Below are 72,089 nucleotides of genomic sequence, written 5' to 3'. Positions count from 1 at the left end.
TGTTTATTTGAACAGGTAGAAAAGAAAATCAGGGGTAGAGAGAGAGAGAAATAGGGATAACAAGAAGGAGAGTAGAGAGAAAATTCGGCAGTGAACTATCCTGAACTCCCACCATTTGCTATGCTTTGCCTGTGGTTTTCATGGGTCATTTTCATACTGTGAAAGATGGGAAGAGTGATCACAAAAACAAGAGGCTTGGGATATATCTACAGGGGGAGGAAGTTAAGAGGAATTTCCAAAGACATCAAAAGAGAGACCATCTCTCTAGTAGAAACTGCGAAGTAGAGATTATGCCCAAGGTCCCTCTTAAATAACTCACTTATATTCTTCCAGATGAGATAGTATTTAAGCAATTATCTCGCTGAGGGTCACCGATAGCCACATTAACAACATCCACTTAATGAAAAATGGTTTTGTCCTTTTAATTTTCTTAACTCCTCTTCTTAACCCCAAGGAGCTAAAAGAATAAGAGGGAGAGAAGGTATGGAAAAGTAAAGTATAGCTCCCTGTCTCTCCAAGACTCAGAGGCCAAGACGACGTACGCTCCAAATTGAATTTGAGATTAAAGTTTTAAGCTGGACTAGACTTAATCAACTTCCTTAATACTTGGAATTGACTAGAGAGCTCTGAGCTGTGTCGCTGAGGTCAGGGGAGGGAGATTTGACAGGACACATTTAAAGGCAGTAATGGAAGAAAACATTAGAACTGTTCCATGTTTTTACCTGTTTCTCACCCTGGCATTTTGTTTAAATGGTTCAAAAAGTAAATTATTTAAACCTTAGGAATACTGAAGAACAATTTTTTACTCTCTACAGAAGCTATTAAGGAGCCCTGGTGGCACAAAAGCTATTAGAAAAAAGAAATTAGGTTAGAATTTGATGACTTTCCTCCACGTCTTTACATTTTACTCTTTCGACACACTCTAAACCTTAGCTAAGGAGCCCTGGTGGAGCAATGGTTAAGTGCTTGGCTGGTAACTGAAAGGTCAGCGGTTTGAACCCACAAGCCACTTCACTGGAAAAAGACCTGGCGATCTGCTCCCATAAAGATTAGAGCAGATCACCAGGCCTTTTCTCCTGCAGAGCAGCTGGGCAAGCTCATACTGCAGACCTTTTGGTAAGCAGTGTGCCCTATACCTTTTGTACCACCAAGGCTCCTTCCCGTAAAGGTTACAGCTTAGGAAACCCTGTGGGGCAGTTTTACTTTGTCCTATGGGGTCTCTATGAGTCAAAATTGACGGCACGCAGCAATCTTCAGCTTAGTGTCAAAATTCTTTTACAGAGATTTGTTTCCCATATTTTCAGAGGAATCAACCAACAAGACCATATGGTTCTTTTGGCAAGGGGAGTCATTTATTTTCCTAAGTACAGCTTCCCTGACATTCCTGGCCACAGAATTACCTGGGAACTTGGATGTTGTTATAAATCCCAGAAATATAAGTTGTTTTTGGGTTCCTTCCTTTGATGTTCAAGAATCGCTAAGTCTGGGATGGATCCCAGGAATCTTTTTTTTGTTTGTTTTAAGAAACACAAATAATTGTTATGATCCAGCAAATTTGAGAAGCACTGGCTTAAGGGATCATTCTTTGAATATTTCCACTCTTAGCCTCTTTCTTTCATCAGAGTTTGTCTTCCCTCCACTGTTTATGCGCAGTTCTCCATTTCAAAAAAATATTTACCATGTTTTTATGCAAATAATGTGAGCTTTCTATGTGGCATAGTGGTTAAGCACTACGGCTACTAACCAAAAATGCCGGCAGTTCAAATCCACCAGGTGTTCCTTGGAAACCCTATGGGGCAGTTCTACTCTGTTCTTTAGGGTCACTAGGAGTTGGAATTGACTAGATGGCAATGGCAGTGGCAATGGGTCTACCTTTGTTTGCCAACCGCTCCCTCCCTCTGCAAGATATCTTTGTAAGGGCCACTGTGCCAATTTTTTATTACATATTGCTATAAAAAATTAGCATACTGTGCTTACGAAAATGCCTCTGGAGGGCGGAGGGAGTGGTTGACAAACAAATGTAGAAGTGCACGTTATTTGCATAAAAATATGATATTGATGCCCTACCATTTTAGGTGGTGAGAAGACGGCATTAAATTAAAAAAAAGAAAGAGAACATCTCTCTCTTTTGAAACTTGATACTCTAATGGAGATAAAGACAGTATTGAATAAGCACATGCATTTTTTATTTAATGTACCCCCCCCCAAAAAAATCTGTTGCCGTCAAGTCAATTCCAACTCATAAAGACTGTTAGAGCGGGGTAGGGTGGTAGGCCCTCTCTTTTTGTAAGAAGTCATATATACCCACTCCTTACTTGTCAGCATGGTTAGTTTTCAAAGACCAGGGCGTAACGTGAAAATTAGCATTACGTGAAAATGGAGGATGACTACATCATTACCTATCAAATTACATCATCACGTAACTCTAACCTCAGTGTTACTGCCAGATGTACGTTGTTAATTTGCAAAATAGTCAGATATTAGATTTTTTACTCTTGCTGTAAATGCAAAATATCAGATAACGAGACAACCGATAAGTGAAGAATAGATGTATAGCCTCCCTGAGAAAGAAACAATTGGGCAAAGACTTGGGTGAAATAAGGAAGCCCTGCAAAGATATGTTGTTTTTGTTAGCTGCTGTTGTGTGGGCCCCTGACTCATGGTGCCCTATGCACAATGGAATCAGACCCCTGTGAGCAATAAGGTTTTCACTGGCTGATTTTCAGAAGTAGATCACCAGGCCTTTCCTCGTAGTCTGGCAGTTCTTCTGAAACCTGCTCAGCATCACAGCAATACACAATCTTCCACTAGCAAATAGATGGTGGCTGCCCATGAGGTATATTGGCCAGTACTGAAAACTGGGCCTTCTGCATGGAAGGCAAGAATTCTACCGCTGAACCACCTGTCCTCTGCAAAAGTACGTAGGAGAGAATTTGAATGAGAGAGAAAAGAAAATGCAAAATAGCTTGACATCTCTTAGGAAAGAATGAGAGCCAGGATGGCAGAATCCAGGAGACCGAGGAGGAAGGGGATGGAAGATAAGCTTAGCAAAGGAGGCAGGGCCATATCAAGCACTACGAGGTGAAGAGAAGAAGGCTAGATGGTGATGAGCAGTAGAAAGGTATGATCTGATTTTTTTCTACATGGAGCTACTCTAGGAGAGGGAGAGGGAAAACTGGGAGCAAGTGAGGAGGCTACTACAATTAACAGTCTGGACTAATTCCCTAAACTCAGAATTTCAATGAGTTTTAGTATGATGCAATCAGTAGTACAACCAGGTCTAAAAAAATCCAAGAACCAGAGACCTCAATGTCTATCATTACTGAAAGAATCTTCTATTTTTTTCTTCTCAGCTTGACAGCAAATTTGTAGCCTTTTTAAATGTCTTTTCTTGCTCAGTAGAGCTTCTTGGTCCAGAGCTTCTTTTTTTTTGGTGCAAGAAGGCACTTGTTTCTTCCAGCCCTGCCATCTGACTGTGCCATCAAGGAACCATAAAAACAACCAGTTTGATTTTCATAGTGTGTTTCAGTCATCATGAGAGGAGCTATATGAAATACCGCCCCACCCAATTCATACAACCTCCTCCAACATTTTCTAATTATCTGGTTAGGTGGAGTTAGGAATAATTTCACTTGCATACAATGGAACGGCACCTAGAAAAAATTTGCCTGTCTATCAGCAGAATTCATCAACTACCTGACATAGATTTTCCAAGCACCTGCTCTTGAAGTGTTCAGATGCTTTCAGGGGACAGAATGATTTGCAGAAAATGAAATTGAGTTTTAGATTGAGGATTCAAAATGATTCAATTATAGGCATAGAATATGGGGTTTTATGTATCATATCAACAAATCTAAAACCATACTTCTGAATTTAACATTCTCTAAGGAGTGACGGAAACCCTGGTGGCATAGTGGTTAAGTGCTACAGCTGCTAACCAAAAGGTCAGCAGTTCGAATCCACCAGGTGTTCCTTGGAAAGTCTATGGGGGTAGTTCTACTCTGTCCTATGGGGTGGCTATGAGTAGGAATTGACTCGATGGCTTCTTTTTTTTTTTTTTTTTAAGGAATGCTGGTGCTGCAACAGTTAAGTGCTCACCTGCTAACCAAAGGGTTGGTGGTTCAAAGTCACCCAGTCACTTTGGGGGAGGAAGACCTGGTGATCTACTCCCCTAAAGATTACAGCCTAGAAAACCCTATGAAGCGGTTCTACTCTGTCACATGAGGTTGCTATGAGTTGAAATGACTCAATGTCGTGTAACAAAAACAAGGAGGCGTTGAGAATGTACTAGCTGCTCTTTCTTTTGGCAAAACCTTGACACTAGGTACACACACTTTGATGTATTTTTAGACAATTCTATTTCTGATCCTAATCTCATTTGCTGTGGTTATAGCCCCATGGCCCTAAATTATAGGCTCTCCCACAGTTTCACAAAGCTAATACACACCACCATGTACACAAGGAAGGTGGTGTATATAACATCCTACTAAAGGGAACCCTATGAACATCAAACCCCCACTAGTAACCTGCCATGAGTCAGGGCTAGAACTGACACTAGTCATTTTTCTTCACTGACAAGTTTTCATTATGTGGCTTTCCCAGAACAATTTAGAAATTGATCTGCAGCTGATGGAGGCTGGGAAGAATTGGGCTCATGAGTGATCCCAAGCATCAGAGCAAAGTAAAAGCAAATGCTGAGGTGTCTATGTTGAGCACAAGGCCAGCAAGCCCCTTTCTGCATCTCTTTTTCCACCTCCTTCCTTTATGTCCCCACCATTCCTCTTTTCTACAGATCTTAGGCTCCTCAAAGGGGGCTCCTCACTCCAGGGACATTCCTGAGACTTGAAGAGGTCATGTAAACTTTCTTCCCCCATCTGTTTACTTATCTCCTGCCTAAATAGGTCATAAGTTCACACCACTGAGAAAACAAATCCATAGTTATGAGTCTACTGATATTACAGAAAGAGTCTTTTTTTTCTACAAAATTGTGTAAGTCTGGATGAAAGTCTAGGGCCTTGATCTAAACTTGGTTTGCGTAATTCTAGCATTGCCAGGGCTTCAGTGGGATTACCTGACAGGCAGAATGTATATAGGTGATGGTTCACAACCCCAGAGGACACTTTAGGAGCAAGACTCTTCTAAAAGTGTTTCAGTGGAACTGAGTGGGTCAAGGGGCTAGGGACATATTCTGGCCCCAGAAGACAGTTGAAGGGTGATAAATAAGACCTGGACTGATATAGAGTTTAGCTAGTCATAGTGTGTGTTTGTGTGTGTGTGTGTTTTGTGGGATTTAGGTGGAGATAAGGGGTAAAAGGGAAACCCTGGTGGTGTACTGACTAAGTACTATGGCTGCTAACCAAAAGGTTGGCAGTTTGAATCCTCCAGGTGCTCTTTGGAAACTCTATTGGGTAGTTCTACTCTGTCCTATAGGGTCTCTATGAGTGGGAATTGACTCGATGGCAATGATTTTTTTTTCTTTTTTAGGGGATAGAAGGATTGTCTGGACTGGAGAAAGATTGAAACCTCAAAGATAAACCTAGAACTATTATGTAAATGGAGCCCTTGGGTGGTGCGAACAGTTAACTTTGTTGGCTTAAGTTGGAGGTTCAAGTTCACTCAGAGTCACCTTGGAAGAAAGACCTGGCAATTTAAAAAAAGAAAAATTAGTCATCGAAAGCTCTATGGAGAACAGTTCTAGTCTGACACACATGGGGTCACCACAAATTGGAATCAACTCAAGGTTGACTGAAAAAAAAAGATCATACAAATAGGAGTTTATTTAAGTCAAAGTAGATCCCCTTTTTTCCCTATCCCTCCCACTTTTTATGAGTCAGTAACCACCCAATTCTCTGGAATTGGATATGACATTCCACAACCCTACAGTATATTTCCTCTCTTAATAACAATCACGATAGCAGCCATCATTTACGGAAAAGCTGTTGTAAGCAGGTCCTTTCAAATCTCTTTGTAACTTCCACCTAGGTAGACTTCAGAGACACTAGAAATGGCCAAAGAAGAATAAAAACAAAGACTTTGATGCCATGAATAATTTCTGATCAATTTTTTATAACGAAAATGGAAGTGAGTCCTACTTCGAAAACAAAATCACGAAAATTTTGTTTAGTAGAGGTAGAGTAGAACTGCCCATAGGATTTCCAAGTAGCAGCTGGTGGATTCAAACTGCCAATCTTTTGGTCAGTAGCTGTAGCTCTTAAAAACTGTGCTACCAGGGCCCCTTAGTAGAGCTAATAATTGTTATTTCCCTTTATTTCTGGCTTAGGCTATCTATATTTTCTCCTTATTTCTGGTTTAGGTTACCTATATGTGTCTCAATTGAAGGAAAATATGGCTGATTATAGATACATATATCTGAGATATATAAAACAACATTTTACTGAAACCATTTCAACTCCTGCCAAACATACTTGTGGATCATACATACTTGTGGATCAAAACATCCACAAAGGTAAAAACTACCAAATTTTAGAGCAAACTCAGGAAAACCCCAACCATCTTGTTTTGGGCAGCATTTTCAGGAAAACAAGTCAGTATTCATTGACCACATTGTCAAAAATGAGTCATCAGATAAGATGATGAATGTCAGAACATTTTGAAAATGTATAAAACTTTTAAAAAATGTAATACGGTACTGTAATTACCAGTATGTCTCCACTTGATTTTAAGTCTTTTGGAGCTGGCTTAATTGAATGCTATGTAAAATCAGCTCTCTTGCTGGATTGTATTTCTAAATGATGATTATGAACTTTTATACTTAGAGATAATCAGATTATGTGTGCAGCCGTGTAAACATCTAGCTATATGTTGTGTCTACACCAAAGCAGGCAATCTTCTGGGAGTGGGCTATGGAGAAAATTGTGAGGGAAAGCCTGAGAATGTGTATTTATTTATTTATTGTTGGCTGTAGTTTTTTGTTCTTAACTCTTATGTCTACCTTTGCATAACCCAAAACAAAACAAACTCAACTCCCCAAACTCTTTTTAATCAAAAATAAATCTCTTTAAATGGTGCTGGGAACCACAGTGTAAGTCTGTATCACCTCCTTTCGGCCAAATTTATTTTTTTTCCTAAAACCATGTGTTAGAAGTTTTCCTATTTTTCCCGATCTATAAAACTTAGAGATCTGAAAAATGATTGATTCATTCTCTCCTTCACTCACTGTACTATTAATCATGTCTTTGACAGATATAAATTAGCAGAGATTGGCCCAAATCAGGCCAATTAGTACCAACAAAACTCTTTTCCAGGACTTCATGTATGAACAAAATTTCTTCCACTCACTTTCTGGGAGTCACTTTTGCTGGACTTGGTGTTGAAATTAAATGAGCCAGCCTTTTCTGAGCATTCACAGAGCCTGGGGTAAGAATACAATTGGAGACTCATGTGTTAGACTTATTTTAAACATATACCTCATAATAACAAATAGTTACATAAAATATGTTCTGTCTTCCTATCTTGACTAGTATACCTTTGTAATGGTAAAATTAAAAAACATGCTTAATTCTTTTGACTGGAAAATAAGAAAATATTCTACTTCATCTTCTTTTCAATGATTTAACAGATTAAAAATAAAACATAAATGTAGTCCATATCTCTATGAGTATATTTTAATCAAAATACAGATTAAAGGCAAAGATAAAAATTTAAAAACTCATTTTATTATATTTTCAAAAGATATATAAAATATATCTCAAAATTAGAGAAAACTCACAATTTTTGTACATTTCAAATAAATACCAAGATTAAAAAAAAATGTACAAAGTATACTTGACATGAATATAGCTTAAATGAGAGTATTTAAATGAAGTTAATTTTTATTAACTTTCTGAAATTTAATAAAATCTTGTTCGGTATTCTCATAAAAATAAAACTACTAACTAAAAAGTTTGATAGTTTAAATTCATCCAGGAATGTAAAAATAAACAAAGAATCAAATAGATGAATTAAGTAATTAATTAATTAAAATAAAACTACTCACAATTCTAGCATTCAGTGTCCATCCAGTTACCAATGTAAAGAACTGGTATCACACTTCGTTTATATCTCAACCTAAATATATACAAGTTTAAGAACAGTTGAATTGTTAAATATTGCAGAACATTTTTCCGCCATTATGTCCAACTATTGCAAACACTGTGCTAACCCTTGTGTTCATTCAGGACCATGGATTGAAATTCAAAAAGAAGAAAGACAATGGACACTCTGAACCACCTGAAAAGGAAACCTCACCGGTGTGAGGAGCTATACCATTCTTCCTCTCTAAGGGGATTTGACAACTTAATGAATTTACTTTTTCTCCTACCAAAGTGCTTACACTGCTCAAATAGCCCCTGCACTCTAAAGTAGTGCCCACATCCTGTCCATTTCAGTTAGGACAACCTACTTGCCTCCCAGCCTTTGGAAGCAAATGCTAACTGTTTTGAGGTGATAGAGAGGAGCATACTGCTGAGACCTGAAGCGTATTACTCACAAGAGCAGATGTTTAGGTTACAGGTTGCACGATACCAGAGCTAAGCTCAGAATTGCGGGGGACAAAAGCATCTGTGTATTTTTACTAGAGTTAGGTTTCTTGTGTTTATGATATTTGGTCCCGCTAAACATTCACCACTCGTCTGTCAGTTTGCCCTACTGTGGTGGTTTGCGTGTTGCTGTGATGCCGGAAAATATGCCGTCAGTGTTTCAAATACCAGCAGGGTCACCTACAGTGGAAAGTTTCAGTGAACTAAGAGTAGGAAGAAGGGCCTGGCAATCCACTTCTAAAAAAAAATGACCAGTGAAACTCTTACAAATAGCAGTGCAACATTTTCTGATAAAGTGCTGGAAGATGAGCCCCTCAATGTTGGAAGGGCACTAAAAAGATGACTGGGGAAGACCGGCCTCCTCAAAGTCGAGTCGACTTTACTGTCGTGGATGGAATCAAGATTTTGGGACCTTCATTTGCTGATGTGGCATGACTCAAAATGAATGAGAAGAAACGTCTGCAAACATCCATTAATAATTAGAATGTGGAATGTACAAAGTATGAATCTAGGAAAATTGGAAGTTGTCAAAAATTAAATGGAACGTGTGAGGATCAATATTCTAGGCATTAGTGAGCTGAAGTGGGCTGATACTGGCCATTTTGAACCAGGCAATCTTATGGTCTACTATGCCAGGAATGACAAATTGAAAAGGACCAGTGTCACATTCATTGTCAAAAAGAACATTTCAAGATCTATCCTGAAGTACAACATTGTCAATGATAGGATAATATTCATAAGCCTACAAGGAAGGCCAGTTAATATGACTATTATTCAAATTTACGCACCAAACACTAATGTCTAAGGTGAAGAAGTGGAAAATTTTTACGAAATTCTGAACTCTGAAACTGACCAAACTTGCAATCAAGATGCATTGATAATTAACTGGTGATAGGAATGTGAAAGCTAGAAACAAAGAAGAATTGGTAGTTAGAAAACATAGCTGCGGTGATAGAATCAACAGTGGAGATCTCATGAAAGAATTTCGCAAGACCAATGTTTTATTCATTGCAAATACCTGTTTTCAACAACATAAGTGGTGACTCTACACATGGTCCTCACCAGATAAAATACACAGGAACCAAATCAACTACCTCTGTGGAAAGACACAGTGGAGAAGCTCAATATCATTAGTCAAAACAAGGCCAGGGGCCGACTGTAGAACAGATCATCAATCACTCCAATGCAAGTTCAAGCTGAAGGTGAAGAAAATTAAAACTAATCCATGAAAGCCAAAGTATGACTTTGAGTATATCCCATTTGAATTTAGAGACATCTCAAGGATAGATTTGGTGGATTGAACACTAACTACTGACGACCAGACAAGCTGTAAGATCACATCAAGGACATCATATATGAAGAAAGCAAAAGATCATTAAAAAGACAAGAATGAAAGGAAAAATCAAAATGGATGTCAGAAGAGACTATGAAACTTGTTTTTTATTAATGGTTAAAGTGAATGGAAGAAATTATGAAGTAAAATTGCTGAACAGAAGATTTCAAAGGGCAGCTTGAGGAGACAAAGTAAAGTATTACAATGAAATGTGCAAAGACTTGGAGTTAGAAAATCAAAACATGCTTGGGATTTCTTAACCTGAAAGAACTGAAGAAAAAATTCAAGCCTCAAGTTGAAATATTGAAGGATTCTATGGGTAATATTTTGAAAGATGCAGGAAGCATCAAAAGTAGATGGAAAGAATTCAGAGTCGCTGTATCAAAAATAATTGGTTGACATTCAATCATTTCAGGAGGTAGCATACAATCAAGAACTGATGGTATTGAAGGAAGAAGTCTAAGCTGCACTGAAGGCATTGGTGAAAAACATGGTGCCAGGAATTGACCCAATACCAATTGAGATATTTCGACAAACAGGTGCAATGCTGGAAGTGCTCCTTGTCTATGCCAAGAAATTTGGAAGATAGCTACCTGGCCAACCAACTGGAAGAATTCAATATTTGTGCCCATTCCAAAGAAAAGTGATCCGACAGAATGAAGAAATTATTGAGCAATAGCATTAATATCACATGCAAGTAAATTTTTGCTGAAGATAATTCAAAAATGGTTGCAGCAGTACATTGACAGGGAACTGCCTAAATTACGGATAAAATTGCAAAGAATGGGAATTCCAGAACACTTCATTGTGCTCATGTGAAACCTGTACACAGACCAAAAGTCAGTTGTTTCAAAGAAACAGATCAAGGAGACACTGCATGGTTTAAATTTAGGAAAGGTATATGTCAAGGTTATATCCTTTCACGATACTTATTCAATCTGTATGCTGGGCAAATAGTCTGATAGGCTGGATTACATGAAGAAGAACACGGCATCAGGATTTGTAGTAGACTCATTAACAGCTTGAGATATGCAGATGACACAACCTTGTTTGATGAAAGCAAAGAGGACTTGAAGCACTTACTGATGAAGATCAAAGGCCACAGCCTTCCCTATGGATTATACCTCAACATAAGAAAAAAATCCTCACAGCTGGGCCAATAAGCAACATCATGATAAACAGAGAAAAGATTGAAGTTGTCAGAGATTTCATTTTCCTTGGATCCACAATTAACACCCATGGAAGCAGCAGTAAAGAAATCAAAGGATGTATTTCACCGGGCAAATCTGCTGCAAAAGACCTCTTTAAAGTATTAAAAAGCCAAGGTGTCACTTTGAAGGCTAAGGTGTGCCTGAACCAAGCCATGGTGTTTTCAATCACCCAATATGCATTGGAAAGCAGGACAATGAATTGTTGTTGTTGTTGTTGTTAGGTACCATCAAGTCAGTTCTGACTCATAGCGACCCTATGCACAACAGAAGGCAACACTGCCCAGTCCTGTGTCATCCTCACAATCATTGTTATGCTTGAGCCCATTGTTGCAGCCACTGTGTCAATCCACCTCGTTGAGGGTCTTCCTCTTTTCTACTGACCCTGTACTTTGCCAAGCATGATGTCCTTCTCCAGAGACTGATCCCTCCTGACAACATGTCCAAAGTATGTAAGACGCAGTCCCGCCATCCTTGCTACTAAGGAGCATTCTGGTTGTACTTCTTCCAAGACAGATTTGTTCATTCTTTTGGCAGTCCATGGTCTATTCAATATTCTTCGCCAACACCACAGTTCAAAGGCATCAATTCTCTTTCAGTCTTCCTTTTTCATCGTCCAGCTTTCACATGCATATGCTGCAATTGAAAATACCATGGCTTGGGTCAGGCGCACCTTAGTCTTCAGGATGACATCTTTGCTCTTCTACAATTTAAATAGGTCCTTCGTAGCAGATTTACCCAATACAATGCATCTTTTGATTTCTTGACCGCTGCTTCCATGGCTGTTGATTGTGGATCCAAGTAAAATGAAATCCTTGATAAATTCAATCTTTTCTCTGTTTATCATGATATTGCTTATTGGTCCAGTTGTGAGGATTTTTGTTTTCTTTATGTTGAGGTGTAATCCATACTGAAGGCTGTGGTCTTTGATCTTCATTAGTAAGTGCTTCAAGTCCTCTTCACTTTCAGCAAGCAAGGTTGTGTCATCTGCATAACGCGGGTTGTTAATGAGTTTTCCTCCAATCCTGATGCCCTGTTCTTCTTCATATAGCCCAGCTTCTCAAATTATTTGTTCAGCATACAGATTGAATAGATATGGTGAAAGAATACAACCCTGACGCACACCTTTCCTGACTTTAAACCAATCAGTATCCCCTTGTTCTGTCCGAACGACTGCCTCTTGGTCTATGTAAAGTTTTCTCATGAGCACCATTAGGTGTTCTGGAATTCTTCACAACATTATCCATAATTTGTTATGATCCACACAGTCGAATGCCTTTGCATAGTCAATAAAACACAGTTAAACATCCTCTTCAGAAGGGGACAATGAATAGGGAAGATCAAAGAAAAATTGTTTCATTTGAATTATGGTGTTGGTGAGGAATGTTGAATATACCTCAGACTGCCAGAAGAACCGACAAATCTGTCTTGGAAGAAGTCCAGCCAGAATACTCCTTGAATGCGAAGATGGTGAGACTTAGTCTCATGTACTTTAGACGTGCTATCAGGAGGGATCAGTTTCTGGAGAAGGACATCATGATTGGTAAATCAGAGGGTCAGCTAAAAAGAGGAGGATGCTTTGGGAACTGGATTGACACAGTGGCAGCAACAATGTGCTCAACCATAGCAAGAATTGTGAGCATGGGGCACAACTGGGCGGTGTTTCATTCTGTTGTGCATAGGGTCACTATGAGTCGGAATTGAGTAGAGGACACCTAACAATGACAAAGCATTTGGGCAGAGTAACTGGGTGGAGCAAATACTTGACAGTAGGCTGATAACCAAAAGGTTGGCAATTTGGGTCCACCCAGTGGCACTTTGGTAGAAATGCCTGGCAATCTCCTTCTTTAAGATATCATAGCAACATGCAGGCCACCACAGTACAACTGGCAGATGCATGGTGCCTTTAACATCACAAGCATTAAAAACCCTATAGAGAGCAGTTCTAATCTGACACACATGGGGTTCCTAGGAGTTGGAGTCAACTTGAGGACAAGTTTTTTTTTTTTTTTTTTTTTTTAAACATGTGTGCAAGACAAGAGCCCAAATTTGCCTGAGTCTAGAGCAAGTACTAGATATAAGCCTAGAGCTGTATAGAATCTTCACTTGGAGCTTGAAAATGAAGCCAACACAGCAGAAGGCGGAGTGAATTGATGGCAAGATGCTGATTTCATGATAATGAAAATGCATGAGTTCTGAATCCCTTGCACCTGGAGCCAGCTATACACCTGGGATTTTCATTTGATGAGGTAATGTATTACCTTTCTGTTCCTAAGTTGTGTTGATATGGGATTCTGTTATTTGCAACAGAAGGTCACAACTGATATATCAGAAAACCATTCAATTTCTAGAACACTAACCACCAGAAAGTGTCTTCCCAGCTTTGACCTCTGGGTTTGTCCTTTAGCCTAAAATTCTGGATCAACTCTTTTCAACACTACCCAACACCAGCCAACCAACCCCTCTTTATTTTGCCTTCTGTTTTGATTGGCCTTTCCCTCAATGTTAAAAACCAACTGGAAAAACTAGAAGTGAATCTGACAAGGGGATCAGGAAGAGGTCTGAATATGCAAAAAAAAAGCCTTGAGAGTGCTCTTCACAAAGACCTCAGGATTGTGCCAAGACAGGTCCGTTCACTACATGTGGACTTTGTTAAAAGGAATACATTCCTATTTCATAGCTCACTGTAGAAGAGAAGATTCTATTTCTTCAATCTAAACAACCAGCCATTAATGCTTAATTCTCATGATTTGAAAATCTTTTCTAATCTCATTTTTCTTTCTACCTCCAGCCGAGTGATTTTTTTTTTTTCGTGTCTATTTAATCATTAACATAACGTCAGTGTGGTTGGTAAGGCAATACCACCAAGGAGCCTGCCTGTACACTAATGGCTTAGTTGGAGGCTACGCATTCCTAATGATTATACATTCATTTCAAGCTTTCATTGCACAGTAGCAAAGTCAACTTGAAGTAAATCATAAACTTCGTTTTAGTCAGTGGATCGCATATCCAGATTTTTTACAAGTACATGTTGACTTTTTGGTAAAGGCCCAAGTCCCTAATCAGCCTTCCAAGAAGGAAAAAGAAAAGAAAAAAAGTCACAAAAATGCAGTGGGTGGACTTACACCCTACACTAATAATCTCTGTCAGAGAATACTTTCTTTCAGACTACACAAAAATATAGCGCTTACATTTTTTCAAACCCAGAGTTTACGTAGAAATTATTTTATGTTTAGGTATCACTCACTGGCCACTGGTATTGAGCCAGCCCCAAGCTGCACAAATACCAGATTTCACACATTAGGAAGGGCACAGAGCATCTTGTTCTAAGCTGGCGAGTTAGTTACAAATCTATATGCAGCTTGAGGTCGAATCCCACCCTGATAGCTCCCCTGCTTCTGCCATTCTTCTTTCTTTTTTGCTTAGGAAAGCATCAGGGGAATTAAAAAAAAAAAAAAAACCACGAAAAGAAATCAAATCATACATGTGCACTTTTGTAAACTAGGCATTCCTGTTACTGTTCCTGTAAATCCCTACCAGATGTCAAATAGCAAAATGTTCGTTACTCCCCCGAATAATAGAGTTGATTAATGAGGCACATTTACATTGTGGAATCTTGGTCTCTGTCATAAATGGACAGAGTTTAAGAAGTTTGAAAAAGAAATCATGCAGATGGGGAAATAACTTTAACTATCACGCTTCAAAGGCAAAGTAAATATTAGGCATCTTGGGGCAGAATTTGGCCATCTAAAGGGTAATAACTTCCAAATGAGACTAGCCTTTCTTCTGGAAGAAAAGAAATGGTAGCTGTGTGGTAAGACAGAAAGATAGGTATGTTTCTGGTCAGTCTATGGCTTACAACTGCTCAGTATAGGAAATATATTCAAGGGGAACTCAGGTGCAAAGCATAAACTTTTAAAGGCATGGGATTGCCCTATTCTCATTACCTAAGTAATCAATTCCTCTATCAGTAACTTGTGTGACTCCATTATTTGTGCAGAAGAATTATTCTGAGAAAACCTTTTGTTACTGTAGAGATAGTCTTCATCCGAAAAGGAACATCTGTTTTAGTGAAGCCACCAGATTGCAAATACAATTGGTTGCCATCTGCAAGCTACCTTCTCAAAGTGACACATTTCTCATGATATCCACCACTGCACAGCATCACGTTGGTTTCCATACATGGTGAGCATTTTCAAAATGTCTGAAACATATTGCTCACTTCTGTAGTTGTGTTCTATTTTTGCATGGAGGTAAAAACCAAAAAACCAAACTCGCTGCTGTTGAGTCGATTCCAGCTCATTGTGACCCTACAGGACAGAGTAGAGCTGCCCTATACAGTTTCCAAGGAGTGCCTGGCGGATTCTAACTGCCAACCTTTTGGTTAGCAGCCGTAGCTCTTAACCACTACACCACAGGGTTTCCAGCATGGAGGGAGGTAGAGGGTGTTAAAAAATAACACAAGGAGGAAACTTGACATTGGCAGCTAATCAGAAGTTTTTTGTCTGTGAGGCTGACATGGAATGACTCATTGGCAGCTGGAGGTGAGGTTTTTGTCCATAAAATTTATTCAGACACTTTGGAAACAGTGCAGGGCGTGATCACTTGCAGGAACCCTGTCACCTGTGTGCCTATGTGCAATTCATTTCTCAGTCAAGTATTTATTTACATTTATGTAGACACTTTTTCTGTGGTGTAGTTGTGTGTGTGTGTGCATGTGTATCCATGCACTATGTAATTTCTTAGTAGACAGTATTAGGTAATCACAAATAGCACTGACTTTGGAATCAGTCACAAACAATTTTGAAGCCTGGACCATTCATTCATTAGGGGTATGATTTTTTTCAGGTAATCTAAAATCTCTAAGGCTCAGTTGCCTCATATATAAAATGGGAATGTTAATGAGCATGTCAGAAAGTTACTTGGAAAAATTAAATGAGATGTAGTTTAGAAAGTCCTTAACTTTGTGTTTCTCAAAGAGTAGGTGCCACATCCTCAAATTAAAAGAGTTTTGGTTTTTCCACCCAAAAGACTTTTCCACCTACTGGCATCTTTAGCTCAGACTCTCTGGTTTTCCTTCTAGCCCCTGTCCCTCCCCCCTCCCAAGAAAAAAAACCAGTTACCATTGAGTTGATTCTGACACATAGCAACCCTATGGGACTGAGTAGAGCCACACCATAGGCTGTAATCTTTACAGGGTAGCATATGATCAGGAACCGATTGTGCTCTGCTCTGACGGCGTTGGTGAAAAACAAGGCTCCAGGAATTGACAGAATATCAACTGATGTTTCCACAAATGGATGCAGAGCTGGAAGCTCAAACTCGTCTACGCCAGGAGATTTGGAAGAGAGCTGCCTGGCCAACGACTGGAAGACAACCATATTTATGCCTATTCTCAAGACAGGTGATCCAACCGAATGTGGAAATTACCACATAATACCAATACTATCACACGCAAGTAAAATTTTGCTGAAGATCATTCAAAAGTGACAGCAGCAGTATATTGCATCAACAGGGAACTGCCAGAAATTCAGGCTGGATTCAGAAGAGGATGTCAACCAGGGATATCATTGCTGACAACAGATGGGTCCTGGCTGAAAGCCAAGAATACCAGAAAGATGTTTACCTGTGTTTTATTGACTATGCAAAGGTGTTGGGCTGGGTGGATCGTAACAAATTATGGATAAAATTGTGAAGAATGGGAATTCCAGAATGCTTAATTGTGGTCATGAAGAACCTGTGCATAGATCAAGAGGCAGTCATTTGAATAGAACAAGAGGATACTATGTGGTTTAAAGTCAGGAAAGTTGTGCATCAGGGCTGTATCCTTTTGCCATACCTGTTCAATCTGTATGCTCAGCAGATAATCCGAGAAGCTGGACTGTATGAAAAAGAGTGAGGCACCAGGATTGGAGGAAGACTCATTAACAACCTGCGTTACGCAGATGACACAACCTTGCTTGCTGAAAGTGAAGAGTACTTGAAGCACTTACTAATGAAGATCAAAGACTACAGCCTTCAGTACGGATTACACCTCAGCATAAAGAAAACAAAAATCCTAACAACTGGACCAATAAGCAACAACATGATCAATGGAGAAAAGATTGAAGTCGTCAAGGATTTCATTTTACTTGGATCCATAATCAACATTCACAGAAGCAGCAGTCAAGAAATTGAGATGCATTGCGTTGGGCAAATCTGCTGGACTAGAACCAGGTCCTGTCACCAGCCACCAGACCCTGCTGCCCTCCGGCCCTCCACTTAGGCTCTGCTGTCTCTCTCCTTTTATAACCAGAGTCGAACAACACTAGCCTTTCTGAAAACCTCAAACTAAGGATATTGTGACAGGAAAACCTGGGTCAGCCCTGTCACAGAAAGCCTGAAAACTCTGCGAGGACAAGAGGCACAGAGCCTTCTCTATCTAGCTAGGTTATAAGGTTTGATGAGAATAAAAATGAAATCATGTATCTGAAAGCAAGTCATAGGAAGGAAAGTTTTATGTAATAACACGGATTAAAAATTTGCATCGCTCTTACAATCTCCACAACATAGGAAATATGGATTTCATCTTTGTTAAATCAAATTGTCTAGCAATCTACTGAGATCCCTGGTGTTATACAATCTTCAGTGTAGGGAAGAAGAAAATTTCCACTGTGAAGAGGAGAGAGGGAGTGGTAAAGAGCAATGTCTTAAGAATTTTTGAGAAAAAAATCAATTATTATCCCTTGTCTTAGCTGTCTTTAGCACTTGTCTATAAGGAATTTCTGGTCTAATATCTCCCAATATCTGAAGACCAGGCTCTACTTCTGTTATTAATAAAGAAATGGAGACCAAGGAGATGAAGTAATTGTTTTGAAGCACACACCAACCCACAACTAATTAACCTGTTGCCGTCAATTTGATTTCAACTCATAGCAACCCTAAGTACAGAGTAGTAACTGCCCCATAGTGCTTCCAAGGCTAAAATCTTTACAGAAGCAGGCTGCTACATTTTTCTCCTGTGGAACAGCTGCTAGGTTCGAACTGTGGACCTTTTGTTAGCAGCCTAGCAATTGAGCGTTTTAACCACTGTGCCACCTAGGCTCCTTAAACACACACTAAGACCAGTTAAAAGCTGGTGCCTACAACAAAGAATCCCTGATGGAGCAGGAGAGCAGTGGGTTGCAGACCTCAAATTCTCACGAGAAGACCAGACTTAATGGTCTGACTGAGACTAGCAAGACCCTGGAGATCAGTGTTGCCGGACTTTCTCTTAGCCCTGGACTGGAACCATTCCCAAAGCCAACTTTTCAGACAGGGATTGGACTGGAGTACAAGACAGAAAATGCTACTGGTGAGGAGTGAGCCTCTTGGCTCAAGTAGACACATGAGACTATGTGGGCAGCTCCTGTTTGGAGGTGAGGTGAGAAGACAGAGGGGGACAGGAGCTGGCTGAATGGACACGGGGAATACAGAGTAGAGAGGAAGAGCGTGCTGTCTTATTAGGGCGAGAGCAGCTAGGAGTACACAGCAAGGTGTATATAAGTTTTTATATGAGAGACTAACTTGATTTGTAAACTTTTACTTAAAGCACATTAAAAAAAAAACAAACAAATAAAAGTTAGTGTCTAAGATTAAAGATGACAAAGGACCTGCTCAACTAGGGAAAATAACTATATCAGTAGCCAATTATTTGAATATTTGGGGACTATTCAGAAAGAGGGGAATTTAGAAAGAGGAGGTTAGCCAGGAGGTATGACTAAGCATTGTTTAGCTCTCTAGGGAAAAAAAAATATATATATATATATGACTTTTAACTGAAACTCATTCTTTATTTTAAAAAAGAGTTTTTGGTCTATTTCTTTCTATAAAGCCACATGTCCCTTTTTAGATTTATGACTGATAGCATTCATTCATTCTTTTATTCACCTCATTCTTCTTAGTAATGCAATTCTCCATTCCACGGACCCAAGGGTCCTCTAACAAGAGACAAGGAGATGTGTTATAAAGAATCTGACCATTTCCTCAAAGGGAAGATAAAAGTATACTAAGGGTTCAAGGCCAATTGCTAGTGTGTCAAGGAGAAACTCTTCTTCACTTTTTGACAAAAAAAGAAAAAAAATCTAAAATCTGAGTAGCCTGGCAATAAGGAGCCCTGGTGGTACAGTGGTTAAGCACTCAGCTGCTAACTGAAAAGGTTGGTGGTTCGAACCCACCAGCTGCTCTGCAGGAGAAAGATGTGGCAGTCTGCTTCTGTAAAGATTTACAGCCTTGGAAACCCCCTATAGGACAGTTATGCCCTGTGCTAATAGGGTCACTATGAGCCGGAATCGATTTGATGGCAAAGGGTTGTTAGTCTGGCAATGGCCACAGTAGGCCTTTCAATTTTAGAGGGTGGAATCTCACACAGACTTTTGAGAGCCAACTCCGTGGAGCTTGTTCTATATGGACAAAGGGTACACAGAACGGGACACTGGCCCCAAAGGAGTGTAGCTGAGTGAAGACCGAGGATAAGCACAAACTGGTGTCTCTTATTGTCCTGCAGGGTCTGGGATTCCTCAGGCTCCCTCTTGGAGCTCACTCCTTTGTCATCTTCTTAGAATTTCAACTTTCCCATTTTGGAGAAGTTCAAGGACTCAGTTCGCTGGAATGCCGCTTTGAGCATCTAAATACTGCAGATGTTAGACCACTGGCATTTTGCCATTCTCTCCCTCCATCCATCCCCCAAACTATTCTTTGTACTAATTAAGGCTCCCAGTCCCTGGAGGGTTTTGTTTTGCTCTTAATAGTCATCTGATTCTGTGGGATTTTGCAACGGAAAATTAGAAGATAGGTGCTGCCAGGTCAATGAATTACTCTGTGGATATATGGCCAGGTCAACATGTGAGAGATGGAAAGACAAAGGGGCATCCAAGCTGTCCATTGTTGTCACCTTTATAATGAATATTGATCACCACACATTAGTACAGCTGGAGCAATTACTTGTAATCATGGAAATGGCCAAAATGAATTGACTGACTGTTCATTTGTTCAGTTTCCCGGCTGTGTAGCCACAGCCCAAGATAAATTGTGTTTATGGGGTCTTAAGGCTTTAGATCTGGAGGCCACTTGAAGAAGCTTGTTAAATGGGTACTTGAGGATTCAACAGCTATTGGGACACCTTAAAGGATGTCTAATTCCTGGAGGAAGTAACAGCTCTTCCAGCAGGATCCCACCCAATGATATTGGCTCTACTGGATATATGTCAAGGCCAGGTCAGATTTAAAATAACTTGAAAATACTCTAAATCAAGTAAGCATTTGAACTCTGGCCTTGCTGATTCCCTGCCTTGTTGTCAGGTAGAGTTCAAAAATATATATATACATATTTAGATAACAATAAAATTATGTATTTTAATTCATTTATATATGATAAATTCATACTTCAGTTAGTTTCTAAATGTATTCAACACACACACACAAGTACGTGTCTTAAGAAAAACAGATGCCACCATTTTTCTCATCTCCTGATATTGCTTATGACATGTGGGTGGCTGAACAGTATTTAAAGTCATGTGAACTGCTTGTGAGACTCTTACCACTGACAAGTTCTGTTATTTATTAAAGACGTTTTGTTAGTTTAACATTGGTTCCACATGAACAATAGTTTTGTATTTTCTGAGTCACCTTTCTCGCTTGCATGAAAATAGGACAACCTTAGCCCAATGGCAACTGACTCTGACCTCTCTTATGCTTTCCATCTGCACTACATTCATCAAACCATAGGGTTTGGGCTCTGCAGCCTTTTTATGCAATTTAGTAAGAGAGCAGAGGGAGGGAAGCACTAATAAGCCTCCCCTAGGGGAACCCAAACAGCTTCTAGCACTATCCCAGGGATTTGGGTCAGTGAAACACCAAAGCCAGCCTGACAACTTACCTTTGGACAAGGGCAAACTTTGGTTTGAAAATGGGTCTGCGTCAGCTCGTCTTACCCTATAGACTTCTCAGAGTCTCCAAGGTTGTTATAGCTTGAAATGGATGCCTCATATTGCCCCTGCATCGGATTGGAATGTTCAGGTTGTCCCCTCCCTGCCCCTGGGGAAGCAGAGGAGCTTTGGAATAAACTCCAGCTGGAATGGACTTCCACAACGGGAGAACAGGGATCATGATCTATTATCAGAACAATTTGACTGGGATCATAGTGAATATTTTCCTTAATGAAAATTGTGAAAATTCCTGGACCACATGGCCTAATAACAGGACAGGATATTGGCAATCAGGGCTGCCCCGGAAGTGAGGACTCTTCTGGAAAATCTGAAACACATGGCTCCAATAGTAATAAGCCAAATTGATTTCCAAATGGTGCCACAATGATTGCGCAACGTTTACAATTCTGACACCTGAAAAAGTTTGATGAAAAACAATGGTTTGGGGTAAACCACTTCATATTACTGTGTTTTAAGATCGGATACATTGTATTTTTCCCACTTACCTTTGACTTTTTAAAAGCACTCGGACTTCAATGTGCAAAACATGACTGTCCATGTTTCTTTTTCAGTGAAATGTATTTGTGGCTTTCCGCAATTCCTACTTTTTGATGAGTTAATAGTCAAGTGTGCTCTTTGTTACAAAAGATGGAAAGAATTTAGCATGACATGTGATGGTCTACCTTCTGCTAATTCCACCGTTAGTCCTTGATCATTGGCACTAATGAGGAGAAATGATGTGAGAATAATCCCAAACCTGTAGGTAATCCAAAAGGCATGTATACTTGACTTACAAAAGCTTTGTGTTTATTTTTGGATAGAGGTTTGCCTGATGTTACCGGCATCCTTGTTACTTCAGGTGGTATATTTAAGTCATGTTACAAGAAAGTAGCTCAGAATTAACAATCTAATGTTTCTGAATATATTTGTCATTTAATGGGTGATCATAAATCTAGACAATGTTAGAACCAGTCCATCTCCACACTTTAGGTTCAGTCTTCCTAATTCATAACTCTGTACCTTGGTTGTTTGCTTTAAGCCTAAATCCTCAACCCTCTAAGGTTTACTCAGCTCTGTTGTGGTATACTGAATGCATCCAACTGATTAATAAATAACTAGCTGAAATGTTGATGGTTCAAACTCACCCAGCATCTCTGCAGTAGAAAGGACTGGCAATCAGCCTCTGTCAGCCTCACAGCTGGATTTGTTGTTGTTGTTAGGTGCCGTGGAGTCGGTTCTGACCCATAGCGACACTGTGAACAAAAGAACGAAGCACTGCCTGGTCTGGTGCCATCCTCACAATTGTTGTTATGCTCGAGTCCATTTTTGTAGCCACTGTGTCAATCCATCTTGTTGAGGGTCTTCCTCTTTTTCTCTCACACTTCACTATCAAGCATGATGTCCTTCTCCAGGGACTGATCCCTCCTGATACCGTGTCCAAAATGTGGGAGACATAATCTTGCCATCCTCGCTTGGATTTGAGGAAGGGGGAAAACTAAAAATAAATAAAACACATAGCTTCTACTTTAAGGAGCTCACACTGAAAAAAGCCAAGATTTAATATAAGAATCTGTGAGTCAAAGTCTTATGTTTGGTGGTTACTATCTCTGTGATGTTGCATGAATCAACTTACCTCTGGATCTCAGATTCTTCATCAGTAAAATGAATGGGTTGAAATAGATCAGTGCTTTGCCAAGAGGTTCTGAGTTTCTACAGAATTGTGTCATGCACCGTAAGAAGTGCTTGAGAAAGAGGTCATAGAGGCTGAATGGGCAGGGTTCCAGGTCCTTGCCTCCTGCTCCAGAACATGCAACTGTATTTTTACCTGTTGACACACTGGTTACATTGATGTTCCATGCAACATTGTGTCTGGGAAAAACAAGAGGAAGGGTAAAAAGAAAATCTGAAAACGACAAGCCAGTTCATTTCTAACATACTTCAAGTGCAAGCTGGCTAGTTGGAATATTCATGAAACACCTGAGAGCATTTACAAAGCCATGCAGAGCAATCCCTGTCCAACCAGTAGGGTTAAACATATCATAACAACTATGATTAGACATCCAAGGTTGAGTAATGTCAAATTTAATGAACAAATGAAGCTGGGAGCACTTGGTTAAACTGGAAAGTTCCTATAGGTGGATAAATAGCTATGAGAGATCATTTTATAACGAAAAAAAAAACATTGAGATACTATCAATGGTACTCTTTTTACTTAAAATGAATAGTAGATGTAACACAGTTGATTTTCACTACTCTTTGCCTCAAGACAATGAAGATCCCTTGCTGCTGGTGGATTGAAGGCAAGGAGGACAGATTGTTACAGAGAAAAAGAGACTCCTGACTTCTTCCTCTTCGAGCCCATGGATTGTCATGCTTTGTGGGATATCCAAGCTTGATAATAAAATTGTATGGCTACTGGCCATGTTTGAATGTTTCACTTTCTTTTGAAAATGCTTTCCCTCCTTTTGAAAAGAGCGTGAAACGTAAACTGAACATCTGCATCTGAATGTCCGTTTCCACCTCCTTATATATTTGCCACAAATAATTCTAGCCCTTTCTGATTGGAACCATTTCCATCTCTTTACCAGCATATTTCCAGAATAAAGTAAGAAATAGACTTGATGATTAAGAGACAGCTTAAATGTTTGGTCCCAAACCCTTCCTTTTCTCTTCATTATCACAGAATGATCACAAGGTCTTCTGATAGAATATGAGAGGAATAAAACTGTTTGGCGATCACTTGATTTAAAATGTGTTTGAATCTCTCTGTAACCAAATGTTTTACAGATGCTACATTAAAAATATATATCTATGTGTATGCTAGGGAGAAAGGATAAGAGGGACTACAAAAATGTACGATGAAGAGAAGCTTTCATTGTGGGAGTATGGCTGGAACCCTTCCTCCTCTTTCTCTACTAACACTTTCTTTTATTGAGAACTCAACTCTTTTTTGGTTCCTCTTGGCAGTGGTTTCCCTGGAGGTTCAAGAAAGTTGAAGGATGCCCTCCTTTCCGTAGAGATCACCCACGGAACAGGGATAGAATGGAATCTTTAAAACAGGGTGTGTGGTTTCCATTTTTAAAAGAAAAAAAAAAAGAGAGAGAGAGAAACAAAATTTCTTTCTTTACTAGCAAGAAGATCCTCTTCCTTTCTCCCATTTTGTGCCTTCCTCAAACTATACTCTCCCTAACTCACCACAAAAAATATATATATACATATATATATATATAGAGAGAGAGAGAGAGAGAGAGAGGTAATTTGTCCACTGGGAAAAGGAAATGTTAAAAAATAAAATTTAGATATTTAAAGTAAGTTTATAACTCCCTTGCTTAAACCCTTAAACACTCCCCATCTTCAACACGACTTAATAAGCTCTTTCGTGATATGACTTCTCCTTACCTCTTCTTCAGCCTTAGCTCCTCAGTAGGCTGCCTTCCAGGTACTGGCTTTCAGCCTTGCTGAAATACACCCATTTGGGTATTGCCAATCTCTCACTTCCTGGCCTGAACAAAGGGCTCCCCTCTGCCTGGACTACCTCCTACGCCTCTCCTTCTAGTCTTGTTTGGTTCCAGCAAAACAACCAGCTGTTGTGGAGTCAACTCTGACTAATGGCCAGAGGCATAACCAAGGTAGGCCAGGTTGGGTGCGTGCCCTGGGCGGCACTTGAGGAAGGGTGCTAATGAGCAGTTTCTATAGGCCATTGCAATTTCCATCGCCAGGTATGAGAGATCATTCAGCAATTTAAAACTAATTGCCGTAGGCTCTATTTTCCATAGATAGGCCCCTGCTCGTGGTGATCTCATGTGTTACAGGGTAGACCTGTGGTCCGTAGGATTCTCAAAGGCTGATTTTTCAGGAGTAGATGGTCAGGGATTTCTTCCAAGGTACCTCTGAGTGGACTCAAACCTCCAACCTTTTAGTTAGCAGCCTACTGTGTCGACCATTTGCATCACCCAGAGACTCCTCCAGCAAAGATATGCCTTCCCTAATGAAATCTTCTATCCTGCATAGGAAACCCCTTCCCACCTCCCAGTTAAGGTTGCTATTTTCTTTTGTGATTATGTAGGTAGTGGTGTAACATTTTTACAATTCACATACTCAAATTAAAAAAAAAAACAACTATAATTTTAAAATATATTCCTATAACTCACCTTAATGTCTACCCATGTCCTCATTTCCACTTCAGAACACAAAACGTCATTACTTCTAGGTATAGTCAGTGGAAGTATTGATCATTTTGCTATTCAGTGTTATACTCTTAGCCACTTATAATTTTCAACTCATCTCTCTGACCCTTCCCATTCCTAGGGATTATTTCTAAACTTGGAGGAGGATTTATAGTAAGAGGCCAATTAGAATAGCTAACCATTACTTGGTACAGTTGCTGTCAAGTCGATTCCGACTCATAGCAACCCTATAGGACAGTTTCCAAGGAGCACCTGGTGGATTCAAACTGCTGACCTTTTGGTTAGCAGCTGTAGCTCTTAACCACTATGCCACCAGGGTTTCCTACTTGGTACTAGGCCCTTTAAATTCTAATAGTCTAGCCCATGAGGTAATATTGTTATTTTCTTTCCAGTTATTTTACATATGAAGAAATTGAGGCCAAGAGAGATTAAGTAATTTGCCAAGGTTGCAAAGCTACTAGGAGACTCAACTTGGATTTGAACCTGGGCACTCTAAGTCTCAAGCATGCTGTTAACCACTCTGCTATATGGTCTTCATGACTCCTGACTCCCAAACCCACTGAATGAGAAGCTCTCATTCCTAGTATGCATGTTGTTGTTAGGTGCAGTCTAGTCAATCCCGACTCCTAGCAACCCCGTGTGACATAGTAGAGCTTCCCCACAGGGTTTTCTCTGCTGTAATTTTTACAGAAGCCATGTCTTTTCACCTGTGGATCCACTGGGTGGGTTCAAACTGCCAAACTTTCAGTTAAGAGCTGAGTGCTTAACTGTTGCACCACCAGGACTCCCTCCTAGTATGCATCGTGGGTATTTAATCAGTATCAAATGAATGGAAAGACTGATACAGAAAAAAGAAGAGAAGGATGAAGAGAAACAAAGAGCCTCCAAATTGCAACCCGTGCCCTTCCCTTTTCCAAATGTCTATCTTGTTGCTCTCTGTTGGAGCAATGCGCAGATTCAGGGCAACTGTCAGCGATGACCTACATGTCTCTGCTTGCTGGAAAGATATGGTGTAAATCTATGCTTGCTCGATTTTTGCTTATTTGGAAGGCATTACTTTACCATCAGTTGCATAAATTCTGCACTGGGAGAAGGCTGGCAGAGGTCAAAGCAGAAGCACTGAGTGGGTGACTAGCGCAGAGGACTGTCTGCTACAGAGCTTCTGACTAAGATCTGGGAGGGTTCCACAGGAGAGCAGCAAGAAACAGACGGCTGGGGATTTCAGGGTAGCTGGCCACTGCAGTGAAAACCCTGGTGGCACAGTGGTTAAGTGCTATGGCTGCTAACCAAAAGCCTGGCAGTTTGAATCCACCAGGCACTCCTTGGAAACTCTACGGGGCAGTTCTACCCGGTCCTATAGGGTCACTATGAGTCAGAATCGACTCGACAGCGATGGGTTTGGTTTTGTTTTTTGGCCACTGCTGCGGAGTTCCTGGATGATGGGCGCAAACAGTTAAATACTCTGCTACTAACTGATAGCCTGTCTGTTTAAATTCACTGAAAGGTACCTCAGCAGAAAGGCTTAGTGATCTGTTTCCAAAAGATCACAGCCATTGAAAACACTATGGACAACAGTTCTACTCTGCAACACAGAGAGTCGCCATGAATCAGAATTGACTCAATGGCAATTGGTTTGGTTTGATTTGGTTTGGTGACTGCAGTACACTGCAGGGAATATTGAAAAGTGGAAGGGTTTCTGCTTGCTGGGTGCTCCAATACTAACTTGCCTGTGACCTTGAGCAACATTCTGGGTCGCCATTTTTTCTCACCAAAAATAAAGGGCATGGTCGGAGTAGTCACTGTCTCTACCAGACTCCATGCTCTGTGATTGTAACATGCTGCCCAGGGGGTCTGACTGTCCACTTGCTTTGTATTTTACAGCCCAGAACTACTGCTGAATGTTTTCATCTCCATCCTGTCCCGGGAAATGTACTACAGGGAGTGGAAGCGGGTCCTAGAATCTGTGATGTTATTTGAATTTGCTCCTCCCCGATTAGTTCTAGGCTTTTCTGATCCTTGAAAGAATAATTTCCATTGGCTGTTTTGTGTCCTGAGGTATTCTCTTTAAAAGCTATTTTCAAGTCTGAACGCACAGTAATTCCAAGATATCAAGAAATGTGGCAACTATAAGAATACTTGCTTCTATTGTATTGGTATTTTAATGAATAAAAGCAAACTGAAGAATTGAAGTAGAAAGTTTTTTTTTTTTTCCTTTCGCATTGAGCTGCACTCAAGGAATTATTTTTTTAAAAATCTATACAAAAAAGAAGAAGATAATAGTTCTCTTTTTATTTATTTTTTTAAGATACTTTACCAAATGATTCCTCATAATTAATAACCGAAAATAACTATAGCACCAGGGCTCCTTCTATTCATTTTACTCAGTATCACTGGGTATTTGAGGTTTTCTACAAATCATTAAGTGATTAAAAAAAAAATTCTTAGCATTGATGTTATCAATGGAAAGTCTAAGTTGTGGATTTTTTGTCCTTAACAATTAATAAACCTGTACAAAGACACGCTCTGTAGGACAAAAGAAGGGGGAACCTAGTTATTCTATAAGATAGCCCTTTTAGATTTAGAGTGTTAAGCCTTTTTCCCTCCTTTTCTCTTGGCTTCCAAGCTGGAGGTAGCCATTTCTGTTGGGTTTATTACTTTCAGGAAACAACTTCTTTTCCCACACCTCTGAGTCTAAAGCATCTTCTGCCATTGCTGTCTAAAATCCTGTTGATAAGGCTCCACTTAGAAAAAATAGTAAATTGGGGGAAAATCTTCACTGTCAACCTTCTCTTTCTGCTATTTATTCTTTATATATCCTTTGTATATGTGATCGTGCCAGGTCTTAGTGAGGAAGAGAATTGGGTTAATATATACTAAGAAATAATATGGCGGTACATACTGGTTCACTTCAGTGCAAAAATAAATCTTATATTTAATGTCGGAGGCACTAAGCTATTATGGCAGAAATGGCCAGTTGCCTCCTCTGGTAGATGATTTGTAAAGATGGCTGCAATAATTGCTCCCATTACTTAACATGTACCCTGTTGCATGTGACCTGACAGCTCTTCTCGTAAAGCAGGGGAGCCTATGTCCCTTTTTTTTTTTTTTTTCTCAAATTTGGACTTCCCCAATAACTTGCATGTACCAACAGGGTATGGCAGAAGTGGTGTTATGTGACTTCTGAACCTGTAACTTCCTCCTCACCCTCTTGGAACCCTGAAACCATGATGTCAGGGAGCCCAATTAGCCTTTTCAAGGATGAGAGACCTTGGAGGTTGTGACCAAGGCAAAAACCAGTACCAGTGACCAGGCCTGCCAGTGAGACCATTCTTGACAACCTAGGTTTTTTATGACTTCTGTTCCTCCCCTTTTTGAATAAGAGTATTCATTGTCGTTATCCTGTCACTGTATCACCACTGCATGTTGGATGTGTGGATGGCCGAGAACTTGTCTTTTTATTTTAGTTCACAGTTCTCTGGACTTAGAGGAACCAGATCTGAGGAGCTGCATCAAAAGAGCCCCGTCTGCATCCAGATTTGATGCAGTTAGCAAAATCATGAATTTAACAAAATAAGCATTAAGCCATCATTTCTCAGTATCCCTTGCAGATAACAATGACCATATAATTAAGTTCTGACTAACGAAATAAAAGTCAACATATTGATGTAGACTTTTGGGAAATCCCCTTAAGTGATTTTATCCCTTCTAATTACTGTATACCTAGAATTCATACACAATGGCTAGATCTCCTGCAACCCTCTTGGACCTCATGACTAAAGACCATACCTCAGGAATGGCTGAATAGATGGTTGAAAGTTTCCTGAGGACCTGATGATTTCGTGGAGCAATTATACAAGCCAATGTTTGCTGAAGTAACCATAAAAATATAGTATTCATATCTCATATTTCAAGGAACATAGTTGGTTGACAGTCCTAGACACTACCTCTCTGGATTCAATTCTGTATTTGAGTCAAGCAACGTTTTCCCTTGGCAGCTCCCAGACAATGACTGAGTACATCAGGGACACTAAAGCAGGCCTGTCCTTGCAGGACATGGGACTCCTCTCATGGCTGATTCTGGCTAGAGGTGTGACCAAAACTTTCTCTGAATTGCACTACCGTCCCATCTTTGTTCCTTTCCTCTTTCCTTTCCGAGATACTTGGCCTCCATTGCCTGCCTAATTTTTCTTTCTCCCCTTTTGCTCCTTCACTGACATTTTCCCAATAAATCTCTTGGATTTTTGATCTTGTTTTGACTGTTTCTCTTCGTAGGACCTGAAATGAAACAATTAACTCCATCCAAATGTTTTACATAAGCAAATTTTGTTGTTGTTAGGTATCATCGACTCTTACCGACTGCCAAGTTCTGTGCCCATCCTCAAAATCATTGCTATGTTTGAGCTCATTGTTACAGCCACTGTGTCAATCTATTCTGTTAAGGGTCTTCCTCTTTTTCACTGACCCTCTACCCAGCATGATGTCCTTGTAAAGAGATTGATCCCTCCTGATAACATATCCAAAGTATGTGAGATGAAGTCTAACCATTCTCGCTTCTAAGGAGCATTCTGGGTGTACTTTTGCCAGTCCATGATATATTCAATATTCTTTACCAGCACTGTAATTCAAAAGCATCAATTCTTCTTTGGTCTTTCTTACTCATTGTCCAGCTTTCTCATGCCTATGAGGTGGTTGAAAATACCATGGCTTGAGCCGGGAGGATCTTATTCCTCAAAATGACATCTTTGCTCTTTAACACTTTAAAGAGGTCTTTTGCAGAATATTTGCCCAATGCAATACATCATTTGATTTCTTGACTGCTACTTCCATGGGCATTGATTGTGGATCCAGGTAATACGAAATACTTGATAACTTCAATATTTTTACTGTTTATCACGATGGATGTTGCTTATTGGTCCAGTTGTGAGAATTTTTGCTTTCTTTATGTTGAGGTATAATCCATACAGAGGTCTGTAGTCTTTGATCTTCATCAGTAAGTGCTTCAAGTCCCCTTTGCTTTCATTTAGCAAGGTTGTGTCATCTGCATATCGCAGGTTGTTAATGAGCCTTCCTCCAATCCTGGTACCATATCCTACTTCATATTTTCCAGCTTCTCAGATTATTTGCTCAGCATACAGATTGAATAAGTATGGTGGAAATATATAACCCTGAGGCACACCTTTCCTGATTTATGCTATGCATTGTCCCCTTTTTCTGTGCAAATGACTGCCTCTTGGTCTATGTACAGATTCTACATGAGCACAACTAAGTGTTCTGAAATTCCCATTCTTCACAATGTTACCTATAATTTGTTATATTCCACACAGTTGAATGCCTTTGCATAGTCAATAAAACACAGGTATACATCTTTCTGATATTCTCTGCTTTCAGCCAAGATCCATGTGACATCAGCAATGATATCCCTCATTCCACTTCCTCTTCCTCATGAATTCCTGGTTGTTCCCTGTCGATGTACTGCTGCAACTGTTTTTGAATAATCTTCAGCAGAATTTTACTTGCATGTGATATTAATGATATTGTTGATAATTTCCATATTCTATTGGATCACCTTTCTTTGGCTTGGGTGCAAATATGGATCTCTTCCAGTCAGCTGGCCAGGTAGCTGTCTGCCAAATTTCTTGGCATAGACTAATCTGACCGCCTCTAACTTCCCAAGGGGGAAGGAAAATCAGGATCAACAGCCCAAGGCGGATTCCTATGAGGCAGAAGTCAAACATGCCTCCTCTGTCTGCCATCTTTACCAATTCTGACACCAACTGTCCCTCTCACAGCACTCTCCATTTCTGTGCTGGATTCAATAAGCTATTATGATGGCCTCACAGAACTCACACACCATACTCATGATTATAGGGTTTATTAGGGAAATAACAGGTTACAATTCAGGTTCAGGAATGCTCAGCATACAGCTCTTCCATGAGAACAGGCTCTTCTCAGCAGTGCTCACCTAGCAAGCCTTTCTGGCCCTCGGCTTCTGCCCTCCTTAGGCAAGTGTTACAAAGTTCTTTTGGCTCTGCCGATGAGCACTTTACTCTGCCAGCAAGCCTCCTGTCTAAAGGCCCTCAGTTTCCTCTCTTCCTGGGCCAGAAAGCCCACCATGTCATCTGCTGTCATTTCTCTGCCACCACTTCTCAAGAGAGCTCCCTCTCTCTCTCTCTCTCTCCTTGTTCCAGGAGCTTCTCAGTGCAGGGATCCTGGATCCAAAGGGCATGCTTTCTGCTCCTAGTTGTTCTTCCCTGGTGGTGGTAGGATCCTCTCTCTGCTCTGAATTGGCTCCATTTTAAGACAAAACTGACCAGTCCCCTTGGTGGGCCAAAATTATCCTATTTGCACAGTTCCACTCAGTCACCCGGGTGCGAGTTATAAGACCGTGGCAGGAAAGGCCAAGCAAAAGCAATCCATCACATCACACCTATTCATTTATCTGTCTATCTGATTCCCTCCCCACCCCAGCTCATGGGATTCAAGTCTTATTTCTATTCTATATGAAATAATAAAAATTTTATTTGCTTGGTTTCCCCCAGCACAGTATGATCATTTTTAGAGTTAATTTAAACATATTGGAGAGTGGCCTGAAAATAAATAATTCTACAAAAGAATAGTCTACAAATGAATAGTTCAACATGACAGAAATCTAATTCCTAAGTAAAACTAATTGAAAAAAGCAGAATGATGAACAACGTTTGGTCTCATTTACATCATGTAGGTAACCTCTGTGGTAGGCAGAATAAGGAAGACTGAAGAGGACCTGGTACCTTTGAATTGTGGTGAAGAATACTGAAGATACCATGGGCTGCCTGAAGAATGAACAGATCTGTCTTGGAAGAAGTACAGCCAGAATGCTTTCTAGAAGCAGGGAGGGAGAGATTATGTCTCACATACCTTGAACATGTTACCAGGAGGAATCAGTCCCTGGAGAAGGACATCATGCTTAGTAAAGTAGAGGGTCATTGAAAAAGAGGAGATCCTCAAAGAGATGGATTGACACAGTGGCTGCAACAATGGGCTCAAGCATAAGGATTGTGAGGATGGCGCAGGACTGGGCAGTGTTTCGTTCTGTTGTACATAAGGTCCTTATGAGTTGGAACTGACTTGATGGCATCTAACAACAACAGACAACCTCTAAGATGACCCCAGTGATCTCTGCCTTCCAGTATTCATATCTTTGCATAATGTCCTTCCCTTGAGTGTGAGCTGAGATTATTGGCTCCTTCTAAGAAATAGAATATGACAGAATTTATAGTACGTCACTTCTGAGATTAGGTTATAAAAAGACGGTGGCTTTCAACTAGTCCCCCCCACTCCACCCCAACTGAGTCACTCATGATGAGGGAAGGAAGCTGCCATGTTGTGAGTATCCCATGTGGCATGATTAGAAACTGAGGTCCTGCAAGAACCATATAAGTGAGCTAAGATGCAGATTCTCTAGCCTCATTTGAGTCTTGAGATGACTGTAGACCCTGGATGACAGCTTGGCTGCTACATCCTCAGAGACCTTGAACCACATACACCTAGCTAAGCCACTCCCAGATTCTTGACCCACAGAAACTGAGTTAATGTTTGTTGTTTTAAGCTGCCAAATTTTGGGGTAAATTTGTTATGCAGCAATAGATAACTACTACATACATATTATAAACTATGCATTCATTCATTCAGTAGCTACTAAACTGAGCTTCAGCTATGAGCCAAGGTTCTGGGTGGTTTACACTCCATTATTAACCTAAGGGTTGGAGGTTTGAACCACAGTAGCACCGCAGAAGAAAGGTCTGGCAATCATCTTCCGTAAAGATTACAGCCAAGAAAACCCTATGAAGCAGTTCTACTCAGTAACACGTGGGATCTCCATGAGTCGGAATCTACTCGATGGCAACAGGTTTGGTTTTTAGTGCTATGAGCTACTGTAAAGAGAAATGGGGATCTTGCCTCTTCATTACCTGTCTTCAGTTTCTAGAATGGATGCTTTTGGCACACAGAACATCCTCATTGGAATTATGTTGGAAGAAAGGAAAACAAATTTCCTCCTAGATATACAACAGAGGGGGTAGAACATTATACTTACTCTCACCAATTCCTGTGTGTTATGACTCACTATGTATGTTATGACTCACTATATGGCTGGTAAAATAAAGGGCAGCCAATGGTGGTATCAGTACATTGGCACTGAATGAGCCTTAATATAAATCTCAGTCTGCACAAGGCTGTGTTGAAAGAAAAATCAGACCAAGTGTGGCTAGAAAACTCAGTTCTCCAGGCGTGTTTCAACAGTTACACTCTGTTGTTGTTGTTAGTTGCCTTTGAGTCATGGAGATTCCATGTGTGTGGAGTAGAACTACAGTCCACAGGGTTTTCAAGGCTGTGAACTTTCAGAAGTAGGTCACCAGATCTTTCTTTTGAAGCACCTCTGGGTGGATTTGAACTGCCAACCTTTCTGTTAGTAGTCAAGTGCTTAACCATTTGTACCACCCAGGGACTGTAATGATAAACTAGAAGAATAAATCAGATACATAAATAACCATGAAATAAAATACACTAGAGGCGGTTGTCGAAGAGGATTCCTCCTCCAGAGGATGAAAGGGCCTTGTAAAGTTCACAGCATTTTTAAAAAAGAAATGTGGGGGTATAAGGAGACCGGGAACTGCCAGAAATTCGGGCTGGTCTCAGAAGAGGACGTGGAACCAGGGATATCATTGCTGATGTCAGATGGATCCTGGCTGAAAGCAGAGAATACCAGAAGGGTGTTTACCTGTGTTTTATTGACTATGCAAAGGCATTTGACTGTGTGGATCATAACAGATTATGGATAACATTGCAAAGAATGGGAATTCTAGAACACTCAATTGTGCTCATGAGGAACCTTTACATAGGTCAAGAGGCAGTTGTTCAGACAGAACGAGGGGATACTGATGGGTTTAAAGTCAGGAAAGGTGTGCACCAGGGTTGTGTTCTTTCACCATACCTATTCAATCTGTATGCTGAGCAAATAATCCAAGAAGTTGGACTATATGAAGAAGAACAGGGCATCAGGACTAGAGGAAGACTCACTAACAACCTGCGTTATGTAGATGACACAACCTGGCTTGCTGAAAGTGAAGAAGACTTGAAGCACTTACTAATGAAGATCAAAGACCACAGCCTTCAGCATGGATTACACCTCAACATAAAGAAAACAAAAATCCTCACAACTGGACGAATGAGCAACGTCGTGATAAACAGAGAAAAGATCGAAGTTGTCAAGGATTTCATTTTACTTGGATCCACAATCAACAGCCGTGGAAGCAGCAGTCAAGAAATCAAAACATGCATTGCATTGGGTAAATCTGCTGCAAAGGACCTCTTTAAAGTGTTGAAGAGCAAAGATGTCACCCTGAAGACTAGGGTGCGCCTGACCCAAGCCATGGTATTTTCAATCACATCATATGCATGTGAAACCTGGACAATGAATAAGGAAGACCGAAGACGAATTGATGCCTTTGAATTGTGGTGTTGGCGAAGAATATTGAATATAACATGGACTGCCAAAAGAACGAACAAATCTGTCTTGGAAGAAGTACAACCAGAATGCTCCTTAGAAGCAAGGATGGCGAGACTGTGTCTTACATACTTTGGACATGTTGTCAGGAGGGATCAGTCCCTGGAGAAAGACATCATACTTGGCAAAGTACAGGGTCAGTGGAAAAGAGGAAGACCCTCTAGGTAGATTGACACAGTGGCCGCAACAATGGTCTCAAGTATAACAACGATTGTAAGGGTGGTGCAGGACCGGGCAGTGTTTCGTCTGTTGTGCATAGGGTCGCTATGAGCCGGAACGGACTCGACGGCACCTAACAACAACAAGGAGATTTCAGAAAGCAGAAACAAGAGTTACTTGATTCTAAAAAAAAAAAACAAATTAATGTGAATATCCATAGTACTGGTTGCATGTTACTACTGGCTCCAGACAGGGAGTAATTGTGAAGCAGTAATCTTGGACTTCACATATGTGAGACCAGCAGTGGGTGGAGGTGACTTTCCTTCCTTCTCCTGTTCCCTTAATTAGATTCTTGGCAGTGGCATCTCCACATGCCATTGAATTTTCACTAAAGATTGGAATTCAATTTTCTAAGCTCAGTCTCTTTTTTAAACTCATGACATGATGTTGAATCAAAATGAAAATGCAGAAGGGTGAATGCAGTTAAAGACAGTAGAAATTGCCCAAACTCTTGTACAAGATCATAGAACTTTCAAAGCAAAGAGAAGTAAATGTGATCTCTTGAATTTTGAAAGCTGAAAGAATCTAAACATCTGTCAATATCTCCTGGCTGACTTTTAACAGACCTTGTTTAACTTCTAAAAATAGGTAATTTGATTAAGAGCAAAAAAAAATCTGAAACTAGAATATAGTTTACCAAGCAGAAATGCATCCTATAGCTTAGTATTTTTCATAAATCATGAAATTATACTGTTACCTTTAAAAGTGCTGAAAATATGAAGAAGGTGAGCATAGGTTAAGAAAAAAAATTGTTATTTTGAAGCTATACATAATAACAGAGGTCAAAATGATTCAACAAATATTAATTTTTTAAGGTTAAGAAAAAATGATTCAACAAATATTAATTTTTTTAAGGTTAAGAAAAAAATTGTTATTTTGAAGCTATACATAATAACAGAGGTCAAAATGATTCAACAAATATTAATTTTTTAACTAGGAAATATGATTAGTCTCAAACCCTGCTAATACAGAAGTAAACGGATGGTATAATTGAATGGACAGGTATTTACTATTATGCTTAGTAAATAAAAAAACGTATTTAATATAATGTTTCTTTTTTTCCTTTTCCCAGCAAAACTGTTACTAAATTGATGGTTCTTTTTACAATTGAAGACAAATTGCCTTAAGTATACATTGTAGCATGAACAAACAAATGTTAAAAGGAAAAGTCTAGGAAACTTCCTAACCAAAAACAAAATATAAAAAACCAAAAACAAAATATAGGTGGTAAGAAACATTCCAATGATATCGCTCTTTTGCCATTATTTGCTTTGATGTTTCAGAACTGTTTTATACTAATGTACTGATTTTTTTTTTTTTTTAAGAAATTACCTTCTAGTACATGCAATGTGCTAAGTAGACATGGTTGCTTAGTGGTTAAGTGCTATAGTGGTTAACCAAAAGATCGGCAGTTCAGACCTACCAGGTGCTCCTTGGAAACTCTATGGGGCAGTTCTACCCTGTCCTATTGGGTCGCTATGAATCAGAATCAATTCTATGGCAATGGTTTTTTTTTTTTTTTTTTTTTAAGTAGACATAGCTATTAGTAATCAAATCTAACTACTTTTGATTTCTTTTATAGAAGTCTATTATAAAGGCAAATTATTAAAATGAATATAATTATGCTTGATTTAGCTTATGCAGGGCAGAGTTTTATAAATCTTTTTCTTTTTTTTAGGTGTTAGGCAAATTCTTAAAACTAAAAAAAAAAAAAAAGAAATCTGGCTTCCAGAGACTCTAACACTCATTGTAACAGTAGAGAGCATTTATTAACGCCAATAAGTAACAGTCAGCTAATGACCAAGGACTTAAGATTGAATTCAACACCACTGAATTGATTACAATTACAGTCAGTCCTCTATTACCCACACAAATGAAGGAGAACCAAAATATGGATAACCAAACATCTTACACAGGCAAAGTGTAGGAGAGCTATGTACTTTTTGTTTCCTCGCTGTTTCTGAGTTTCATCCTGTATTATAGTTTGTGAAGAATGGTATTTTTATTAATATCTATTTACTAAGCACCAAAGTCTGATGGTAAGTGTATATTTTCAGTTGGGGGAAAATAAAAACATAACACAACAATCAAATTTTACTTATGAAGTCATGTTTGAAATCTATTTTTCCTAGTAAGATATTTTCTTGGTGACATGAAAATTGCATTTATAAGAACAGAATGATATTTTAGGTGTATTAAGGCCCCTCCAGTGACCCCGCACGTGTCAGAGTAGAACTGTGTTCCATGGGGTTTTAAATGGCTCCTCCTTCCAAAGTAGATCATCAGGTCTTTTTTCCAAGGTGCTTCTGGACAGACTCAAACAGCCAACCTTTTGGTTAGCAGCCTAGTGTGTTAACTTTAAGTACACGCTAATGAACTGTTCTGTAAAACAATACTTTTATGTGGACTCAATTACCCACAGCTCAGCTTATTTTCTTTTTCTCTATCTTGGCCATTCTTAAATCAATGGGGAAATAAGTTATAAACTTTGAAGTGTATTTCCTCGTATTTGAAAACTCTTTCAGGGCAAAAAACATCAGTAACATACATTATATTTTTAGAAGAGTCTTCTGAACTATTTTATTTTCATTTCTGAAGTAATGATTCCTCTTTTGATAGACTGAATCTATACAATCATGGAATGATTAAATGGGGCTAAATATTTCTAAGGTCTCTACTTGGTGCAATCGTTTGTGCTGGACTAGTAACTTAATGGAAACCCTGGTGGTGTAGTGGTTAAGAACTACGGCTGCTAACCAAAAGGTCGGCAGTTCGAATCTACCAGGTGCTCCTTGGAAACCTCATGGGGCAGTTCTACTCTGTCCTATAGGGTTGCTATGAGTCAAAATTGACTCAATGGCAATGGGCAATGGCAACGGGCAACAGCAACCACTAGTGACCTAATGGTTGGTGCTTTGAACCCACACAGTGGTACTGTGCAAGAAAGGCCTGGTGGTCTGATCTGATAAAGATTATAGCCAAGAAAACCCTCTGGAGTAGTTCTACTCTGTAACCCGTAGGGTCGCCATGAGCTGGAATTGACTGGATGGCAATGGGTTAAATATTCCTAATCAATGCTTCTTCATGCCCTGTCTCCATCCTCCCTTAAAGGAGTACAGTCCATAAAACTATAATTATGAGCATCCTCACAAATCAGGGATTGGACCAACTGGGTCTTTTGGTCATGTCCAGGAGAGCCATGGGCAGAGAGCTGGGCCTGAGATAAATGGCCCCTGCTGCAGCAGTTTCAAATGGCCATTGCATAAGCTCCATTCAAAGTTACAACTTTTACATAAAAGACCTAAAAGTAGCAGGCCTCTATAATGTGATATTATTCTTAGCACACAGAGGTAGCTTTAAGGTAGGGTTTTGAAAGAATTACATTCCCTTCCTTTCTTTAGCATCTCTCTTATCCCCTTTTAAGATGTTCGTTGCCCGACCTTCCCCACAAAGAAAAGCTGGCTCAGTGTCTTTGTGAAATGAGGGTAAGGTCATATATGAACATCTAAAGGCCTGCTTTAGACAAAGCTCTTTTCATAGCTGCCTAAAACCCATAAACCATTGAAAACTGGCCAAGGATAAGACCACTCAAATCCATACTCCTTAAAGGGAAGTATTTTAGGTGACCTTTAACCTTCCCTTATCAAAGAACCCTCTAGAGGCTTGGAGATTACTAGTACATGTATGTTGCCTATGGAGGCTCCTTTTCATTCTCTACTTTTGCCTCCCGTGTTTTCAGAACGTATCCAGATTCCCAAGAGCCATGATAGATAATATTAAAAATTCTATCAAGCACCTCCGAGTCTGTTATTATTGCACAAATTCCAGTAATATCACTAGCTGTAAGCACAGTCATTGGTATTTCACTATTTCTTCCCTAAAATGCCCTTTCTCCCTGTACAGTGCTGAAATATCAAGATCCAAGGACTTCAGTCTCTGCAATATAAACTTCTTAGTGAGAAGACAGCAGCTGTGATCATAATTTCTATCCAACTAACTATCTCAGTGGAAGATCGTAGTGTATCATAGACTTCTAACCGATGGCAAGTTCCTCTTAAAGTCAAGTCTCAAGGGCCAAATCATTTGTTTGATGACATATTTTATCAGACCATGTTCGAGAGGTGAAGATTCTAGCAGAACATTCTGCCAAAGCAATGAATAAGTTTTCATTAGCACAGGTGATATGTTCCAGTTAAGAGCCTGTCTTCTATTTTTTACATGTGCATTAAAGTGAAAATCAGACGTGGTGGGCTGATTTTCAGGAAAATTGTGAAATAGATGAAGTTAATCAGCTGAAGCCAGACTACCTGTGTTTGAATCCTCCTAGCACTACCACCAGGAGTCCCTGGGTTTACACACTCAGCTGTTAACCAAAAGGTTGGAGATTCGAGTCTGCCCAAAGCCACCTCAGAAGAAAGGCCTGAAAAGTCAGCACTGAAAACATTACGGAGCACAGATCTATTCTGACACGTGTGGAGCCGCCATGAATCTGAATCGGCTCGATGGCAACTGGTCACCTCTACCACCTAATAGCTGTGTAACCTTGGACATGTTATTAAACCTCTTTGTGCTTTAGTTTTCTCTGCTGTAAAATGGGTAATAAGAATACTATCCTCCTCAGGGCCTTGTTGGGAGGATTAAGTCAGTTCATATATGTCCCCTCAAAGAACTTAGTTCTTCCTATTTGCTTTTTTTCCAAGCATTTCTCATCAATAGAGAAAATTCTTTCAGGTCCCCCTTGCTTTGAAGTTCATTTTTGGTTCTCTCGCTAAGGTAACCCTCTGATCTTTCACTTAATTTAGATTTAAATTATTTATAACTTGTTTAAATCATTTCTGCTTCCAAATATATTTACATTTAAAGGCATAACATCAAAAGTCTTAGATTAAAAAAAAGAAAAGCATTAAAAAACAGTAAAAAGCCTAGATTTACATCAAAAACCTAGGTTTTGAAGTCAGACAGATCTTGGTCCTATGGCTTATTATGGTCTTGGGCAAATCAGCTAACTAAGTTTTCTCATCTGAGTCTTAGGATCTTAGTCTGTTAAATGAGGTAGTAATATTTATCTGACAGGTTTTTGAGAAAATTACCAGCAACCCACTAAATAAAGACATATGTTAGTCCACTATCAGTTACAAGAGAGAGAAAATCCAACTCAAACTGACTTGGGCAAAGAAAGGCGATTACCAAGTCCCTTTACTGAAAAGAACTGGCTTCAGGTATAACGGGAGATGGCTGCTCAAATAATGTCCCCAGAGATACTTTCTCTCCATTCCTTAACTCTGCTTTTTTTTTTTTTTTAATTGGAAGAAACCAGGAGAACAATTTCCAAGGACATGGAGCTTTTTAATCCCTTTAATATCTGACATGACTCCCTGGGTGGCACCAATGCTCAAGTCCTCCACTACTAGCCAAAAGGTTGGTGGTTTGAATCCATCCAGAAGCTCCTCAAAGATGGCCCTGGCAATCTGCCAAAAGGCCTTAGCCTTAGAAACATATGGAGCAGTTCTACTTGGAACACTATAGGGTTGCCATGAGTCAGAATCGACTGGGTGGCAATTAACAACAACGACAACAGTATCTTAACATGAGGTAAGTTGAATTGGGAATGAAATGAGAAAACTTCATTCATTTTCCTCAATACCTGGAATTATTGGTCTATGAATAGTACAGTGTATCATGTATGCTATGTGTATTAACATATATGGTATAGATATGTGCTCTATGTGGTATGTATTATACATCTATTTTTTTTTTTAAATCCATTTTTTAAAGAAAGATGCCACCTTTGTACATTGGTATTTGAGAGTAGTTAGAGTAGATGGTTAAAGTGCAGGGAAAGTTTTACAGGCTAATTTTACATCTGGCAATTACAGCACTGGTTTATTGGATCAAATACAAAACTCATATGAATGTCGTTAATATGGGGTTTTGCATTTGGTAATGCATTTTGTACATTTTATGCCCCCTTTAAAGTGTGTATCTGTGCATGTTGCTTTCAAACTAGCACAGTGGGCTTTATAAACATTATAGTACCACTGTACAAAACTGCCAAATGAGTATTTTGAAATTTAACTATGATACAGATGGCCACAGATCTAGAAGTAGTTAAAAAAAAAAAAAAGAGAGAGAGAGAGAGAAGAAACAACAGGGCTGGTGCCTTTATTAGTGGGACTAGGTAGAAACATTTGCTCAGGGGGTCTGGTCTGATATCGATAGCTGTTTCCCTGAATTTATCCTTTTGTCCAGTACCACAGAGCACATTAAAACCCACAGCCCTTCTCCGGGGTGTATTATGGAGACTTGAGATCACAACGATTTGTGTCTGAAGAAGGCCAGAAGGTTCTCATTAGAAAATCATTCCTCAATTAGCTAAGGAGAAAACCAAAGGCCCCTGCCCTTTCCATGCAAGACCTCGATGTGGCACAAGGGTGGGCACTTCGTGGGAACTGCTGAGAATTCTACAGCCCCTCGGAGGGTGCCACAAGTTTTTGGTCTTGGAGACATGGTTTAGACATCAACCTTTAGAAGGACTAGATCCATGAAACAATTGTTCCAAAGTCATTTTTCTTACTATTAATAATACAATTTCTGTTCTAAGTGCTCTTTAAAAAAAATACTCTTTCAAACTCTCTGAAATTTGGCACTAAAAAGTGCTTTGTTGCTGTTATGTTATGTTGTGACATTGTCGTTATTATATTCTATAAAACAAAAAATTAAACCCATTGCCATCGAGTCGATTCTGACTCATGGCTACCCCAAGTGTACTGAATAGAACTGCTTCTAAGATTTTCTTAGCTGTAAACTCTCAAGAAACCAGACAGAAAGGGTTTTCTTCCATGGTGCCACTGGGTGGGTTGGAACCACCAACCTTTGTGTCAGTAGTCAGGCACAAATGGTTTGTACCACTCAGAGATTTTTATTATGTTCTATACCCACCACCACTGCCATCGAGTTGATTCTGACTCATAGCAACCCTACAGGACAGAGTAGAACTGCCCCATAGAGTTTCCAAAGAGGGTCTGGCGGATTTGAACTGCCGACCTCTTGGTTAGTAGCCATGGCACTTAACCACTACACCACAAGGGTTTCCTTTAAGTTCTATAGATATACAGAAATATCTATATTTCCCAGGAAGAAGAAAACTGCTAGCTGTCCTGTTGTCATTCATATTCAGAGACATTGCCCTGGGCCCTCTCAGCCTGCCAGCAGAGGCCTGGTAATGAGCAAGGCTGAGCATTATCTGTTTGACTATTCACCTCACAGAACTAGGGGCCCCCGAGGTCTCTGGCTGAAGTTTTATCATCCTTCCACAGACTTCTCTCTCCTTCTTCAGTGGTAGGCTCTTGCACGCAGACCCCTTTGATCCTGTGATGCACAGATTCAAAAGAAAAGGAAAAGCAGAGGAAGGAGTTGAGTTCACCAAGGGAACACCAGGCTTTGTGTAAGCCAGGGGACAGTGGTTGAGTCCAAACTTCAGTGAAACCAGCCTCTGGGCTGGCCAGAGATGACCCTGATAGCTGGCAGGAAATTCTCTACAACCTAAATTTTCTCAGGATCTGGCTTTGAGCAAAAGCTGAGGCATTAACTTACCCCCCAAATAGATAAGGCTTTCATTATAGAACTTCCTTAGAAAGCAAGTTTGACAAGTTTGGTATTTATACCAGGACCGTGAAGTTTACTGGCAAGTTCAAAGGCATAATCCATTACTTCAAACAGCTGCAAGTGGAAAGATGTTTAGCTGTATTTTCACATGAGTGATGGAAATGCTCAAGAAGGCATGATTTTTCCAAGGAAAAGGCCAAGGTTAGGTAGGCAACACTCAGATTGTATTAACATTATGATATTGTGCGAAATAGTCCAGTGCTTTGGGTCTCTCTATATCTTGTGCCATACTTCTCCCACTCTGCTACAGTTCCACCACAAAACTCAGAGATCTAGACCCAGACATTCATGCATAAGCATGTGCAAACACACGTACCACACGCACACACACGTGCACACACACACACTCGAAAGAGCAATTCTATTCACTCCCGAATGTCCATTAAATCCTGATTCTCCTTTTTCCATAAAAATATTCAAGGGAAGGAATGTTGTTCGTTGCTGTCAAGTTGTTTTTATGAATAACGGAACCTTACGTATAATAAGAATTAAAAAAAAAAAATCACTGCCGTCGCGTCGATTCTGACTCACAGCGACCCTACAGAAACAGACTGCCACATCCTTCTCCTACAGAGTGGCTGATTGATTTGACTCTGGCGGCCTTATGTATAACAGAACAAGAAGTTGCCTGGTTCTGCACTGTCCTCATGATCATTGACATGTTTGAGCCCATTGTGGCTATTATGTCAATCCGTATCTCTGAGGCTTGCCCTCGTTTTTTGCAGATTCTCTACTTTACCAAACATGGTGTCCTTATCTAGCAAATGGTCTTTCTCGACAAAGTGTCCAGAAGGGAAGAGTAAGGTATGTCAATCACCTATATTTTCTAAACATATCAATGTCTTATGTAGTTACTGGGATTATTTGCATCTTAAGCCCTAAAAGAACATGAAGAATCCACCTTCATGGGGTTCATGGTGTAATGGGGAGACTGAACAACTGATAGCAAAATTGGAGACTATGCAGAAGAGCTAGTTCTGATACCAGCTAATTGTTGACTTTGAACAAATCATTTATTCTCTCCAGCCTCAGTTTCCTTATCTGCAAAATGAGGAGATGAGCATGTCACTTCCCAAACATATACCTTGAATGACAGAACAGAATGGACACGTTCCCTAAGGTGTCTGGAAGGCAAAGCCCCAAGAGCTGTTGTGCATGACACTTCTCTTTGAAATCTATTTTTATGTTATAAAATCCAGTCAAATGTTGTGCCCTACTCCACAATATGAGTGTTGCTTTTAATATAAAAGAAAAATTATTTCTCTTTCACAAATTTTCAAGCAAACCTGATGCTGCAGAAAATTGCACCACACTTAAATCCTATGGATTTGCATACCTCCCTGGTATACCACCAGGTACCTCTGGGGCTACGTGTGACCTGGTTTAAGAAGAATGGATTATTCTGGGATTTAGACTCTCTGAGGTTTTATAGGTTTATGGTTTCTGGTCGTGGGTAGTTAAAATGGCACATTAATTGTTATAGCTACCAGTAGCCTATTTGGGGCAGAGGGAACATTAGTGTGGAACCGAAGGTCCTGGGCTCTCTTCCATTCTGAGAGTCCACTTTGGCCTACGAAGACTCTGTGTTGGTTACTTAGAGGGCCTGGGAATACAGTGATTCCTGGATAAGGAGTGATTACATGGGCTTTTCAGATTCATGGCTTGTATTGGAGATGCATATAAACTGTAGTGAAGTAATTCCTTTGGAACATCCCAGAACCTTCTTGCACTTACACTAGATTTGGAGCCAACCCAGAATTGGATGTTCTTTGTGTCTGGAGCAGAGCTATCACTGACCTGGTTGTAGTAGGTACATGGGCATCACAACCAGCCTGAGTTGTGAATGCGCTGAGCCAGGACTGGCCACTTCTGGGGAGGTGGGCCTGGGGCTCGTGCCAGTTTGTGAAGACTGACCCAAGGCCCCACGATGGGGCAGGCACTTCCATCAGAATGAGAAAAGAGCAGCAGGCTGGAAAGCATTCCTTGGGGAAGAGTTTAGTCAATTCATTGTCCTGACTATCGTTGGGCTCCCAAAATGAATTGGTTTTCACATCTATCTCTGTTTGATGTTCAAGAGAAGACAAGAAGCCTCCACCTAAAGTTCTGCTCTTCATCATTTTTATTTTTTTGAAATTAGATCTCACGGAACAATGAGAGCTTTGCTAATATTCTTCTGCTTACATCAATCTTGTGTTTTTGAAAAAAAGAAAATCTCTCTTCCCTATGGGACTTTCTCTCACATCCTTGTAAACGCTAACTGTTATGCAGCCACCTGTATAATATCCTTGAAACTCCTGACGGGCCTGTCCAACTCTATAAAGCACACAGAAATCAACTTTCTGAGACAGCCAAACCTGGCTCACCCAGTAATCAATTCTGCAGGGACACCGAAAAGTAGTAAATAAAAACCGTAAGTCAAGGGAAGCACATGATTAAGGAGATTAGGTTTCAAGCATTCAGGTTCTGGACTTTCGTCTGGGTAAGGAGGAATAAACTTCAAGTGATGGAGTTTCAAGATGTTGTGGCTTTTCTTTCACTCTGTAAGATAAATCAGAAAGTAGGAGGTAGAACTGCAGAGTCTTTTGGCTTTGGAAGCTCTGTTAACAGGAATGGAGATGGTTTGGAGGCCATTTAATATTTAATTAGTTTAGTAAGGCTGAATATTTCCAACTGTAGTCTGTCAACCACACATAAAAAGGCACTTTTGGTGGTGGTGGTGGTTGTTAGTTGCTATCGGTCAGCTCCGACTCATGGCGACCTTATATGTAACAGTAGTAAATGTTACCCGGTCCTGTGCCATCTCTGTGATTGTTGGTATGTTTGAGTCTATTATTATACACAGGGTTTTCACTGACTAAATTTTGGAAGTAGATTGCCAGGCCTTTCTTTCTAGTCTGTCTTAGTTGGGAAGCTGCACTGAAACCTGTCCGCCTTGGATGATCCTGCTGATAGGTGAAATACTGGTGACATAGCTTCCCACCTCACAGCAATATACAAGCCACCACAGTATGACAAAACAACAGAGGGGTGGTGGACAAAACATCACTAGTGTGTGCTTGTCAAAATTCAGGTTTCTGGACCTCACCTTCAATTAAGTGAATTTCTGGAAAGCCTGAGAATTGGTATTTTATCACATTTCCAGGTGGTTTAACATTAAATGTTGAGAACCACTTCATTAGGAGACTAAAGTTTTCTGAATTCACTGGGAACAGTTATATTTGGCTGCTTTATTCAGAAAGACATCATTTAGATGTCTTCCCAGTTGGATTCTAAATCAAGAATTAACCAAGAGATGGGTTTCATAGGATAACTGGTTGGAGGAAGATTATATCAAACTGATCTTTGAGACTGACTCAACTATGTGGTTTCCAAAGCAATCAACAAAAATACATTTTAAATTACAAATGAATGTTTGTGAAATTGGCATGCAGTAACTACTCAAAAGTCTAAGAAACAAGATTGTGCTTTCAGAATCTGAAACCTGGTTATTCTCAAATGAAGCAGGTAATTGCTGTATCTTGAGCTCCTAAATAGAAAATTGCTCTCTATACTTCAGATATTGTAGTGTTGTTTAATTGACCTTCTTAAATTAGGTTGGCTTGGTAATTCTTTCATTAAAAATCCCAATATTGTAATTAATCTTTCTTATGCTTTTTCAGGGAAAACTTAACCTAAAGCTGACTACAGATTGAGTTTGTTTAGAATCAGCAAATAAATAAATGAGAGAACCTAGTTAAGAGTGAGGGTTAATTTGTCAAACATGGTAACACCATTTTGGAAATGGGAAAAAAATAAAAGAAGTGTTGCATGGTAGAGAGAATTAAAGGCCTTAGTGTACTCCTGGCCCTGGAACTAATTTTCCTGTGACATATCATTTCATTCCTCTGTGTCAATTTCTTACATATGCCGCAAAAACGACCGTATCTATTACAAAATTGACCTATTGGTATTCAGTGACCGAGACCCCTAAAGAAAATGTTGGTGACCAATTAGCTGAGAAGCTGACTTACCTAATAAATAATTTTATGAAGCATGGGAATTTAGAAGTAGTACACTGATGGCTAACCAAGAGTTGGTTTACAAATATGAGAGCAATGCTGAGATGAAGCACTAGGAATTGAGATAGAAACCCAGAACAAAGTGGGCAGGCCTTTTCTGCCATAGTCATTGGGATACAAAGACTTAAGCACTGAGACCTGCGTTCTCAGCCTAGCCCAGTCCTTGAGCGAGTCACAGCCTGGCCAGAGACTTTATTAAGAGTGACTTCCCTATACCTTTGTGTCATTGAACTGTAGCTTCTCCCGCTAACCTTCACATTTGGGGCTCATCATACTCAGTCATGCTATTGCACTATTCTGAATGCCACATACCCTTTGGTCGGTATGAGTTGTTACTAGCAATCCCCCTCCTAGGATTTGTGTATGGTTTTGTGGACCTCAGATCCTAGACTATGACCCATCTTCAGTCCAATTAAACTTCTGATGATCATGCCAACTACAATAAGGCTTCTCTTTGGTGGCCAGAGACCCCTTCTCCAGGGTCCCTGCCTATGTGGTCAGATCAAACCTACAAGGCTATATTGGATCAGGTCAAGCCTTGGACCTGGGATAGAGTGATTAGAATCATTAATCCTTCTTCTTAGGGGCCAATTTCTAGTACAAGACTAGTTTCCTTATTCATACTCACCTATTCATTGCCAGTCTGCAATGATGCTCTCCAGCTGGCTCATGGGTAAGCTTGTGTACCATTTAGACCCCAAAATTGAGAAAGAGGCAAGAGTTTATTAAAGTTACAAGTAATAGGTCTTGTAAGTTGCATGCCATACCTGAATAATCTCCTAATGTTTACTCCTAAAAGGTCATGTGTTAGGCCCCAACATCTGAATTTATTCCAGTGAGAAAGGAAGAGAATTGAAAAAAATAATTCACGTAATTTAGGTCTAAAATATGAGAAATTTCTAAAAATAAACTTGACATCTATTAAGTATCTACCATGTGTAAAGCACTGAACATATAAACGTTATATATGCATCTAATCCTTACCTACAAGAAGTACAATGCCTGCCTGCCTTAGCCATCTAGTGCTGCTAAAACAGAAATACCACAAGCGGATGGCTTAAAAAAGAGAAGTTTATTTTCTCACAGTAAAGTAGGCTAGAAGTACAAAATCAGGGTGTCAGCTTCAGGGGAAGGGTTTCTCTTTCTGAGGGCTCTGGAGGAAGGTCTTTCTCATCAATCTTCCCCTGGACTAGGAGCTTCTCTGCACAGGGATCCTGGATCTAAAATACACGCTCTGCTTCCAGTGCTTCTGTCTTGGTGGTATGAGGTCCTCAACTCTCTACTTGCTTCCCTTTCCTTTTTATCTCTTGAGAGATAAAAGGTGGTACAGGCCACACTCCAGGGAAACTGTCTTTACATTGGTTCAGGGAAGTGACCTGAGTAAGCCATGGTGTTACCATCCCACCCTAATCCTCTCAACATAAAATTACAATCACAAAATGGAGGACAATCACACAGTACTGGGAATCATGGCCTAACCGAGTTGATACACACATTTTGGGGGGGACATAATTCAACCCATGACACTGCCCTTATGGGATCCATGACACTGCCCTAATGGGATCCATGACACTGCCCTAATGGGATCCACAGTCTAGCTGGTGCCACAAACACATTTATTTTGATAATGGATAATGTTTAGGGATTGTTTTGAGCAACTTGGGAAAAAGGCGCCTTGCTTTTGAAAATATTTCCTATTGTATTTGAACTAAAAGCTGATTAACTCAACAAAGCTTATATTAACCAAAGCAAGCTATTCTTCCTGCAACTCCTCTACATTAAGTTATTAGTAGTGATCATCTCTCAATATTTCTGAAATAGTAACAGTGCTGGGTGGGTACATGGGTAGTTTTTAATTTGTTTATTCAACTGACATTTATTTGCATCCACAGTTTTTTTTTTTTTTTTTTTTTTACAGTAGTCTTCTCCTACTGTAGGTGTAATGGAAAAACAGAGGTGATAAAATACTTGAGGAACTTATATTCCAATTGGAAAGATGGGGCATAAAAATAATCAGTACTAAAAAAAAAAAAATGATGATATGGCAAAGAAAAAAGAATGAATGAAATGAGCACCATAATAAGCATACAAATCAATTGCAATGGGACTACAAAGGTGTAGGCAATTATGGGGTGTTACTGAAGAATTTCTGATATCACTGACACTGATTTTCCTCAGTATTTAGGGTAATGATAGTATCAGGCCTTAGCAATTTCCCGTGGAAATAAGACAGCACTTTGAAACACACCATAAGTTGGATGGTGTTATGTATCCCAAAAAGATATATTGAAGTGCTAACTCCTGGTACATGTGATTGTGACCTTGCTTGGAAATAAGTTCTTTAAAAGTGTTATCAGTTAAGTTAACATGAGGTCATGCTGGAGTAGGGTGAGTCCTAATCCAATCTGAGTGGTGTCTTTATACAACAGGAGAGCAGACACAGAGGGACACAGAGTGAAGACAGCCATGTGAACACAAAGACAGAGTTATATTGCAAGTCAAAGAATGCCTGGGGTTACCACAGCTAGGAGAGACAAGAAAGGATCTTCCTCTAGAGACCTTGAAGGGAAGTATGGCCTGATCAACAAGTTGATTTCAACTTCTAGTCTCCAGAGTTATGAGGTAATACATTTCAATTTTTCTATGCCACCCACTTTGTGGCTATCAGTGTGTGCTAAATACTCCCTCCTGGAACTGATCATAAATTCAACTCAAGTTAAATATACAAAGACCAAAGGTAAGGCCATCCCTTCTTTGTTGTTGTTGTTACATGCCATTGAGTCAATTCCAACTCATAGCAGCCCCATGTACTGCAGAACGAAACACTGCCTGGTCATGGGCCATGCTCACAGCTGTTGCTATGCTTGAGCCCATTGTTGCAGCCACTGTGTCAGTCCATCTCATTGAGGGTCTTCCTCTTTTTCACTGGCCCTCTACTTTGCCAAGCATGATGTCCTTCTCCAGGGACTGGTCCTTCCTGATAACATGTCCAAAGTATGTAAGACGTAGTCTCAACATTCTTGCTTCTAAAGAGCATTCTTGTACTTCTTTCAAGACAGATTTGTTTGTTCTTTTGGCAGTCCATAGTATATTCAATATTTTTCTCCAACACCACAATTCAAAGACTTCAGTTCTTCTTCAGTCTTCCTTATTTATTGTCCAGCTTTTGTGAGCATATAACGAGACTGAAAATACCATGGCTTGGGTCAGGCTCACCTTAGTCTTCAAGGTGACATCTTTGTTTTCAATACTTTGAAAAGGTCTTCCCAGCAGATTTTCCCAATGCAATGTATCTTTTGATTTCTTGACCGCTGCTTCCATGAATGTTGATAGTGGATCCAAGTAAAATGAAATCGTTGACAATTTCAATCTTTTCTCAGTTTATCCTGTTGTTGCTTATTGGTCCAGTTGTGAGGATTTTTGTTTTCTTTATGTTAAGGTGTGATTCATACTGAAGGCTGCGGTCTTTGATCTTTATCAGTAAGTGCTTCAAGTCTTCTTCACTTTCAGCAAGCAAGGTTGTGTCATCTGCATAAATGAGTCTTCCTCTAATCCTGATACCCCGTTCTTCTTCATACAGTCCACCTTCTTGGATTATTTGCTTAGCATACAGATTGAATAGGTATGGTGAAAGAATACAACCTTGTCACACACCTTTCCTGTCTTTAAACCACACAGTATTCCCTTGTTCTGTGTGAACAAAATGCCTCTTGAGCTGTGTACAGGTTCTTTATAAGTGTAATTTAGTGGGCTGGAAATCCCATTCTTCACAATGTTATCCATGATTTGTTACGATCCACATAGTCAAATGCCTTTGCATAGTCAATAAAACACAGGTAAACGTCTCTCTGATATTCTCTGATTTTAGCCAGGATCCACCTGACATCAGCAATGATATCCCTGGTTGCACGTCATCTTCTGAAACTGGCCTGAATTTCTGGCAGTTCCCTGTCAATATACTGCTGGAGCCGCTTGGGAATGATCTTCAACAAAATTTATTTGTGTGTGATGTTAATGATATTGTTTGATAATTTCCACATTCAGTTGGATCACCTTTCTTGGGAATAGGCATAAATGTGGATCTCTTCCAGTCAGTAGGCCAGGTAGCTGTCTTCCAAATTTGTTGGCATAGATTAGTGATTGCTTCCATAGCTGTATCTGTTTGTTGAAACATCTCATTTGATATTCCATCAATTACTGGATTTTTCTTGTAGACCAATGCCTTCAGTGCAGCCTGGACTTCTTCCTTCAGTACCATCGGTTCCTGATCATATTCGACCTCTTGAAGTGGTTGAACATCGACCAATTATTTTTGGTATAACGACTCTTGTTTATTCCTTCCATCTTCTTTTGATGCTTCCTGCCTTGTTTAATACTTTCCCCATGGAATCCTTCACTATTGCAGCTCAAGGCTTGAATTTTTTCTTCAGTTCTTTCAGCTTGAGAAATGCCGAATGTATTCTTCCCTTTTGTTTTTCTATCTCCAGCTCTTTGCACATGTCATTATAATACTTTACTTTGTCTTCTTAAACCACCCTTTGAAATCTTCTGTCCAGTTCTTTTATTTCATGATTTCTTCCTTTTGCTTTATCTACTCAATGTTCAAGAGCAATTTACAGAGTCTCTTCTGACATCCATTTTTTTCTTTTCTTTCTTTCCTGTCTTTTTAATGACCTCTTGCTTACTTCATGTATGATGTCATTCCACAACTTGTCTGGTATTCAGTCATCAGATCTATTCTTGAGATGGTATCTAAATACTTTGGCTCTCGTCAACTTGTTCTAATTTTCTTCAGTTTCAGCTTGAACTTGCATATGAGCAATTGGTGGTCTGTTCCACAGTTGGCCCTGGCCTTATTCTGACTGTTGATAATCAGGTTTTCCTTTGTCTCTTTCCACAGATGTAGTTGATTTGATTCATTTGTATTGCATCTGGTGAGGTCCACTTGTATAGTCACCGTTTATGTTGGTGAAAAAAGGTATTTGCAATGAAGTCGATGATCTTGCAAAATTCTGTCATGTGATCTCCAGCACCATTTCTATCACCAAGGCCACATTTTCCAGCTACCGATCCTTCTTCTTTGTTTCCAACTTTTGCATTTCAGTCACCAGTAATTAATTCATTCTGATTGCATGTTCGATCCATTTCAGACTGCAGCAACTGGGAAAATTCTTCAATTTCTTCGTCTTTGGCCTTAGTGGTTGGTGCGTAAATTTGAATAACAGTCGTATTAACTGGTCTTCTTTGTAGGCATATGGACATTATCCTATCACTGACAGCATTGTACTCAGGATAGATCTTGAAATGTTCTTTTTGAGGATGAATGCAATGACATTCCTCTTCAAGTTGTCATTCCCAGCATAGTAGAATGATGACTTGAACAGGAATGGCAGGAACATTTCAAGATCTATCCTGAAGTACAATGCTGTCAGTGATAGGATAACATCCACACACCTACAAGCAAGATCACTTAATACGACTATCCCTTCTTTAGTGCTATAGAAAATGCATTGGTATGTCCTTCAGGTCTGGGAGAAAGAAATTAGGTGGAATATAGTTGACTTGGTGCTGCAATGGTTAAGCACTCAGCTGCTAACCAAAAGGTGGGCAGTTCAAACCTACCAGCCTTTCCAAGGAAGAAAAGACCTGGTGATATACTCCTGTAAAGATTTCAGCCTAGGAAACCTTATGGGGCAGCTCTACTCTGTCACATAAGTTTACTATGAGTCAGAATCGACTTGAAGGCACAAAACAACATAGTTGTGATAAACCAAGCAGTTCTGCTAGAGTTAGCAGCGTGCTATTTCCTAATTACCAGAGGACAGAAAATTATCTTTAACTTTGACTGAGTAAGGAAATGATCAAAGATAAGCTTTCAGGGTCCCTTCTTCAACCCATGGCTTCATTCTGCCCTTGCTTCCTGATTCATAACAAACTATCTTATCTTGACAAGGAAGTGTTGGTCCAGTCCACCAGGGTAGCTCTCATTACTGGAATCTTTTGCTGAAGTTAGCTTATGATGTGGCTTGCTACCTAGAAGGACTTGAGAGACAGTGAGCTCCAAACTCTAGTTGGAGGCCAATTTTTTGATGCCTCTTTGAGGATCCTGTTCAATAAAACAAAATGTAGAATAAAAATGTGATGCTTCTCTGGCTATATTTTCTTTGAAGGTGGCAAAACAACAAGATTATTAGCAAGCATGTAAGGTTTCAGGGGGTAGAAGGAGAGTAACTCAAATACACAGGAGGATTGTGTTAAAAGTATTTTATAGCCACAAAGAAGTTTGTTTCAAAGAAAAATTAGTTTTTTCCAATTGTAGCTTAATATTTCTATACTACTGTCTTGGAAGTTTATAGTAAAATGAAAAAGAATAAATTTAGAGTAATTTGAAGTGTATAGCTACTATGCCAAATGAATTCATTTTCAGAGAAATTTTGAACATATCTATGCAGAGGAAAAATGCAGAAGGCATCATTTCTCCAAAAAAGTACAGCCTATAAGTTGATTAGTTCAAGTCTAAGTTACCTATAAGAAGTATTTTCTAATTTCTGCCAGAGTGCCCAGCAAAGCAAATATTTCATGTTGTAGAAAAAAGAAAACCAAGCCAGTTGCCACTGAATCAATTCTGTCTCATGACCACCCCGTGTAGAGGACAAGCTACCCAGAGATGACTCTTCAAGGAGGGAGCTGGGGGATAAGTATCCAGACCTAACTCTCTCTCTTCCTTCCCTCCATCTCCTGCTTGGGCTCCCCACTGACTGTGTCAAAGGGAAAATTAGAGGGTGAGGGGACCCACTGATGCAGTGTACTTAAAGAGCAGGGTGGAAAAGGATGGAGAACTAAAGCCTCTACTCTAATGAGACAAAGAGGGTCAGGAAAAACAGTGAGATGGACAGAGAAGCCCCTACCAAATCTCCAAGGGCTGAGAGATCCAACTTGAACCCTAAATAGAAGATTTTATAGATTCTTGCAGGTTGGTATGTGCTTGTGAGTTCACAGTAAGGTTATTTTTGGCAGGGACTAGGCTGCTCCCACTCTTTAAAGATAGAGATATAGTACTAGGATCCCTAAGTATTGACTGTGAGGCACTCCTCCCTCTGAATTTAATGGGTTTAGTAGGAGAAAGCAAAGGCCATTTTTAGATGAAGTTAATGAGATTCTCCAGGAAATATTTTTATTCTCCATTGAGAATGGGATGAAAGAAAATGTACTTTTGTTGTAGTAAAAGGCATTCGAGTGAATGTCCCAAATTGTTTACAAGGGAAAAAAAAATGATTTAGTTCATTAAATGGTGAGAGTCATGGTCCATCCTATAGACTAGCCAGTCACACGGCATACTTAGTCAGCTACATGGTACTTACAGAGGTTGTGGACTTGTGGAGGGGAAATTCCATGCAGCTAGCATTCATATTACATACACGTAACACACAAATACACACGAATGCATATATCAGGAAACATTTGCATATCCTATGGCTTTGGGAGGAGCCCTGGTGGCTCAGTGGTTAAGGGCTTTGCTGCTAAGCAAAAGGTCAGCAGTTCGAATCCACCAGCCACTCCTTGGAAATCTTATGGGGCAATTCTACTCTGTCCTATAGGGTCACTATGAGTCAGAATCAACTCGACAGCAATGAGTCACGGCTTTTGGTGGGCTAGAAACTTCAGCTGTGTGTGTATTAGAAGGGAGCCTAATACATTAAAAAAAAAAAAAAAAAACGCTTCAGTGAGGCTGCTTTACTGGCTGACAGAGAAGTTGGAATTGAACATATAAGTCCACCAACAAAGTGGCTAAAATTAGATTATCAAACAGTTTAAAAAACCAGGAACACTTGGGTCCTCTGCAGCCTGTGGTAGCCTGTTTCCTATGGTTAGCTTTGGCCTGGGTAATTCTAACTTCTTTGCCAAGTACCTCACATACCCCTAGTGGACCAGCTGAGTCCTAGCAGATCACTGGGTGAGGTTATTTTCACTGGAGGACAGCAGCCAGCTTGCAATTGCAATGAGCCCCTAACGACAGAGCAGGAAGACCTCTTCAATTGCCAGTGCTTGAATCCCCTGTGATTGGATGTTATGATGACATTTATTTGATTTGATGACCTAGGTGGTTGTTTGGAGCCCTGGTGATGCAGTGGTTAAGAGCTCGGCTGCTAACCCGAAGGTTGACAGTTCAAATCCACCGGCAGCTCCTTGGAAACCCAATGGAGCAGTACTACTCTGTCCTGTAGGGTCGCTATGAGTTGGAATTGACTAGACAGTGAGTTTGTTTGCTTGTTTTGGTTTAGGTGATTATTTAGGGCCTTGTATTTCTTTGCTGGAAGATAAGCATATCTTTGACATTAAAAAATAAATAAATTTTTGGTGTGTTTTGCTGAGTGATTCTGAGGATGAGTCAGACTAGGAATGATTCTGAAGTGAAAAGACAACCAAAACCTGTGGCACTCAAAAGTTGATTCCAACTTATGGCGACCCCATGTGCGTCAGAGTAGAAATGAGTTCCATAGAACTTTCCATGGATAATTTTTCAAAACTGGATCTCCAGGCCTTTCTTCCAAGGAGACTCTGGGTATACTCAAACCTCCTACCTTTCAGTTAACAGCCAGCTGAGCATGTTAACTGTTCATACCACCCAGGAACTCTAGAAAAGAGAACAGATAGAGAGATTCCTTCCATAGACCTATGGAAGTGTGGGTCTTTCTCTGTGTTGCTCCATTGCTATGTCCCCAGGGAGTGGCAGGAACACCATGGGGACTCAGCCCCAGCAAAGATTTCCTGACCCCATATGTGGCTAGGAAGCAGCAGAATCACCTGACACCAAGGGATCCCTGAAGGCCTGGAAAACAAGGACACCCACAGGCCCCATGGTCATGGCAGGCCATTGGTCATGCCCTGTCTTCTGAGCATTTCACAAACATCTCATGTTCTGCTCTGAATCAGCCAGAGGTCCACTGAGGGGATGAGGGCAGGAAGTAGGATGCCTGAGATTCAATTTCTCACCGCCTACACAATGGAGACTGGATATGATTTAATTCAACTTAAAGAAAATTAGTGGGCATTGCTTGCATACCCTTGGTTGTGAACTTGAGGTTCATCCTGGTTAAATATGAATCTTTTGAAAACAATTGCTGTATTTGTAAACATAACCAAGTAGAGCATATCACTACTTTTTGTTTGGTTTTCACTTTCCCTCATCTTTTTAACTTCAGGGTCTAATGATGGCTAATACACAGACATCTAAAAGAGGTAATACTAGATTATGAGTCATTCTTCCTGCAGTATGGATGGAGAGTAATTTAGGGGAGAAACAAGAGAGACAGTGGGAAGTGGAGTAGGGAGACGAACATATGATATGGGTACTAATAGCTCAAAGATACTTAAAGGATTCTTGGGAATAGAAATTCTGGAGAACAGCCAAACAAATTCTATATGTCATGTGGGAAAGGATACAAGAGAGGGGGAGGGATGACAATCATATAAAACTTCTTACTTTTCTTTTAACTTCATGTAGGCCCTGTGTAGGAGTCCCTAGGTGGTGCAAACATTTAAGTGGTTGACTCCTAGCTGAAAGGTTGGCAGTTTGAGTCCACCCAGTGATGCCATGGAAGATAGGTCTGGCAATCTGCTTCTGAAAGGTCACAGCTGTGAAACTTTCTGGAGCAGTTCTACTCTACACATGGGGTCATCATGCGTCAGAACTGACTTGAAGGTAACTAACAATAACAACACGCCCTGAGTAGGCCTTAGAAGTTAGAGCACTGAACGTACCTTCCTGGAAAATCTCCAGGTCTGTTCCATTCCTCTGCACCAGTTCAGTTGAAGACCCCATATCCTGGATGCTCTCTTTTTCATAAGTGAGATTTGCATCTCACCAGCCTCCCTCCTCCAGGTGTACTGGATGTGCTCTGTCTGGCTCTGGGTCAGGTTGCGGCTTCCTTGGAATCCTAAAATGCCATCCCTAGATTCTGCACTTTTCACTTACTGCACCTCCTTCAGGTTGTCTTTCTCTTCCACCCACTCCCCTGCCTAGCTGACAGGTGCCATGCACACCCATATACTCCTTCTATCTCCTCCCACTCTGCCATCGACCCCTGACATTTCAGAATTTTGTGGATCATTCTGGCGAGGAGGCTGCCCTTTGGAGGTACGTCCCAGATGAAGTAATAGAAAAATGAAGAAAGGGATAGGAGAAAATGTTGATTGAAACCTAGATAAAACGATGTCTCAAGGGATCCCCAAAGAAAATGAAATATGTCTACTGATTCCAAAATATCTACTTAATTCTTTTGAAGATCATAAACTAAGATGTGTTTGTTCTTTTGGTTTTTCATTTTCTCCGTGCCATCTTTCCTTGAGGCAATACTATCCCACAACTCCTTCTGGATATGAGCTTTTAATTTCACTTTATTTAAACATTGTAAGGCAAATTGAATGAATTTGGATGTAAGTAATCCAGGTTCGCTCCCCACTGTCATCTACGTTGATGGCAGTTTACTGCCTGTGTTGCTAGCATCCTGAAGCAAGCATACGTGGCAACTCATTTCATTAATTATATAGATTAAGTGGAGTTTCATTTATTCTGTCAGAGGCCAGTTGCTAATTCATCAAGGGAATTAAATATACTCCAGGGGGAAGAGTCCAAACATTACTTTCAATGCTGGCAGCAAGAATTGATGAAATGCCTTTCATCCATGATAGCAACATCCTTTGTGATTTATGTACTTTATGGTGTTAAAATAATGGCAAATACTAACACATATTGCTAAAATAGTTCACGAGAGAATGTAGTAACGTTAAGAACACCTCTTGAAAGGTGCACAAAATGTCATCAGTCAATCCGAAGTCCCCAGAGGTGGTTCAAAGGGCTTAACAGCCCAATCGTTTCTAAATGGATTTGTTTGTTTGGAAAAGGTCTTTGATGAGGGCTCATTAAGAAGATGCAAATAGGTTGAATATTTGTCCTTCCATATGTCTATTTTAGTCATGCCCGAAAACCCTGTAACAAGCCAGCAGGCTCACTAACCTGTCAGAATCTGCAGACTTTAGCCATCGAATACAACCAATCAGTGTTTATTGAGTGCCTACTGAGCGCCAAGCACAGTGCTGGCTCTACAGCAGTGACAAGACAGACCCAGTCAGTCATCCTATGGTGCTTCTGGTCTAGGGAAGTAGACCAAACAAAGCCAAGCAAACCAAGGTATGAGATATTTCAAAGAGAGATAAGTGACACAAAGAAAACAATGCAATAGAGAGCAACTGGGCATGGTCACATCAGATAGGGTGGTCAGAGGAAACCTTTCTGAGGAGACTTGAAAGGTAAGACTTGATTGAAAAGAGGCAGCCAGCCTTGCAAAAATTTTAGGAACAAGTGTTCCAGCACAGGGAGCAGCCTGTACGATGGCTCTAAAGGAAGACAACTTTGGAAGATCTGAAGAAAAGGAAGAAGGCAAGGTAACCAGACTGTAGTAAGAAGGGAAGAGAGACAAGGTCAGCGATGTAGACTGGACCTAGAAAATGACCTGGATTTTATTCTAATGAAGTAGAATGTCACTGAAGACTTGTTCGGTGGAGTTATATGAACTGATTTATGTTTTTTAAAGTGTTCCTCTGGCTTATATATGGAGAATAGACTATAATGGAGATAAGGGAGAAAGCAGGGCGTCCAGCAAGAGATAATGATGGCTTGCACTAAAGTGGTTTTGTAGAGATAAGGAGAAGTGATAGATTTGAGATGTAGTTTGGCAGTTGAACTTGAATGATGGAGTGATGGAGTGATGGAGAGATGGACTGGATGTGGAGAGGGTGAAGGAGAGAGAGGGAAGAGCTAACTCTTTCTTTGGCTTTTGACTTGAGCAGCCTAGTAGACTACGCTTTTTCATTACTTCCATAGCCGTTTCTAAACAAAGACTATCATAGTGGAACTAAAAATACCTACTTCAACAGTCAAACAATATTAAAGTGGAATATATTAACCCAAAGAGCACCATGAATTTGTTTGTTTAATCACTAACTTTTGGAGACATTACTAAATTGTAACTATTCACTTGAGTGTATTTCTCAATATAGTGACAAACTATTTTGATTTATAGCGGCACCTATGTTTGACTGATGACTGATTCACCACCCGTAGGTGCTGGGGATTAGGCATGATTCTTCCAAGGAGCAAATCCGAGTAAGTAGAACAGAATGCTTGACTTTTTGCCAAGGTGTGTTAGGATATCTCTAGACTCCTTTCCTCTTTTTAAAGGTCAAGAGAAAGCCATTTGGATGTCATGGAACTTATGCCAAATGCTGATTCTTATCCAAGGTTAACATGTCTCGAGTTCCATTCAGCAAATTGATTTCTCCTTGAGATTTCACTTAAAAAGAAAAATTTTATTGCATAATGAGGTAAATTAATGCCCCACAAATGTAATGTGCCTCTGTGATATACAGCGTATTTTAGTTTTTATACACTTAGCAAGGCATTTATCCTATTATCACATAATCACTTCCAGCCTAAATAAAGAATCTAGAGCTTAATGCACAATGAATCCTACCTTTTAGCAGCTTTATTGCTGTATCAGTTATTAATTTAAATTTGTGTCATTTTTAGTTAACGAGAAAGATAGTTAAAAGATTTGTTTGCATTATATCGTATTGAATATCCTGTATGTTGGGTTACTTAACACTGAAAGAAAAAGCTATGATACTATTATTGCAATCTAGACATTCTTACAGTGCATTTAATCCTCGGGCATCCGAAAATGCTTTAAAACTCATAAATACAAGGGACTCGTTTAATTCTCAAGCGGTGAAATGGTCCAGGAGCCAGGTATCTGAATCACAGAAGGGACGAAGCTCTTGGCAGTTAATGTTTCAATAGCTTACACTATGCTTTAACACATGACACCTCCATTAAGTATGGGCAAGATTAATTAGACTATATTCAGCAAGAACTTGAAGCTTCATAATAAAGATCTAAAGCTCTACAAGGTAAGTTTAATCCTTCTTGTTTTTATAAACCTATTCCCTGAGGTTTACAAAACTCCTTTGCCTCTAATTTCATTTTCATGTGAGCCTGTGTCTTCATGGCAATACTAGTAGCCTAAGGATGTTTCCTTGTGGAATTCTCCAGGGCTTTGAACCGGTTCATTCTGGTTTGAGTTGATTCTGATAATTTGCATTTCCACCCTAGATAAACTGAATCAGAATCTACATGTTAACAAGATCCTAAGGTGATTCTTCTGTATAATAAATTTTGACTCTTATTTTAATATATAATAAATTCTTTTGTATAATAAAATTCTACTGGCAGTTCTCAGAATTGGTCTCTAACCAGCAGCATTGACACTGTCTGGGAACTTGTTAGAAATGCAAATTCTCAGCAGGGTTTTGAACCAGAAGGAGCTGATTCCAAGCCCTGGAATTCTCATGTAGCTATGAATCCTTATAGGTACAGTGAATAATCCCATTTTACAGATGAAGTGAGTGAGATTTGCAGGGTTTCAGTAAATTCTCAAGTTTATAATCTTAAAAACATTTCATGGAGCAGGGTGATGGGTGCACCACACAGAGAACCATAGTTGTTATGGATTGAATTTTGTTCCCTCAAGAGATGTTGCAGCCCCTAGTACCTGTGAATATGATATTATTTAGGAATAGGGTCTTTGAAGATGTTATCAGTTAACATGAGGTCACACCTGACTAGTTGTTATTGTTAGTTGCCATCAATTTGGCTCCTACTCATGACAAACTTATGTGTAATAGAACAAAACACCGCCCAGTCCCAGCGGTCTTAAACACTAGCAAGCAGCCATCTAAGATGCATCAATGGGCCCCAACCTACCTGGAGCAAGGAAGAATGAAGAACACCAAAGACACAAGGTAATTATAAGCCTAAGAGACAGAAAGGACCACATAAACCAGAGATTACATCAGCCTGAGACTAGAAGAACTAGATGGTACCCAGCCACAACTGATGACAGCCCTGACAGGGAACACAACAGAGAACCCCTGAGGGAGCAGGAGAGCAGTGGGATGCAGACCCCAAATTCTCATAAAAAGACCAGACTTAGTGGTCAGACTGGGACTAGAAGGACCCCGGAGGCCATGGTCCCCAGACCTTCTGTTAGCCCAAGACAGGAACCATTCCCAAAGCCAACTCTTCAGACAGAGATTGGACTGGAATATGGGATGGAAAATGATACTGGTGAAGAACGAGCTTCTTGGATCAAGTACACACATGAGACTATGTTGGCATCTCCTGTCTGGAGGGGAGATGAGAGGGCAGAGGGGGCCAGAAGCTACCTGAATGGACATGAGGACAGAGAGTGTAGGGAAGAACTGTGCTATCTCATTAGAGGGTGAGCAATTAGGAGTATATAGCAAGGTGTTTGTAAATTTTTGTATGAGAGACTGACCTGATTTGTAAACTTTCACTTAAAGCACAAAAAAAATTAATTAAAAAAAAAATTGCCCAGTCCCATACCATCTTCTAAATCTTTAATATGTTTGAGTCCACTGTTGAGGCTATTGTATCACTTCATTTCGTTGGGGATTTTCCTTGTTTTCACTGACCCTCTACCAAACATGATGCCCTTCTCCAGTGATACTGAAGTAGAGTGGGTCATAATTCAATATGAGTGGTGTCTTTGTAAATTAGGAGAAGAGACAGAGCAATGGACAAAGGGAAGATGGTCATGCGAAGGTGTAACTACAAGCTGAGGAATTTCTGAGGCTACTAGAACCTGGAAGGTACAAGAAAGATTCTCGTCCTAGAGAATTCTGAGGGAGCATGGCCAGGCCAACACATTAACTTGGACTTCTAGCCTGCAGAAGACACACATGTGGTTGTCATGAGTCAGAATCAGCTCAATGACAACTTTTTTTGTTGTTGTCACTGTTTGTTTTCTTTCTGCTTTTCACCGTAGATACTTGGAGAAACTCTGGGCTATGAACATTAGTGCGCCCCAGACAACAGAGCCCTGCCCTTTTTTTTCCAGAAAAGCATCATGGAGGCAAACAGGCCCAGAGAAGGGGCGATTGCACCATAAATCAACATGGTTGAAACCTTAGGCCAACTGGCAAAGATTTCTATGCTCCAGCAAGTCCCAGAATGTAAGCCCCCAAACAAGACAGGGATGCAGCTGAATGGGATATTGGGGATAGAATGGTCAGTAGGAAAAGAATGAGGATCATGTCAACAATCACCTTTACAGAGCAACCATCAGGAACACCAGAACATGACTGACATCTCAGAGGCCATCTGTATGGAAAGATGACTTGGGGCCCAGATTGTGGCTGCCCTTCTCCCGTCCCTTATCACTCCATAAACTCTCCTTGTCACTCTGTAAACTCTTAGAATCTAGGTACAATATTAGTGATAGAACCGTGGTTTAAAAGCCTGAATTTAAATTTCCGCTACCCTGGCTCAAGCAGAGCTCAAAAAGAAGTGAAGCTGAGATCTAGTTATATGTTTCTTAGTTTGTGGACCAGTGATACATACTCAACACAAGCATGTACTCAAAACCAGCCAACAGGTAATCTAAGGTGTTAACAATAGTAGGTGAAATCCTTTATTTGCTCCAAGAGAAGATATCCTCTTAAGGACTAAAGGCATCAGGTGTTCCTGGGTGGAAAAGCTTCATGCCTGCCACTATTCTCGCAGTGACCCAGATTTCCGAAGGTCTGATAGTATCATTGATTTCACTTCCTTTACCAGCTCCTATTTCTAATAAAAAAAAAAATTTTTTTTTTATTCCTAATCAGTCACAGGACTCTCACAACTTTCTCTTTGATGTTTCTCATATGTGTTCCTAGTTTTACATTTCTATTGCAATCAAATTAACTTATCATTTCTCCAAACTTTAATTAGGAAAATATCTGATCTCCCAAACTGTAGTCTGTCCTATCATCTGTCCAACGTTTTTATAGTCTAAAACTAAAACATTCTTTATATCATGGCAGGACAGTGATAAAAAGCCACTGGATTCTTATTATTAATAGAATAAAATCTAAACCCCTGGGCTGGACACCATCTGACCCCAATTAGTCTTTTCACTCATACCCACCCCCAGTCGAAAAAAGAGCTGTTAGACACATTAGGCTTAATTTTGCCTCTATTTCTTGGTTCTTGTAGCCCTCCTCTTCCATCCAGCGTCGGTAATTCTTCCTTATTCTCAAATTCCAAGAGTGTCACCTCCTCCAGGAATTCTTCCCTCACTATTCTGCCTTACCTGAATGCCTGTTCATTATTTTCTTAAGAATTTCATAAAATTTCTAGCTTATCTAAGAAATGTTGTTAGATGTAGAATTACACTACAATTTTAGATGTAAAATTACATTAGCAAAATGACCTTTGATCTTTTGGCATAATTCCTTCCTGAAACTTAGGATAACTAACTCTTCTCTGTTTGCTTGAGACTTTTCCAGCTTTAGCACTAGAAGTCTTACATCCCAGGAACTCCTCTGTCCTGGGGTACTGCCATTATGTTTTGAGGTACTCTGTCCTTCTCTCTTCTTAAAGAAATTGAAATTTCAGTGAGGGTAGAAAGTGTACCACATACCTGTTTCCAGGTGTGAAAGTTTTCACCCATGTGAAATATGTTGTTGTCCAGCTAGGATGTACATTGAAGACTCCCCAACACAATCCATAAAAGCCAAGGAATTGGAATTGATGAGCTCTTTAACGGATGTTCCATTCACCTGCTCTTGAAGTCTTCCTAGGAGTTCCTGGGTGGCGCAAACAGTTAAGGGTTCGACTACTAGTTAAAAAGTAATTCACAACGAATCCTCTGAAACCAGTCCTTGTTGGGGGAGTCTGCAGTATTTGGGAGGGGGTCCCTAGTGTTGCAGTGGTTAAGCATCTGGCTGCCAAACAAAAGGTTGGCAGTTCAAATCCACCAGCTGCTCCTTGGAAACCCTACAGGGCAGTTCTACTCTGTCCCTGAAAGTCGCTAATGAGCTGCAATCCAGCGGATGGCAACAGGTTTTTTTTTTTTTTTAAATAAATGTGGGCTGCCCTTTCAAGTAGGAATTTTACCTGGTGTTATGGATTGAATTGTGCCCCCCAAAATGTGTGTTGACTTGGCTAGGCCATGATTCCCAGTATTGTGTGATTGTCCACCATTTTGTCATCTGATGTGATTTTCCTATGTGTTGCAAATCCTAGCTCTATGATGTTCATGAAGCAGGATTAGAGGCAGTTACGTTAATGTGGCAGGACTCAATCTACAAGATTAGGTTGTATCAATCTCTTTTGAGATATAAAAGAAAGCAGTGAGCAGAGAGGAGAGGGACCTCCTACGACCAAGAAAGCAGCACCAGGAGCACAGCATGTTCTTTGGACCTGGGGTTCCTGCACAGAAAAGCTCCTAGACCAGGGCAAGATTGATGACAAGGACCTTCTTCCAGAGCTGACAGAGAAAGCCTTCCCCTAGAACTCACACCCTAAATTTGCACTTTTAGCCTTCTGAACTGTGAGAGAATAAATTTCTCTTTGTTAAAGCCCTCCACTTGTGGTATTTCTGTCATAGCAGCACTAGATAACTAAGACACCTGGCCATGCTAGGCTAGGAGACTTGGTGGTGCACTGGTTAAGAGCTACGTCTGCTAAACTAAAGGTCAGTAGTTCAAATCCAACTGCTGCTCCTTGGAAACCCCATGGGTAGTTCTACTCTGTCCTAAAGGGTTGCTCTGAGTTGGAATGAACTCAACTGCAACAGGTTTGATTTTGGTATGCTGGGCCAAAAAGGCCAGTGGTAGAATTCTTGCCTTCCATGTGAGAAACCATGGTTCCACTCAAGGCCAATGAACCTAATGATCAGCCAATATTTGTCTTTAAATGGAGGCTTGCATGTTACTATGATGTTGAACAGATTTCACTGGAGTTTCTAGACAAAGACAGACAACAAAGAAAGGCCTGGTAATCTTTCAAAAATCAGCCAGTGAAAACCCAATGGATTCCAACAGTCTAATCTACAACCTATCATGGGGATGGAGCAGGACTGGGCAGTGTTGTGCTGCCTTGTGCTTGGGGATGCCATGAGATGAGGGCTGACTCAATGGCAGCTAACAAACAAAACTAAATCTGACCAAAAAAATCTCGTCTAATTCTGTCTCTTTTATTCCTGGTAAAGGCTCAGTGGTAGTCAAATGGCGGTGGAAGGTGGGGGTAAAAATGGAGAGTTTGTGAGAAGCTTATGCAAGAAATATATGCAGAGGTGCAGCCCCAAGGGGCCTTCTCAGAACTGAGGGAAACTTCAGCAAAACTTCACAGGAGATTCTGCTGCAGGCCCCTCCCTCTCCCCCATCCCATAGACGACTGCTGTAGCACACTCATAAAATGCTCTGTCTAATAGGTAAGCTCCTGGGTAAACAATATTCCATCCACTTTGAAAATATGCCTTTTACATATTTTACACATATGACATATTTCATACTGACATACTGAAAATACACCCGCTTATAGCCAATAATCCCAATGCAATAAATGTCTCCCCTGGGCTGTGGAGAAATGCTTTTCACCTTAGCAGCTGGGCTACCTTTTATTCCCTGTAATGTCTACTGCCCCTAAGGGCACCAAGAGCTTTTAATTTACCAACAACAAAGTTATCTGTCCCCAAAGGGTCAGAATAGAACCCACTATATATTGAATCAAATGTTCTAGAAGAAAATTTCCTTTGTAATAAATAGGTTCTTGGGGGGAAATTAGAAAAGATTGGCAGTGAATGGGGGAAGAATGGAATATGAAACTATTTGATGTCTGAGAACATATTTTTATTAAGCATAAGCAAGATATAAGTGGAAGTAAGAGTTATATTTTAAAACTGGAAGAAGCCCAAAACAAACCAAAAAACCAAACCTGTGGCCATCCAGTGGGTTCCAACTCAGGGCGACCCCATGTGTCACAGAGTAAAACTGTGGATTTTCCGTAGAATTTTCTTGGCTGCAATCTCTATGGAAGCAGAGCATTGGGCCTTTATTTGATGGCTCCACTGGATGGGTTCAAACCACCAACCTTTAGGTTAGTAGCCAAAACCCGCAGACCCAGTGCCATCAAGTCGGTTAGGTTAGTAGCCAAGTGCAAATGGTTTGTACCACCACTCAGGGATCTTTGAAGGAGTCCAGCCAAAAACAAAAAGAGAAAGAAAAACCAAACCTGTTGCCATCGAGTCAACTCTGAGTCATAGGGACCCTATAGGACATAGTAAAACAGCCTCATAAGGTCTCCAAGGAGCAGAAGTTCATTCCCTAACTGTACCTCTTAAAGTTGCCTCAGATCAGAATATAAAGTAGGACTAATTTTACTTTATTTTTTTACCCCACCCCACAAAACATGTCAGCTGTGAACGTAAAGTTGCCAGCTCCCCCGTGTTGCCTGTTTTAACACCATAGGCCAAGGCAAGGGAAAATCTGCAGCATTCGCAAAGCTAACAGAAAAACACTCCAGGGGAAGGTCTCCGAGCCACCGAGTAAGGTAAATACTAGGTTGTAATCTAATTAGCAAACGATAATAGAAGCCAATGGAAAACAGGCCACAGGCTCAAAAAGCTACAATTCCCTGGGGGAAATAAATGATTGATCGCTGGGAGACAGGAAGCAGATAGGAGAAAGCGTTTTCTTGCCTTTGACCTGAAACAGAGATCACAGCTTCCAACCCAAGGAAAAGCATTTGTAAAAAAGGAATACTTTACATTCCAGCAGTTTGTCATTTACAGGGAAGACGGTGGAGGCATCCAGCGGAACACTGGTCATGCTTGTTATTAAATCCCTGATTTACCTAAGAAACATTGCTAGATGTAGAATTGCATGAGTGAAATGGCATCTTTGCCAATCCGAATATAAAAGAACTGGTTTCTTATGACTCTGCCTGTGTCACTACCCACTGCTGTTGATGTTGTTTGTTGCCCTCCAGTTGGCTCCTGGGTCATGGCAACCCCAGCACAATGGACAGAAACTCTACCCAGTCCTGTACCATCTCCATGATCCCTTGCAGAGCCGACCTTTCCAACAGGGTTTTCATTGGCTGATTTTCAGCAGTAGATAACCAGCCCTTTCCTCCTACTCCATCTTAGTCTGGAAGCTCCCCTGAGACTTGTTCGGCACCATAGCAACACTCAAGCATCTACTAATAGACGAGTGGTAGCTGCACAGGAAACTCATTGGAAAAATATAGAAAATTCTAATAAAAATAGCAAGCTCATCTCATAATATCCACTGTTAACATCCTTTAATACTTCCACACAGCCCTTTTCCTTCTCTGCCTTTTTAGATTAGAGTTGAAATCATACTATGTACTTTTTCTTTCTTTCTTGTTCATTCATCCCAGTATTTCATTATGTGTTTCTCATTTCATTAAAAACTCTTGATAAATATATTAATGACTTCAAGATATTATACTCTGTGACAGTAACGTAAATTACTTGAGTATATTCCTAATTGACAGCATTTACGGTATTTACAAGAATATGAATAGCATATATTTGAGAGATAGACATGAAGAAACATATTGATTTATACATTCTTAACTGATTTATTTTCCTAGGACATAATTACTAAAGTAGACTCAGAGGGGGTCACAAAATACAGGTAATTTGAAGGCACTATCTATATGACTCACTCTCATTTTAGACCTGATTTTAGATTTTACCTAGTTCCAGGTTTTTGTAACTATATATAGTCAATATTTATTTATGTGAGTTGCTAGCTAAAGGTAATAGAAAATAATTGAAAGAAAATTTAAAAGTGAAGGTTAATTTTCTAGAAATTTCTATCTTGAGGGGCTCTTTTATTCTTATATACTTTATTCTTGATTAAACTATGTATAAATCTTAATTCTGCTTATCTTACCATAGGGAATATTCCAGTCCTTTCAGCTTTGCTCTAGAAATGGTCTTCAGGGTCCTTTTTCCGTATTTTTTCTTTTCTACTCCTTAAGTGACTTTGGAGCCCTGGTAGCACAGTGGTTAAGAACTATGGCAGCTAACAAAAATGTTGGTAGTTTGAATTCACCAGCCGCTCCTTGGAAACCCTATGGGGCAGTTCTACTCTGCCCTTCAGGGTCCCCACGAGTCAGAATCAACTCGATGGCAGTGCTTTTTGTTTGTTTAAGTGAGTTTAAACTCTTCTATTATCCTGATGCAAACATTCATTAGTTCACTTTCCTCTGTAATCCAAAGCAAGTTATTCTGTTTTCTAAACATTTTCATGTTTTCAGTCCTACTTTGTTCTTCAGATTAGTTTTTTGGTTGTCTAAATTCTCCCAAACATAGCAACGATTGTGAGGCTGATGCAGGACTGGGTAGAGTTTTGTTCTGATGTGCATCGGGTCATTATGAGTTGGAACCAACCTGACGGCACCTAACAACAACACATTCTCCCAGCTCATTCTGTAATAGGCACTGCTGGATGGTACTTGTTGGTTCAGGTTAATTGCTTTATCCAAAAAGGGGACCGAGAATTATATGCTCCAATGCTCCAAGAGCTTTCCAATGTCATAGCTCGACAATCTTACAGTGAAATTCCTTTAAACCGTGTTGAAGTATTTTTCACAAAGTTCCCAATCTGATAAAACTCCCAATCTGATATAACTCCCTATCTCTTCTCTCCTTATGAAATACGGCCCAGTCCTTCAGCTGAAGTTCTGTCTTGTCAGCAGACCATCTTTTCTGAAGGCAGAGTGGTAGAAATCACAAACACCCCAAAGGAGCAGTATCTTCAACAGCAAACAGGAGGATGGGTAGCCATGGTTTAACTTTGGGCTTTTTTGTGTCACTGTATTAGCAGCGGATGAGGCATTGGTAATTCAGTGGTAGAATTCTCCCTTCCCATGCCAGAGACTCGGTTCTATTTCTGGCAAATGAGCTTCCTGTGTAGCCATCACCCATCTGTCAGTGGAAGCTTGAGAGTCACCACGATGCCAAACAGGTCTCAGAAGAGCTTCCAGAGTAAGATGGACTAGGAGGAAAGGCCTGGCGATCTACTTCTGAAAAACAGCCAGTGAAAATGATAAATGTGATGTATCAGGTATGTTGCTGCCATTGAGTCTGTTTCAACGCATGGCAACCCCATGTGTGTAGAGCAGAACGCTCATAGGGTTTTCAAGGCTGTGACCTTTCAGGAGCAGGTTGCCAGGCCTGTCTTCCAAGGCATCTCCGGGTGGTTTCAAGCAGCCAGCCTTTCTGCTAGTATTCAAGCACTTAATTGTTTGTGCCACCCAGACTATTAGTCATAGCATTTTTAAAAAAGCAGAACTAGTGAAATTTATTTGTGTCTGAAAGGTGTTTTTAGTAAAAATTCAGTAGTAAAGTTAAAAAGTTCAGATGAAGTACATTGACAGGGAACAGCCAGAAATTCAAGCCAGATTCAGAAGAGGATGTGGACTAAGGGATATCATTACTGGTGTCAAATAGATCATGGCTGAAAGCAGAGAATATCAGAAAGATGTTTACCCATTTTTGTTGATTATGCAAAGGTATTTGACTATGTGGATCATAGCAATTTGTAGATAACACCGAGAGGAATGGGAATTCCAGAACACTTAATTGGTCTCATGAGGAACCTGTAAATAGACCAAGATGCAGTCATTTCAACAGAACAAGGGGTTACTGTGTGGTTTAAAATCAGGAAAGCTGTGTGTCAGGGTTGTATCCTTTCAACATACTTAAGTATTCAATCTATATGTTCAGCAAATAATCCAAGAAGCTGGACTATATGAAGAAGAATAGGGCATCAGTATTGTAGGAAGACTCATTAACAACCTGTGATATACAGATGACACAACCTTGCTTGCTGAAAGCAAAGAGGACTTGAAGTACTTACAGACGAAGATCAAAGACGATAGCCTTCAATATGGATTATACCTCAACATAAAGAAAATAAAAATCCTCACAACTGGACCAATAAACAACATCAAGATAAACAGAAAAAAGATTGAATTTGTTAAGGATTTCATCTTACTTGAATCCACAATCAACATCCATGGAAGCAGCAGTCAAGAAATCAAATGATGCATTGCATTGGGCAAAACTGCTGCAAAAGAGCTCTTTCAAGAGTTAAAAACCAAAGATGTCAGTTTGAGGACCTACGTGCCCCTGACCCAAGCCATGGTATTTCCAATCGCCTCATAGGCATGGGAAAGCTAGACCATGAATAAGGAAGACAGAAGAAGAACTGATGACTTTGATTTATTGGTGAAGAATATTGAATTATATCACTGACTGCCAAAAGAATGAATAAATCTGTCTTGGAAGAAGTGCAGACAGAACGCTCCTTAGAAACAAGGATGGCGAGATTTGGTCTCACATACTTTGGACATGTTATCAGGAGGGACCTGTCTCTGGAGCAGGACATCACGCTTGGTAAAATAGAGGATCAGTGAAAAAGAGGAAGATCCTCAACGTGATGGATTGACACAGTGGCTGCAACGATGGGATCAAACATAGCAACAATTGTGAGGATGGCACAGGAGTGGGCAGTGTTTTGTTCTGTTGTAAGCAGGATCTCTGTGAGTCAGAACCATCTCAACGGCACTTAACAACAAAAACAACAAAGATGAAAAATAAAAGTAGAATTTGTAGGTTTTGAATGAAAGTAAAGTATTGGCGTTTCAGCAAATAGTATCATTTGTATCTGTAGTGTGCTGCGCTCACTTAGGGAAACTCTTCTGAAAAGCCATCAAGGTTTACCAACTTCATAGAAAACTATTTTCTAGAATCATTTCATACAGGACGAAGTGCCCGAGCTTAAAAAAACAAAACAAACAAACAAAAAACACCAAACCCATTGCCATTGAGTCAATTCCAACTCATAGCGACCCTATAGGACAGAGTAGCACTGTCCCATAGGGTTTCCAAGGAGCAACTGGTGGATTCAAACTGCCAACCTCTTGGTTAGCAGCCATAGCTCTTAACCGCTATGCTACCAGGGTTTCTGCCAGTGCACAGGCAAGTAAAAACAAAAACAAACTCATCGCCATCAAGTTGATTTGACTCACACGACCCTAGAGGACAGAGTAGAACTGCTCCGTGGGGTTTCCAAGGCTGTAATCTTTATGTAAGCACACTGCCACATTTTTCACTTACTGAACAGTCGGTGGGTTCAAACTGCTGACCTTTTAGTTAGTAGCCTAGGGTTTTAACCACTGCACCACCAGGTAAGTTGATAAATAGTTTCCAACATACTGAAGATAGCTAAATTCAACAACAGGCTCTTGTTAAATTTGGAGAAAAGAGAACTGCACCCCATTTGGTAGGTCATGATGATGACACCTTTGCTGGAGCTTTCAAATGGTTGAGCTTTCATCCTTCTTTTGTTCTTTAAATTTATCCCCCTCTTGTAGTCTTATGGGGGCCCTGGTGCCACAGTGGTTAAGACCTCGGCTGCTAACCAAAAAGGTCAGCAGCTTGAATCCACTAGCCACTCCTTGGAAACCCTATGGGGCAGTTCTACCCTGTCCTATAGGATCACTGTGAGTCAGAATCGACTGGACAGTAATGGGTAGTAGTCTTATGAGGAGCCCTGGTAGTGCAAAGGTTAAATGCTCCAATGTTAACTGAAAGGTTGATGGTTCAAACCTACCCAGTGGTTTTGCAGAAGGTCTCGGCAATTTGTTTCTGTAAAGATTACAGCCAAGGAAACCCTATGAGGCAGTTCTACCCTGTTGCATGGGGTCACTGTAAGTTAGAAATCAACTTGACGGTAACAACAACATATAATCTTATATCGTTCAGTAGTCTCCAAGCCTGGCTGCAAATCAGAATCATCTGCAGAGGTTTTTAAAAGTACAGATTCTGGATGTCTCGGCTCTGGAATTCTGTTTTAATAAAACTAATGTAGGGCCTGGGTATCAATATTTTTTTTAACAATTCTGATGCAGGTTGTCCTGAGACCACAACTTGAGAAAAAAATGGAGGGTGGAGGTGGGAAGAGAGGGGAAATTATTAGGGTCACTTATACAAAATTTTTCCAGGAAGGAGAGGCCATTAGATTACCAGTCTGTGGGGTGAGACAAGTCCAACTCCAGCACCTAGAAGAGTTAGAACCAAGGAGAAAGAGTGTCTCTTGGAGAAGCCAGAGACAGTGAAGGAGACAAAGAGGCATGGGCAGAGAGTTTGGATAAGAATTGGGCTGGTGTGTCATCACAGGACGTAGAAAAGAGAGACCTATTAAAGTGTGTGTGTGTGTGTGTGTGTGTGTGTGTGTGTTGGAGGTGGGTGGTGATGGTGGTGGGGGAGTTCCCGGTGTTATAAGCATAGTGAGGACAGGGAAATGAAGAATGGGGAAAAGAATGTGGAAATGAAAATGAAGAATGGAATGATGACTTAACCTCTAGTAAATGAAGGTGAGTTTTGAGAAATCCAATGAAACGGAAAGAATAACATCTAGCAAAAATGAGGAAGTTGAGCAGCTAGCATATAT

Source organism: Elephas maximus, chromosome 6 (assembly GCF_024166365.1).
Source record: "Elephas maximus indicus isolate mEleMax1 chromosome 6, mEleMax1 primary haplotype, whole genome shotgun sequence".
Lineage (NCBI taxonomy): Eukaryota > Metazoa > Chordata > Mammalia > Proboscidea > Elephantidae > Elephas > Elephas maximus.
This window is presented reverse-complemented; position numbering follows the sequence as displayed.